The following is a 60,948-nucleotide window of genomic DNA, read 5'->3' as shown; positions in this document are numbered from 1 at the left end:
TGTTGATTGGCATGTGCGGTGTGCGCGCAGCGCAGCACGCTCCACGGCGGCGGTTGCGCTCGAGCCGAGCGAGCTGCTTGGCTTTGTGTTGTGTGGTGCCGCGATCACGAGCAGGGGTTGCTTGCTCATGGGGGAAGCCGCTTCTGGCCTGTTGCCGATCTGCTCTCTGAAGAGGGCTCGATGCCACGTCACGTGGAGACACGGGGAGTCGTTTCGCTTGCTATTATTGTTACGAGTGGGCTGGGGGTTTTCCGTTGATTCTTCTTCTGCCTGACAGCGGGGAATCTGAATGTCTCGTGCTCTGGGAGAATGGCACGCGCAGGGACTTGTCTGCGCGTACTTTTTGCCCAGCATAAGTTACACAGCTGCACATGTAGAATTACAGAAACATGCCCGGATTTTTCAGGTGGCGGAAGATCATGCTGAACAAAACATGTGGCGATTTTTGCAGTAAGATGATGGGTTCCTTTTCATTCATTTGAGTGTTAGATTTCTTTTCAGAGTTGGATTAGTCGACAGTTTAGAAAAAGGATGAAAGAAAGCAGATTGGGCCTGTAATAGCAGCGGCAAGCAGGGTTTACAAAACCGACCGATCCGGTCAAACCGCCGCCCTCCGGTAGCGGTTTACCGGACCGGTTTGACCGGAAACCGGTGGAAATCGGTTGAATTCAAATCTAAATTCAAAAGCACATGTGTAACCGGTTCCGACCGGTATACCGGCCGGTTTACCAGTCCGGTCTGACCGGTTACTGGTGTTTTAATCAAAAAATCCGACGGTTTAAAAGTGGTTTCCCGATTTGACCGGTTTACCGGTCGCCATATGCGGTGGGTCTTAATGGGCCGACCCATTTTTTCTTTTTCTTTTTTGATTTAACTTCATATGCCCGCAAACTATACTAAATAGATCATTTTTTTACAAAATTTGACACCATTAAATTCGTCGCACCTTGAAATATTCTTAGAAATTTTTTTATTTTTTTAAATTTAAATTTAAATTTTGAATTTGGACCGGTTTAATACTCGTCCAAACCAAAACCGGGCCGAACCGATTTGACCGGTCAAACCGGACCGGTTCCCACCGGTTTGGTTAACCCTGGCGGCAAGTCGCCCAATCTAGTCGGAGAACACATTTGGAGTGAAACGGATTCAAAAGCAGATTGGGCCTCAACATGATATAGGTGACAGTCCAACGTCAAGTGGGCTTCGTCTACAAAACTGGACCGTTTCGATGAGACTCGACAACCGCCGCAGAACAGAAGAACATCAAGTCATCAAATGACTTGCAGTTATTTCTTCCCTCAAAAACATTTTCTTCTTTTTTTTCTTAAGGAAAGTTTTTCTATTTGTTCGGTTGAAGTCAATGAACGGAGTACTCCCTCCGTCCCTATTAGTAAATATTAGTAAAGAAAGTCGTTTAGGACAGCGACACGGTCTCCAAAACACAACTTTAACCTCTTTTTTTTTAAAAATATTTATAGAAAAGTGATATACGTAAACTTTTATAAAAGTATTTTTCAAGACAGATCTATTCATATAATTTTCATATTTGTAAACTCAGCAACTTAAAAATTATTGATGATTAATATTCTCAATGTTTGACCCAAACCTTGTCCAAAACAATTTTTTTACCAATACGGAGGGAGTACGTGTCAACTGCTAAGGCAGCCAGCTGCCAGCCTGTTGCCCCAGTATGAACACACGCTTCTTGACTACCAATGTTTATATCCTATCCTAAACCAGCGAGCTAGCCGTCAACACCGAGTATTATCCCATGGCGCCCAGTCCGCTATCCCCGACTATCTTGCTTTTCTAAAGTAGATTTACTCAGCGTCAGCCAATTGAAATTTTGTTATTCGTCAATCGACGACGCGGCTCGTACGATATGAAGCGGACGTTGATCCTGGATCCTGTGTTATTTTGTTTCCGGGCCCGCACCAAAGGCTACCTCGTGTCTGTTACTTTGTTAGCGGGTTCAAATTTGTGCTAGGTGAGACCCGTGAAGGATTCCATATTAATTATCCGGGCTGCAACGTTCTCATCATTTCCCCCACCCACCCTACCCTTTCGACTTCTCAGTCAGAGGCTCAGACCCCCACCCACTCTTGCGTCTGATAGAAGGAAGCCAAGGGGAGGCCATGGTTCCTGGGCGGGCGCCTGCGTGATTCTGTGCCCAGATCGCCGGAGCCCCCATCGGCGACAGCAACTAGTGCGAGGAGGAGGCAGCGGCGTCCTCGACTGTAAGTTTCTCATCCGCGAGCGTGCCCTCTGCGATTTTGTTAGGGTTTCCACCTAGATCCCCCCATGATTTGTGCGTGTGTTTGATTTATACTCCATTTCATGGATGGAGGGGGAGGGATTTGGAGGGGCACAAGGAACACACTGTGAGTGAGAGGGCTGGGGTGAGGGGATCAGCACATGCTTGTCTAGATTTCTTCACACGACCACCTCTTTGAGATGGATTTTCATGTTTCTGTTTCGGGATTGGGGGAAGGGATTGTGGCTGCACGCACTGAGGGCAAGCGCCGACCCGGAGCCTGGTGTGTCGGGCGGTGAGAGCTCAGGCGAGCACGCTGCCGCGGGTCCCCCGCGGATGGGGGTGTCTGGAGCTGGCGTTAGCTAGGCAAGATGCAGGAACTGTTAGCCACGGATTGAGACACCAGCATGCTTGGTAGGGGATGTTGTTTTGTGAACGTGTGTAAGGGAGGGGGTTGGGATTGTTTACTTTTTGGTGGTGAGACCAGGTGTGGTCGATCCCTTTGTTTTGGCACACAATTACAGTTTTTAAGTGGGCTGTTGTGTGCGGATCTACTATATAGGTGTTAGGGTTTTTGGTTCATTTTTGCTTGCTCCATTTTTTGCAGAAATCAGATACATTTCTAGCACCGAAAAACTACCTTTTCCCATCTTTTGGTTGTTCGTATGGAATACAGGCTACAGATCATGAACTCAGAGTATTTGAAGTCATAGATAAATAGTAATCTAGGTGCTTATAGGTACTAAAAGAATAAAATATTATGGCTCATTTTATTGTTGATGTCAGGTTCTATCTGTGTTGGCTCACCATTTTCCTCCAACCCACTCACTTTGATACGTTTTGCTTGGTGCTTCTGACTTTCATAATCACACATGATTTTTATTGTCTATTATATGTTTCTGTCTGTGTACACATGTTTATTGGTACTAATAAACGCGATTGTTTTTAGGTAGGTTGTGATTGATATCCAGTAGGGGGTTACTAAAGTTGGGTTATTTTGATTTCAGCCCATTGGTTTGGTGGGTTACCATCGTCTAGTGTTTTAGTAGACCTTGTTTTTTGCCTTATCATATTAAACCATTTGTCAATTTTTTTAGTGGGTTACCGTTCTTGTCTGTTCTTTTTTTCCTGTTATACATGCTAACTGTATGACTCTTTTTGTTTGGATCAGGGGGGAAGTTCTTCTTTTGCTTCTTTTTCAGCTTTGAAAGCTCCATATCTGAGACAGTAATATTTTGATTTGCTTTACAATGGTAATGTAATACTTTTTGTAGAACTGTTTATATTCCTTTTCTTGTATAGGTAAGCCATGATTGAATAAGTTTTTTATTTTGTGCACTATGACCTAGTGTTGCTGGTGTATGAGCATATTATGAACTAGCGTGATCATCCTAGAGTTAATATGTTTGTTCTAAGGGGTGTTGAACTGTTGATTCTTGAAAATAATATCTTTATATTTGATTTGATTTGCCAAGACGCTTTTGTATATGATTAAAAAATTAAAACTTGTAGCAGTTTTTGACTGGTTAGGGAGTAGTGCTATTTTTTTGCTAGATTACTGAACTCTCCCTCCCTCCCTAGTTTTGTGTATGTGTCTTTGTGGATCAGCTAGAGCTTAATCATAATTTCACACAGTTAGGTGCATAGAATTAGTCAGTTAGAAGAACTAAATTTATACTATTCCAGGATGTGTCATATTTATGTTTGTCATTCAAGCAAATTATTTTTCAATATCATGTCTGTTGTAGCAAATTATTTTTTTATGACTATGCATGCATTCTGCATCATAATGGTTTGAATCACAGTATGTTGATGTTTGTGTCCCCAAACTAATATAGATTGGTGTATGTTTGTACTACCTTTTCTTGCTGCTTCTTTTGCTAGATGAGTCAACCTGCACGTGGTAATTTCTATGATGATGTCCAAGATGATCATGAGTATTTAGACTCATCTGAGAGAGATACTGATGATGAAAATTATGAGGGAGCTCCAAATGACAATGCACACAGTCATAGTTCTGGTTTTGTCCATTTGAGTTCACTTGATGATGATGCACTTTTTAATATGCTAAAGAAATCAGTAAGTTATCTTTTTTTTAGATTCAAAAATGCCCTCTCTTTCATGATATCAGTTTTGGTTCCTTGTTCTATATTGTAATTTCTCTCTCTCTCTCTCTGTCCTGCATTAGGTGTGCACTTCATTCAGGCACTTTATTTCTGAAGTATCTGGTTGTGTTGGTAGCAGCTCCAAAGTTTCTCATGCTGCTCGAAATACAAGCAATGGTAATAGTCGTGGTGTTGCTTTGAAGGCTGTCACAAAGCAAAATATCTCCTATTTTTCAGAGGTTCTTGGCTCTCTGAACAAACACAAGCGCGATGTCATTGAGTCTTATGGTTTTGGATCTTTGCTGCTATTTGATAAGTGTGCAGTACCCCTCGCATTTGCTCGTTGGGTGGCTGATCATGTCCGTGAAAGCAGCTGGGACATTGTATTGAAGAATAAGTCCATCCCCATAACCCCACAAACTGTCCATGATGTGCTTGGCATCCCACTTAGGGGGAAGACAATCTCAAAAGCACATGCAGAACATGGAAAGCTTGCTTTCTTAAGGTCAATGAACATGTCCAGTCTGCCATCCTTGAAGGTTTGCGGTCAAAATATTCTGAAAGATGGTATTTCCGATGACGACCTTGTCCGCAATTTTCTCGTAGTTGCACTAGTTGCCTTCCTATGCCCGAACTCAAATGTTCGCCCTAGCACCGAGTACCTCAAACCACTGGTTGATGTTAAGAAAGCCAAAGAGTGGGACTGGAGCAAGTTTGTTCATTATTGGTTGTTCAAGCAAATCGAGAAGTATCATGGGCTCAAGAAAGATGAACAAGCTACCACTACTATGGGAGGATGTTTGTTTATCCTTTGTGTAAGTTCAATGTGTCATGCCATCTTCATTGTTCTTGTATAAATTCTTTATCATTGTGTAAATTTTTTTGTTTTTATATGTGCAGGTTGTGTATCTTGATTTTCTCAATACTGGCCAGGAACAAGTACCACCAACGCTCCCTCGTATTTCTGTTTGGAAGGGGGACATGATCAAAGATATGTCCAAGTTTGATTGCGTACAAGGACACACATATGGAAAATGCAATGTATGATGAAAGCTATGTTATTTTTTGTTTTAATTACGGTGTTATTTTCTCTTCAGTTTATATACTAGCATAGATTTGGTGTTATTTTCTCTTCAGTTTATAGATTCGTACAGAGTTGGTGTTATTTTCTGTTCAGTTATAGATTTTTCTGTTCAGTTAATAGATTCATACGGAGATGGTGTCTTAGTTTAGTATTATTTATGTGCTAGTATTACCTTTTAAAGTCAACTTGTTATTACAAACAAAATTTTATGTTCAGTTTATAAATTAGTACAGAGATGGTGTTTTAGTTTAATATTATTTATGTGCAGGTATTACCTTTCAAGTCAACTTGTTATTACAAACAAACTGGGGGTAGAACGCCATCTCCAACTTGTGTTATTGATGGTGCCACTTTCAAGAAGACACTTGTTGAAACTATTCATGGGAATATGTCTCCTGAGGTATTTTTTACATTTTTTTTAGTTTTTCAACAGTTCTTATATTTTTTTAGCTCACACACGAAGCCTTTTTTTTTTCTTGCAGACGCTGAATGATGTCACTGAACTATACACGAAGTATGCAGCAGGGAACATTGATTCAGCTCCACAAACTGCTCAAAATATCATTATTGATGTCATCAATTATTTTCACCAGCGAGCTCAACGTGATAAGATAGCGAGCACGAGCAACGATGACATTCCAAACGATCAGAAGGATACTAGATGCAATATGGATGGCAATCTACCTGCAGGAGAAGACCTGGCCGCTGATGGTGGCGCTCATGTTGATGTTGAAGGTAATGGGGAGGCTTCAGCCGCACACGATGATTGTAGCGGCAATACTGTCATTATCACTCCAAGCAGTGGTGACTGTAGCTCTGTGTGGCAGTACCACCCTAATTAACCCGGCTCAAGTGCGCTAACCATCATCTTAAGGATAATCCCGGCTAACACGCACTTCAACCGGAGTAATTCGGCAGCGCTGTCGGGTAAAGTCCCGAAGAATCCACCTTAGCATCGATCGAACCCAAAGCTTACATGAAACCCACACGAAGGTGAGCCCAGAGAGTACAATATTTCACAGTTATATTACATTACAGAGTCTTAACTTAATTATTACAAACCAAGTTCGAAATCTCCGAAAGGTACTTGAAGTTCAAATTGCAAGTAGTTCAGAGTTCATTGCAGCGGAAAATAAAACGAGTTCTAAACGACGATACATGATGTCATGATGAAGCCCGTACATGACATCACTCGGCATTGCCATCGCTGGCCGGCGTTGTATCCCACTCCACCGACCAACCCGGAGGCAGAGTACACGGCCAAGTCAAACTAGCAATCATGTCCTCAAAAGTATTACCTGAAACAAAATTTAGCCACAAGCAAGGCTGAGTATACTAATACTCCGCAAGGCTTACCCGACTAGGATATAACTAACCCTCTAACTAGACATGCAAGGCTTTTGGCTTGAGGGGTTTGTCTTTGCCGAAAAACAGTGAGTCCTTATTTTCCGATTTTAGCTTTCAAGTTCTATTATGATTAACCATTCTACGTTAACATCTATCCTAAAGCATACATGGTGGAAAGCAATTATTTTTCATCAATCAACCAAATTTCTCATCATCATTGTTCCACTTCTTACTCTATGTGGCAAAAGGGGTTAAGCAGTCTCAATATCCGTGAGAGACGGACGATTCGAATCGAATTTGTTAACTTGGCCAAGCAGACCTAAACACACGCATGGGGAATGCAGTCACCCACGCTACTTTTCCCCTTTTTCCCCGGGCATGAAACAGGCCCACCGTCCTAGGGTGCCCTGCACCCGTGCGTGACCATAGACCAGACAGTGGGGAGTATGTTCCACGGCCGGTTCCATCAGGTACTTAAGCTTACCGATTACCATATTCTCGGCATGTGGTTAGTACGTTCAAACGCTTAACCACCACTACCACACACCGCAGCCTTATCCATTTTTACTAAACAGACGGGGTATCACAAGTACACAACCCCGCCCGTAAACCTTATATTGCAGTGTGTAGTAATCATTCAACTCCTATAAGCTCGCGAGTGACAGGAAATCACTCGACTTCTACTGAACCATTAGCATAGCCAACTAGCGACCTACACATACTAGTGTTCAAGCATAGGTACCTAGGATCATGCAACTAAGGTTCCAAACAATTCCTGCAACTTAAATGTTCAATAAACAGGAATACAAATAGTTGCATAATTTAAAATAGATAGGTCATGCTCCGGGGCTTGCCTTCCTGAGCGTAACTAGCTGTGGGCTCTTCCGAAACTCGGTTCGGGTCTTCAGTGACTTCAGTTAGGTTCACTTGAGCTTCACGCGGCTCACTCTCGGACTCCGGCACCAACTCGTACGTACCGTCAGGGAGAGTAGTCGAATCTATATGAAATGCATAAGCGTGAGTTATTTTAGTGATACGATTTAATCAAACCTTCATTAAAGAGTTGTAACCCAACACCAACTTAAGATGGTTTGCAAAAGATTATGTTACATCATTTTGGACAATCATTTATAGAGTAATACTCATTATACTGACTTCACAAAGTAACTAGGATGGGTTTTCTCTTTTATCCCTATGCAGCAAAAGAAAGATTTTTTTTTCTTATTTATTGCTAGGTCAAGCATGTCCTTATCATAAATAAAGTTACACAGAGATTCTAGGTTTGAAATTTTTATGGATGATACATATCTAAATAACTGGCCTACTGTGAAATTTTCAGCCCATTTCATGTAGCCTATTAACCATGAAAAATAAATCAAACAGCTACTCCTAGAAACAAAAATGAATTTTACAGGTCAAACTATGAAAGTACTGGTACTGAAATTTTAACTGAGGGTTGTATACCTAAATATGAGCCTGCCATAAATTTTTCACAATTAAACAAGCATTGTGCAGGGTATGAAAAATAGTACAAAGTATTGCTGCATGGATCAAAACTAATTTCTACAGAATGTTCTAGCAAGTTACAGAGCCTCATATTTTACTAGAACGGTTACTCACTCAAGGTTAACCCCTATAAAAATTATTAGAATTTTTCATGCACAGAAACTATTTTTAATGATTTAGTGTAGCTATCCTCACCAAAAATCATTTGGTCCAGATTGATTTAACTAAAAATTCTCAAACTTTTTCTGTAGGCTCTTGGAACTAAAATACAAGTACTGTAAAAGTTTGAACCCATGAAACATATCATAACACCCTGGGTAAATAAAACTATCCCTCCTAGGCATATAACAAGAGTTAAATAAAATGATAGCTAGGCATGTAAACTGTCCACGAAATTTTTACACAAGCTTAGACGTCTAACATGTAACCTACTGACCAAATATGGCTAACAACTCATGCTTGTAACTTGAGATCTAATATAAAGAACATTTCCTTTGCATTTTAAATGAAGTAAAAACTATTGAGCAAATGAAAAAGTGCATGTAGAAAAAGTTGTAGATATCTTTGCAAAGATTCCAGAACAATTGAGTTTGCATTTTTCTGATTTTTCTACGATTTTTAAACGAATTTACTAATTTGCTATTTTTCAAAACAAAAAGAAAAAGGAAATGTAAACTAGCATCTAGGCCCCTGGAAGAAGTGTTTTCCTCGCGGACATGCCCTTGGCCGGACTTGGAGCAGGGGAGGCGGCGGGCGGTCCGGTTCCCGGCGAGGGAGCTCGCCGGCGGCGAGGGGAAGTGGGGGAACAGCATGCGGAGAGCGAGAGCAACCTTGGGACGCCCTTGGTTGAGCTCGGGGTGGCTTGTGGAGGGCCGGCCACGGAGCAGTGGCGGCGGCGGCCGGCGGCGGACGGCGGTAGCGCCGCTCCGGCGGTCCGGGGCGGAGGTGAGTGGTCTGGGAGCTTCACGGAGGTGAGCAGAAGCTAGCTAGGAGGTCCATTGGAGGCGAGGAAGGGCGGGTAAGGGGGCTCCGCGGTGAGGGGGGTGCTCGGCGGCGGCAATGGCGTGGGCGGCGGCGTTCCAGGGCGCGGGGAGCGGAGGGCGAGCTCGGCTTGGGGTGGAGCGGAGAGGGGAGGAGCGGGAACGCGAGGTGGCGAGGCAGAATGGGGAGAAGAGGGGCTGCAGAGGGGAGTTCGGCGGTGGAGCTTAGGCGGCGGCCATGGCGGGCGGCTGTGGCTTTGGGCGCGCGTGTGCGAGGCTCAGCTTGGCCTTTAAGGCGGCCAGGGAGAGGGAAGGGAGTGCGGGGTGTCGGTGGCGCGCAGCATTGAAGGCCGGCCGTGGGCAGCGGCGCGGGCAGGTGCGCGGCCGGGCTTGCTTGTCGCAACGACGGCGTCGCGGAGCGCCATTGGTGGCAAGCAGGGGCGCAGCGAGGGGGGGCGTGCTGCAGCGGTGATGGAATGGGAGGGAGGGTCAGCGGGCGAGCGTGCAGGCGAGCACTCAAGCGCGGCGCGGGGTCAACGACGGGGGACGGGAGCGGGGTGGTGTGGCCGGGCGACGGGCAGTAATGGTGCGGCGGCTCTGGCGGCGAGGCTGCCGTGCGGGCGGGTGGCAGCGAGCGGCGCCCAGGCGCGTGCGCACTCGAGCGCGGCGGCAGTCAGTGGCGCGGCGAGGCAGTGCGGAGCGGCAGCAGGGCAGCGAGCGTGGCAGCGGGTGGCAGCGGCGCGTGCTCTGCCGCGCGCGCGCAGGGAGGGGAGAGTCAGCGAGGAAGAGAGAGAGGAGAGAAAGAGAGTGGAGAGAGAAAAACCAAGGTCAACTGTTTGACTTAGCCCAAACTCACGATTTTCAACAGAAACTCGAAAAATTTTGAACACGAAAGTTGTTCAAAATTAAATTTCCTACAACTTTCCTTTCAGTCAAAAATTCATTTGAGCGATGGTTTGAAAGTTTAAAATTTGAATTCGAGTTTAATGATTCCGCTTGTTTTTCGGGGTTAACTCAAATTTTCATGTTAGAACTTGAAAAACTTTGAACACGAAAGTTGTTTATTTTGTCAAACTCTACAACTTTCATTTTGGGCAAAATTTCATTGGAGCAAAAGGGTGAGAGTTGACTTTTTGGCGTGTTTAAACGGAATTTCGGGCTTATAAGTAATTCAGAATTGGGGGGGGGTTTAACGTGTCATTACATGTTAATTTCTTGTTTTATACAGTACTAAACACTAGAGGTGTTACAGCCTACCCCCCTTAAGAGAATCTCGTCCCGAGATTCAGATAAGCAAGCTAAGTGCAGGAAAAAGGTGTACCTCCAGGGGTATTCAGAAAGCCGAGGAAACTCTGATTTAGGTAGCTTTCAGTTTCCTAGGTAGCTTCCTCTTCGGTATGGTGACTCCATTGAATCTTGTACATCTTAACTGCTTTTCTTCGAGTGACCCTTTCCTTTTGATCAAGAACCTTGATAGGGTATTCGACGTAAGAGAGATCTGGTTCTACCAATATTTTTGTTTGTTCAATGATTTCGGTGGGAACCCGAACACACTTCTTGAGTTGAGAAACATGGAAAACATCATGTACTGCTGCCAGTCGAGGAGGAAGGCGTAGTCTATAGGCCACGGGTCCACAAATCTCAGTGATTTCATAAGGGCCAACATATCGGGGAGCTAATTTGCCCTTCACACCGAATCTCTGCACACCCTTGGTTGGCGAGACTCGAAGATAGACATAATTACCCACTTCAAATTGCAAAGGGTCTCTCCTTTTATCAAAATAACTCTTTTGCCTAGACTGGGCGGCCTTTAAATTCCCTTGTATTACCCTTACTTTCTCTTCTGCCTCTGTTACGAGATCGGGTCCGAATACCACTCGTTCTCCGACTTGCGACCAACTCAAAGGGGTACGACACCGTCGACCATATAAGGCCTCAAATGATGCCATTTTCAAATTCTCTTGATAACTATTGTTATATGAGAACTCCGCTAGAGCTAGACATTTGTCCCAACTCTTGTCATAATGAATGACGCAAGCTCTCAACATGTCTTCCAGGATTTGGTTCACCCTGTCAGTTTGCCCATCAGTTTGGGGGTGATAAGCTGAGCTTCGAATTAATTTTGTCCCAAGAGATGCTTGCAACTGTTCCCAAAAGCGTGCAACGAACTGTGTCCCACGATCAGAAATGATTGTCTTGGGTACCCCATGCAAGCAAACAATACGATCGAGATAGATCTCGGCATACTTCTTGGCAGTGTAAGTAGTATGTACTGGAATAAAATGTGCCGTCTTGGTGAGTCTATCCACGATAACCCAAATGGAATCATGTCTCTGGGATGTGTTGGGTAATCCAACAATGAAGTCCATACTTATGTCTTCCCATTTCCATGACGGGATAGGTAGAGGTTGAAGCAAACCGGCTACTCTCAAGTGGCTGGCTTTTACTCTCTGGCAGGTGTCACATTCCGAGACATATTTAGCAATTTCCCTTTTCATCCTAGTCCACCAGAAATTCTGCCTAAGATCTTGATACATCTTGGTACTGCCCAGGTGAATAGAAAATTTGGAAAGATGTGCCTCGTCGAGAATTTGCTTTCGAAGATCATGATTTTTCGGAACAACTAAACGACTTTCAAACCATAGGACTCCCTTATGGTCCTGACGAAAACACTTATACTTCCTTTCTCCTTGAGAGAGTTTCTGTTTAATGATCCCCACACCTTTATCATGTAACTGGGCCATAATGATTTGATCATGAAGAGTTGGTTCAATTGCGAGGTGATTTAATGTGCCTTGGGGAATCATTTCCAACTGGAGTTTCCTCATCTCATGACAGAGGGTTTCAGAATAGGATTCCATGGATAGGCAATGGCAATGAGCTTTGCGACTTAATGCATCTGCTACAACATTAGCCTTGCCTGGGTGATAGTGCACCTCAAGATCATAATCCTTGATTAATTCTAGCCACCGTCTTTGTCTCATATTTAGGTCAGCTTGAGTGAAGATATATTTGAGACTTTTGTGATCGGTGTAGATATTGCAATGCGTACCCATAAGATAATGCCTCCATATCTTTAGAGCATGAATGACAGCTGCTAATTCGAGGTCGTGAGTAGGATAATTCTGCTCATGGGGTCGCAGAGCTCGTGACGCATAAGCAATAACTCTATTGTCTTGCATGAGCACACAACCAAGACCAGTACCTGACGCGTCACAATACACGTCAAAGGACTTGGTGTTATCAAGTTGAGCTAAGACAGGTGCTGTAGTCAACTGCTCCCTTAGGGTGTGGAAAGCCTTTTCACATTTTTCATCCCACACAAACTTTACTCCTTTCTTCAATAGTTCAGTCATTGGCTTAGCAATTCTGGAGAAATCCGGAATGAATCGGCGATAATATCCGTCTAAACCAAGAAAACTGCGAATCTGATGAACGGAGGTAGGAGGTTTCCAGTCCATCACTTCTTGCACTTTGCTAGGATCCACAGCTATGCCTTCGCTGGAAATAGTGTGGCCCAAGAATTTCACACTATCTAGCCAGAATTCACATTTGGAGAATTTAGCATAGAGCTGATGGTCCCGAAGACGTTGAAGAACAATGCGCAGGTGCTTAGCATGGTCTTCCTCATTCTTGGAATAAATAAGGATGTCATCAATGAAAACCACGACGAACTTGTCGAGCTCAGGCATGAATACCGAGTTCATGAGATACATGAAGTAGGCAGGTGCATTTGTGAGACCAAAAGACATGACCAAATACTCGTAGAGTCCATACCGTGTGGAGAATGCGGTTTTAGGAATATCACATGGACGAATTTTAATCTGATGATAGCCAGAGCGAAGATCAATCTTTGAGAAAATTCTAGCTCCAGCCAGTTGATCGAAAAGAACATCAATGCGGGGAAGGGGATATTTGTTTTTGATTGTCACCGCATTGAGAGGTCGGTAGTCCACACACAACCTCAAACTATCATCCTTTTTCTTTACAAAGAGGGCTGGACAACCCCAAGGTGATGCACTGGGGCGAATGAAGCCCTTGTCCAGAAGCTCTTGAAGTTGGATTTTTAACTCGGCCAACTCTTTAGGTGGCATTCTATATGGCCTCTTTGAGATAGGGGCAGTGCCTGGTTGTAGTTCAATAATAAACTCAATCTCTCTATCTGGTGGCATTCCTGGCAAGTCCTCCGGAAATACATCGGCGTACTCGCATACCACCGGAATTTCTTCTGGGTTGGATGTGCTCATGGCAAAGGCACAAGAATTGACACACTCTTGGAAGGGTAAATAGAGAGTAGTGGCTCCGTATATTGGGGAATTTAGTTCAACAGCTCTGGCAGGAATATCTATTATAACCCCATGCTGAGTCATCCAATTCATCCCCAGGATGATATCTATACCCTCAAGTGGTAGGAGTATAAGGTCGGTGTTGATGGTCAGGCTACCCAACTTGATTGGCACAAGCCGTGTTATTTGATTCGAAGCGATTTTACCCCCTGGGGTTGATATCATGTACGACCCTTTTGTGTGAGTAAAATCCAAACCCATTTTTGCACCAAATTTTGCACCAATGAAACTATGCGATGCACCAGAATCAAATAATATAACTGCATGCTTGTTGTGGATAGAAAATGTACCCGTCATCACTGGTGCGCCCTCAGAAAGTTCTGCAAGAGTGGTGAAATTGATACGCCCTTGCTTGACCTAAACAGTTTGCCTTCTGCCCTTGTTCTTGTTGTTTTGATTAAAGCCTTGGCCCTGGTTTTGTCGCCTGGGTTGCGGGCACTCACGGGCGAAATGAGTTGAGCTCCCACAATTGAAACAACGATTTCCCTCACTTGGACGGGCTGGCGGTGGAGCAGTTGGCCTTGGGCCAGTTAACTGAGGAATAGGGAAACGTGCAACACTTTGCTGCAGTGGAGGCCTGATAACCCAACGCCCTGGCTGAGGGGCTTTCTGAGGAATCTGGGGTGCAACATTCTGTACTATGCGATATCTCTGTGGCTGCGCACTAGAGGGTCAAGCTGGCGCTTTCCTCTTTTTCTCAGCACGGTGAGTCACGATACAGTCTTCTTGAGTGAGTGCGAGATTTACCAGCTCATTGTATGTGTCGACCCTAATGGGGTTTAGTCGTTCCTTGAGCTTGGTGTTTAAGCCTCTACGAAAACGATCACGCTTCTTAATATCTGTGTCAGCATGATAGCCCGCGTACTGACAGAGATTGTTGAAAGCTTGGGCATATTGGAGAACTGTACGTGTCCCTTGAGTAAGAGCCAGGAACTCATTCAGCTTCCTATCCATGAGTCCTTCTGGAATATGGTGACCCTTGAATGCAGCCTTGAATTCCTCCCAAGTGGCAACGTGATCAGCTGGGAGCATGCCAAGGTAGTTATCCCACCAAAGACGTGCCGAACCGCGAAGCTGTTGCGCGGCAAAGCGAGCCTTGTTTTGCTCTGAGCATGGTGCCAGAAGTAGGGAAAACTTGGACTCAATTGTGCGAATCCAAGCATCCGCATCCAGTGGCTCTTCTGTTTTGTTGAACAGAGGGGGCTGAGTTGCCAAGAATTCCGGGTAACCAGCAGCTTGAGGTTGATGAACATTGGGTCCACCCCGTTGCTGTTGCTGTTGTTGCTGTCCCTGGACGAGTTGACGGAGTAACTCGGTTTGGGCGGCCATATATTCCGCGAAGTTGGGTGGCGGTGGTGGCGGTCGCTGCGAACTGCTACCATTCGCGTCCCCAAAACCCTCAGGGTTGCCACGTGTCGCTCCTACCATCTGGAATGGCAAATTCACTCATTAGTAGGATGACATATGACATTCCCCAAGAACAGAAGGGTAGTGCTGAAAAGTAAAACTGAAAGGAGCACGATAACAATAGGGACAGCAATGCTGTTTGTTACAAGAAAATTCATAACTCGCACTATTTTCATCGAAATGTGCCCAAATTTTTACAACAGATAGATAATTTATCATACGACAACTTTAGTATTCAACTCCAAAGCTGAATCAACAGTTAAGGTGGGCGAAAAATTCAATTTCTACTGCTCTGTCCAGTCTGTTTTTCAGCAGGCCGAGGTGTAATGTTCGGGCCATAACTTTTGACACACAGGTCTAAAAATGCTGAAATTTGGTGAGCACTTAGATCATGAAATTCCCAACCACTTTGGTATTCGACACACAGCCCAGAAATGCAAGGAAACATGGATAAAAATTCAAACAAGTTTCTGCAGCGATAGACTCCACTGCAATTAAACCATTACAACCATTCATCAAGTTCTTAGCTAAAGCCTAAACGATTAAGATACTTTTACATAGGAGTGGTACTCTTTGACAAAAGCGAGGTACTCAACTCTTAGTTAGCCTATTACATCACCATCCAAAGTTAGCCTACCCTACAGGGGAGTATGCGCGAACGACTACTTAAGACATCATCTAAAAGTCGTCCAGGTTGTTGACGGAAGACTCGCTCCTAACTGGAGAGTGAGCTCCCGGAAGTGGTGGCAGGGGCACTCCAGACGTAGTGTCAAGTCCTGAGATACCCTGAACCTCCTGGGGCTCCTCCTCCATGGCCTCAGGCTGGGCCTGCTGAGCCTCCAACATCTCAATGTGATCAAAGGCAGCATTCAACTGAACTTGCTGGGCGGTAAACTGCTGCTCAAGAAGTGCAAAGTCAGCATCCCTGTTGTCCAAGAGAACATCACGCTCCTCAATTAGACCCTCCAGTTGGCCAACATGGGCATCCAAATCCCTGATCTGCTCATTCTTAGCAATCACTATCTCGTGGCTAGTCCGTGCAGAAGCAATGATCTGGGTCATGGCCTTGGCCTGTAAAGTTTGCAAGCGGTACAATGCATTCATGCACTTCACTGACATGGAGATAGTCTCTGCAGCTCTGTTTTGCTGAAGGTACCCAGTGTGTCCGACCCGACTAAGCCAGTTAGGGTCATTGGGCTGCTCTGCTGGGAAGAGGCCAATAGGAGCTAGTGTGACAGCTGCATAATTCTTCTCACAAAACTTGTTGAGTGCTGTCATGGCTGCAACTTCCCAAGTGTCAACCAGAAGGTATCCAACTACCTCCAGCTCCAAGGAAGCCCAGTGATCTGGAAAAGGGTGGGGAGCATGAGTCATGCGCACGCGACAGCGCGCGACTCCCATCTCAAGGAACTCCTCGCCCACATAGCGTGGGGGACTGGGATATCCGGCATCGCGCATCACCTCCCAAAGAATGGAGGGAAAACCCTGCCAGTGTGTGCACTCGGAGTGTGCACGCCCATCCTCATCAAACACCAGGAGTGCAGGGGCAGCCATCTGTACAATTAGATATGCACAAGTAAGTGATGGCTAAAACAGATTTTAGGTAGTGCACAAAAACGAGTATAACTGAAAGTACAGAGCTCTAAAAATTCTCAAAATTTACAGGAACATTCCTAAGGTTGTTAGAAACAATTTTGCTAGTCAACTCAAGAGCTAGATCAGAGCCTAAGAAGGTCTTATCCTTATAGTTTGCTTTGCTGTCAGCCCAGAATTTTCAGTGACCAGAGAGTTAGTAAACTGAGTGCTGAGGTCAAACCACTCAGCCTAAAATCACCAAATTTTTACAGAAGCTTGGTGAGTAAATTTGGCACAAGTTTTGTGTTGAACGCATCTGCAGAAAACATTTCTAGGATGGCCTAAAAATTCGTGCAACACAGGTGCTCAAAGCTGACAGAAAAACAGGGTGTCAAAGTTTCTAGTGTGCCCTACGGTATAGAAGTCGAAAAATTCTCAAATTTAAACAAAAGCTAGTAGACAAGTTTTGGAGCAAAATTATCCATTGGCGCTTCTACAGATAAAGTCATCTACCAAGTTCAATAAATTCATCTTCCAGGATATAGCTGAAAATGACAGATTTCTAGATAGACCTTAAGTGAGAGGAGAGGAACCGTGCTCAGGTGAAACCTTAACATTCCCGACTAACCCACATCTATTTTTATTGGCTTTCAATTTTATGATCATGATGCATGCATGACCCATTCGTCCTCACAAGGAAAGCAATTGCCAAATAGTTTTGGACTTACGGGGTTAGTACCGGTGGCATGGCACAACTTACGTCTCTCCATATATATATTTCTAGCCGAGTTCTAACCGTGCTTAACTTACGTAATCGCGGTTAGTGTACCAGCAGAAAATTGACAGATATAAATTTCATTGAACCTTTCATGCCAGCACACATGAAAGCGTCCCCATACATTACCGCTCACTATAGAAGCGGCATCCATGCGTCCAACACTGCATGATCAGCGCTCATACACTACTGAGGTGACGTATTCACGTTTTCTTTTACTCCCAATATAATCGACCGATGGTCGGTATATTGGCAGCAGCTCAAGTAGGCCACTGCTTGAGCACAGCGTTCGGTTCGCATCACCGACGGGAAGGTCAATCTCCCTCAGTTGACTGAGTATACTTTACTCCCAATATAGTCAACTTATAGTTGGTATATTGGCAGCACCTCAAGTAAGCCACTGCTTGAGGGCAGCGTTCGGCTCGCATCACCGACGGGAAGGTCAGACTCCCTCAGCTGACTGAGGATCCTTACCGTCTTACCTTAGCGTAGGTGCGTCGTTACATAATGTAAATGCTGAATTTAAAATACAGAAAGAAATGTGCTGGAAGTCAGTTATAAATAAACCATAAGTTAGCTAGCCACCTAGTAACTCCCATAATTTTCCCTAGGGCTTTACGTACTATACACAATCCTTAACGAACCAACGTATTTACCAAACGCGATTATGTGGCTAAGTTTTAAGTAAAACTTTTAAAATCTAGTCACACTCTCGGGTGTGCGCTTTGTTTGGCTCTGATACCAGCTGTGGCAGTACCACCCTAATTAACCCGGCTCAAGTGCGCTAACCATCATCTTAAGGATAATCCCGGCTACCACGCACTTCAACCGGAGTAATTCGGCAGCGCTGTCGGGTAAAGTCCCGAAGAATCCACCTTAGCATCGATCGAACCCAAAGCTTACATGAAACCCACACGAAGGTGAGCCCAGAGAGTACAACATTTCACAGTTATATTACATTACAGAGTCTTAACTTAATTATTACAAACCAAGTTCGAAATCTCCGAAAGGTACTTGAAGTTCAAATTGCAAGTAGTTCAGAGTTCATTGCAGCGGAAAATAAAACGAGTTCTAAACGACGATACATGATGTCATGATGAAGCCCGTACATGACATCACTCGGCATTGCCATCGCTGGCCGGCGTCGTATCCCACTCCACCGACCAACCCGGAGGCAGAGTACACGGCCAAGTCAAACTAGCAATCATGTCCTCAAAAGTATTACCTGAAACAAAATTTAGCCACAAGCAAGGCTGAGTATACTAATACTCCGCAAGGCTTACCCGACTAGGATATAACTAACCCTCTAACTAGACATGCAAGGCTTTTGGCTTGAGGGGTTTGTCTTTGCCGAAAAACAGTGAGTCCTTATTTTCCGATTTTAGCTTTCAAGTTCTATTATGATTAACCATTCTACGTTAGCATCTATCCTAAAGCATACATGGTGGAAAGCAATTATTTTTCATCAAACAACCAAATTTCGCATCATCATTGTTCCACTTCTTACTCTATATGGCAAAAGGGGTTAAGCAGTCTCAATATCCGTGAGAGACGGACGATTCGAATCGAATTTGTTAACCTGGCCCGGCAGACCTAAACACACGCATGGGGAATGCATTCACCCACGCGACTTTTCCCCTTTTTCCCTGGGCATGAAACAGGCCCACCGTCCTAGGGTGCCCTGCACCCGTGCGTGACCATAGACCAGACAGTGGGGAGTATGTTCCACGGCCGGTTCCATCAGGTACTTAAGCTTACCGATTACCATATTCTCGGCATGTGGTTAGTACGTTCAAACGCTTAACCACCACTACCACACACCGCGGCCTTATCCATTTTTATTAAACAGACGGGGTATCACAAGTACACAACCCCGCCCGTAAACCTTATATTGCAGTGTGTAGTAATCATTCAACTCCTATAAGCTCGCGAGTGACAGGAAATCACTCGACTTCTACTGAACCATTAGCATAGCCAACTAGCGACCTACACATACTAGTGTTCAAGCATAGGTACCTAGGATCATGCAACTAAGGTTCCAAACAATTCCTGCAACTTAAATGCACAATAAACAGGAATACAAATAGTTGCATAATTTAAAATAGGTAGGTCATGCTCCGGGGCTTGCCTTCCTGAGCGTAACTAGCTGTGGGCTCTTCCGAAACTCGGTTCGGGTCTTCAGTGACTTCAGTTAGGTTCACTTGAGCTTCACGCGGCTCACTCTCGGACTCCGGCACCAACTCGTACGTACCATCAGGGAGAGTAGTCGAATCTATATGAAATGCATAAGCGTGAGTTATTTTAGTGATACGATTTAATCAAACCTTCATTAAAGAGTTGTAACCCAACACCAACTTAAGATGGTTTGCAAAAGATTATGTTACATCATTTTGGACAATAATTTATAGAGTAATACTCATTATACTGACTTCACAAAGTAACTAGGATGGGTTTTCTCTTTTATCCCTATGCAGCAAAAGAAAGATTTTTTTTTTCTTATTTATTGCTAGGTCAAGCATGTCCTTATCATAAATAAAGTTACACAGAGATTCTAGGTTTGAAATTTTTATGGATGATACATATCTAAATAACGGGCTACTGTGAAATTTTCAGCCCATTTCATGCAGCGTATTAACCATGAAAAATAAATCAAACAGCTACTGCTAGAAACAAAAATGAATTTTACAGGTCAAACTATGAAAGTACTGGTACTGAAATTTTAACTGAGGGTTGTCTACCTAAAGATGAGCCTGCCATAAATTTTTCACAATTAAACAAGCATTGTGCAGGGTATGAAAAATAGTACAAAGTATTGCTGCATGGATCAAAACTAATTTCTACAGACTGTTCTAGCAAGTTACAGAGCTTCATATTTTACTAGAACGGTTACTTACTCAAGGTTAACCCTAGAAAAATTATTAGAATTTTTCATGCACAGAAACTATTTTTAATGATTTAGTGTAGCTATCCCCACCAAAAATCATTTGGTCCAGATTGACTTAACTAAAAATTCTCAAACTTTTCCTGTAGGCTCTTGGAACTAAAATACAAGTACTGTAAAAGTTTGAACAATGCGCAGGTGGCTTGTGGAGGGCCGGCCACGGAGCAGTGTCGGCGGCGGCCGGCGGCGGACGGCGGTGGCGCCGCTCCGGCGGTCCGGGGCGGAGGTGAGTGGTCTGGGAGCTTCACGGAGGTGAGCAGAAGCTAGCTAGGAGGTCCATTGGAGGCGAGGAAGGGCGGGGAAGGGGGCTCCGCGGTGAGGGGGGTGCTCGGCGGCGGCAATGGCGTGGGCGGCGGCGTTCCAGGGCGCGGGGAGCGGAGGGCGAGCTCGGCTTGGGGTGGAGCGGAGAGGGGAGGAGCGGGAACGCGAGGTGGCGAGGCAGAATGGGGAGAAGAGGGGCTGCAGAGGGGAGTTCGGCGGTGGAGCTTAGGCGGCGGCCATGGCGGGCGGCTGTGGCTTTGGGCGCGCGTGTGCGAGGCTCAGCTTGGCCTTTAAGGCGGCCAGGGAGAGGGAAGGGAGTGCGGGGTGTCGGTGGCGCGCAGCATTGAAGGCCGGCCGTGGGCAGCGGCGCGGGCAGGTGCGCGGCCGGGCTTGCTTGTCGCAACGGCGGCGTCGCGGAGCGCCATTGGTGGCAAGCAGGGGCGCAGCGAGGGGGGGGGGGGCGTGCTGCAGCGGTGATGGAATGGGAGGGAGGGTCAGCGGGCGAGCGTGCAGGCGAGCACTCAAGCGCGGCGCGGGGTCAACGACGGGGGACGGGAGCGGGGTGGTGTGGCCGGGCGACGGGCAGTAATGGCGCGGCGGCTCTGGCGGCGAGGCTGCCGTGCGGGCGGGTGGCAGCGAGCGGCGCCCAAGCGCGTGCGCACTCGAGCGCGGCGGCAGTCAGTGGCGCGGCGAGGCAGTGCGGAGCGGCAGCAGGGCAGCGAGCGCTGCAGCGGGTGGCAGCGGCGCGTGCTCTGCCGCGCGCGCGCAGGGAGGGGAGAGTCAGCGAGGAAGAGAGAGAGGAGAGAGAAAGAGAGTGGAGAGAGAAAAACCAAGGTCAACTATTTGACTTAGCCCAAACTCACGATTTTCAACAGAAACTCGAAAAATTTTGAACACGAAAGTTGTTCAAAATTAAATTTCCTACAACTTTCCTTTCAGTCAAAAATTCATTTGAGCGATGGTTTGAAAGTTTAAAATTTGAATTCTAGTTTAATGATTCCACTTGTTTTTCGGGGTTAACTCAAATTTTCATGTTAGAACTTGAAAAACTTTGAACACGAAAGTTGTTTATTTTGTCAAACTCTACAACTTTCATTTTGGGCAAAATTTCATTGGAGCAAAAGGGTGAGAGTTGACTTTTTGGCGTGTTTAAACGGAATTTCGGGCTTATAAGTAATTCAGAATTTGGGGGGGGGGGGTTTAACGTGTCATTACATGTTAATTGCTTGTTTTATACAGTACTAAACACTAGAGGTGTTACACTCTGCCCCAGAGAGCATCACAGAAACTGTGAAAGTTTCAGGGAGTTTCTATTGCACACCAGATCAGTTGGACTCGTCCCGAGGTACACGATGTTTCTATTGTTGTTTTTTTTGTAGTCCCTTAATTTGTTTAGGGTAACAGTAGCAACAGAAATATTATTCTACCATTATAGACTTATAGTTTACAATAACTTTTTAAGCTTTTTTTTGCCTATCAAGATGAATTTTTTTGGTATAGAATCCTGAAACTTCTAAAAATTGTTATTATAACTTTTTCATATACTAGTGTTAATTAAAAATTACAGTTCAACTATATCGGGGTTTGTGATTATGTGGATAGGTGTTGGTTCTCAATCAAAGAGGAGGAGATTATCCATATCTCCTGCAAGTGCGAACAATGAATGTGGCGGTTCTAGTATTGCTGAACGGACACGGTCTCGTCGTACATCATTTTTGCCACATGCAGCAACTCCAGATCAACCTACATTTGTCGATAATCCAGAGGTACTATTCCTTTTTTTCTTTTTCTTTTTTGATCTGAAAAATGATCAGCCTTTAGTTTTGGTTTTTCATCAGCCTTTTTTTTTGCTGCAGTCTATCTTGAGGAAAAAAGCGTTTGGCTTCACGTTCGCGCACACAACCAGACAAAATTTTGGAGGGTAATTCTCTTCCTGATGCTGATGATGTTATTTTCTGTGGGTACTTTCCTTCGCAACAACCATCTTCAAAGCTGTTGTCTTCATTACCGCCTGATGGGCCTTCTGATCATAACGAACAGAGACTTGAGGCTTTAAAGGTATATTTATTCTCAACTTTTAAAGTTTTACACACAGAATATACACACCTCACAAGTAATTCTGCGTTGATTTTTTTCCTAACCTTCTGTGTCTTTTTCTATTTTTTTGACCAGCGGATTGTAAACAAGGGTTTGAAGGATCGATTGGCCAAACATGGGAAGCAGCCCCTACCCGACACCAATATTGAAGCACAGTCTGTTCGTGATGATGAATTGCATCACATGTTCAATTTATACCAACAAATGGTGTGAATTTCAAGTTATATCTGTTTGTTTCATATGTTGTATCGAAACTTATGACATCACCGTAATGTTCATAGCATATTCTACTTGTTCCATAAGCCCAAAATATATTTCTCACTTTTGAGTCTTCTCCCATGTCAAATGTGAAAAAGAACATAGGATCTTCCGCTTGTTTCTGCTTCAAAAACTTTACTACCTGTGAGATGTCATTTTCACCACATTCCCTCATCACTCTTGTTCTATAGTTGCTAATATCAATCTTCACCAAATTTGTGTTTTTCATTCCTACTCTTAGAAATGATAGGAATGCTAGTATTTTCCTGTTGGGCATGTTAACATCTATGAAAGATCTGATCATAGCTTTCTCTTGCTCTGTGAAGAATCTATGAGATCTCAGCAACTTAGCTAGTGCTGGAGCAAGTAGGTTGTGGTTGTGTTCAAGATTCAGTCTAGTAACTGTCCAAACACCATTCTTCTTTGTTATTGTCATGCCTGCTTGGCAGTTTGTCTTGTCAATTACTTTGCACCGCCTCTTTCTTGCTGCTGGTACAGGCTCAGCTTCATCATTGTTCATGTGAAGTACCTTTCTTTTCTTTATATCACTGCTTATCTGGACACCTGATTCATGTTGGTTTTTCTTTCCAACATCCTCATGACTGAGATTCCCTCTGCGGTTGCACTTGTAAATTCTTCTTGTCACTTCTCCTGTTGCCCCCTTTTCCCTTGAGCTGTATGTACCTGACTTTATTGTTGAAAATCCCACTATCAAGGCATAGTTGTTGTAGAAGGCATGTGCTTCCTCATCAGTTTCAACCTGCATATCAATCCTCGGCACATGGAGACCTTCACCTCCTTCCTGGCTGAGTGATATAGTTGCTGCTTCTACAGTCTCATTGTGTTTAAAAATCTCTATGTCTTCTTCTGTAATGTCATCTTCCATTGCTATTGTGGTTGTTTTAGTATTATGCTCAACATCTGCAATAACAGCATCATTGATTGATATGTATGGTTGCTCATCACCACTAATTTGTTGTGCATTTTCTGTTTCTTCATTTGCTTGCAGATCGTCAAGTTGTTGGCCATTAGCACCGCAAGATTCAACTGATGCTTTATCAGCTACACCACCAGCAGCTTTCACTTGATTGATCCCAAGTTGTTCATTCAACATACTGAGATACTCCAAACCATCATTGCTTGAGTTTATTTCATTGTTAGATGTACCAATCCTCACACCAACATCACAACCTTCTGTACTTGCAGATAAATTGTTTTCCTGATATGCCCCATCATTGCTTGTTGTTGCTGTAGCACCATCACACCTGCTTGTTGTTATATACAAGCCACTCTGCATGAACACAAAAGGTCAGTGATTTTTTCCCTTTTAACTTTCTTTGGCTTTGTTTATTTTTCATACTATTTTTTTTACCTCAAATGAGTAATCAAATCGAGGATCAAAATCATCTTGTGCTGTTAGAAGATGCGTAAGGGAACCAACATGAGCCTTCATGATCAACAAGAGAAATATGTAAGTATGCTAGTTTTATATCACAATTTCAGCAAAATAAAAAATATGTGTTTTCCTAACCTCATACAATCCATGTACATCTGCACCACACATAGCATCAGCGTTCTGAGCAAAAGGCACACCCTGTTCTGAACATCCACCATTATGCATAAGCTAAAATAAAACCACAAAAAATTATGTGTTAATAGCTTTATAGTTTTTCATCAATACACTTTTTCTTGTATTTCTTTTACACATGGCAAACCTGTGTGCATTGGATTGAATTCCATCTATCCATACCCATCAAACTCTTATCATAAGCTTCAGCAGTCAATGACTGTGCCCCTTCCCCTAGTGCTACCTATGAACATTTACAAGTTTTCTTTCATTTCTATTTTCCAATCTTTTTTCACACACCACTAAATGTTGACTTTTATAAAATTAGGACTAATGTGTTTTGTAAGGTATTTTTGATTTTCATACCTGAGGTGAATAGACGTGTTTATAGCTAGGATCATGAAGTTGTACTGTTGCTGCAGGTATAGAAGTCAACCTCTTATCCACACAGGCCATGCTCTTCAGCAATACCTGCAAGTGCATTTTTTCAATCATTTACTGAGGTATACAAACTTCATGCAAAACACTTTCAATTAGACTTGTTTGTTTTTGTTTTTTCATTGTATTTTTATTATAATCAAATGCATACCTCAGGCCCAAATAGATGACATGGTGATTCTTGTGAACTTCTAATCTGTTCCATCATAAGTTCTGTATACCCACCCATCATAACCTTGTTTGAGTTGTCCATAGAGTTGCTTGACATCTCTGTCGCCTTTATCTACTCAATTTGTTTGAATGCCCCATCACCGGCCTGCATGCAAACAAATTATTTCTTATTCAGTTAGGAACAAAACTTTAACAATACTTACATAACAATTTTGGAATTTTTTGCATACTCCTATTTGTCAAGAGTTGTAACAAGCCAGTTTGTCAAGAGTTTTTTCAACTACACTGTGCTTTTGAAACCAGAAGTTTGTTTGTTTCAAGAGTTACCATGTCTACAAGTTTTTTTTAGAATCTAGAAATTTGCTTCTCCATGTTTTCTCTTATTTCAGTTAGCATCTAAACTTATGAGGACGTACATAGCAATTCAGTTATTTTGTTGATATGCCTATTTCTGCAAAATATATCTACTCGTTCTTTGTGTGTCTAGTTAGTCAATTCAGATTTTTTTTTTGAAATTACACTGTTTTAATAAGATGTTTCTTGTTTTCAAGAGCTATCCTGTCTACAACTTTTTTCGTAGATCTAAAAAATTCATTTCTCCATGATTCTGATTGGATCTCCTTTTTCTTGTTCCATGTGCAATCTAGGAATGGATCTGGAAGCCAGAAGCAACAAAAAACAAGTGGATCTTAAGGGAGAACATTTTTTACCTCCATCCCTGCAGCGTGAGGGTTCATGTTGTTGTCTTGTGCCCAGATACGCTCCATCCTTTGCCTTCTTTTGCTTTTAGGGAAGGGATCCTCGTCCTCCATGTCCCACACGTGAGTTTTGGAAGAAAGAGTTTGGGGATGGGAGGAGGGGCGGTGACGAACAGATCTGTTCTCTCTTTCTTGTTTTTTCTTTTTTTTCCTCCTATTTTCTGTTTGTTTTATGTAGGATAACGATCTGACTTGAGACTTATATGGACAGTCATGGGGGGAACAGGCACAGAAGCCCTTTTTTTTTGGGCGGGCTTTCATGAAAATATTTCCCGCCACCCGTCTTCTTTTTCTTGTGTTTTTTCAGGTGTCAATTATGCGCTTTATTTAGCTGGGCCCACAGCCAACAGGCAAAAAACACAAGGCCCACAGCCAACAGGCACAAAACGCAAGGCCCACAGCCAATAGGTACAAAAAATTGGTCCCACAGCAAACAGGCACAAAAGGCATATACTGATAACGGGTACAACGAAACACTTGCGGGCCCGTTTTGCTATCCACAGCCAACAGGCACAAAACACAAGGCCCACAGCCAACACGGTAGGAAAACAAGTGATTGATAGATATTTAAATATCAATCAACTGACAAGGAGACAGATCCTAAACTTTCTAAAGAGTGGGCAGCCGCATCTGCCAGTAGGCCGCACATACATTATCCCCAGCAAAATATCATTCATACTCCTGGTCCAGAAGAAAATTCTCCCCTTCCCCCCACGAGGCCACGACTGAACCGCAGCGGCGAGGTGTGAGAATATATTCGCCGGAGGAAATGGAATTATAGAAAGGAATGAAATGAAAATATGAAATAAAGCGGACGCGCTCTTGTCCAGCTCACGCACGCAGCTCTAGCCGGCCGGGCCACCGGCCTGTACTGGTTCGTCCCCTGGCCTGATGGGCCACCATGCCCAGCACCGGCCGGCAACCACCCGAGCGCACCGAGTGATGAACAGAGAACGGCAGCGAGGTCGGTGGTGTGGTACGTGCCTACGGTTCTCCACGTTCTTGACTGCACCGGGGTTTCCTCTTTACGGGCGGGGCTTTCCACGCGATCGAGTGGCCTCCGTTCCCGGAATCCCGCCCGATCGTCCTTCGGTCACCAAAGAGTACTCGCGGCGGCTAGCTAGTAGCTCTCCACGATGTACTAGTTGCTGTAAAAGGGAGAGACCACAGTCCACGCACGCTCACTCGCGGCTACTGCAGCGCTGTACGTACGTACGTACGCACGGACCAGACACGCGTCGGCAGCTGGCTGGTCGATCTCCAAGACGCAGCATCAGAAAAATAAACCAAGTACTGTAGTTGCATTCATTCAGTAACGCCAAATTAAAGTGCTCCGACCAGATGCGTATGGCCCGTGCACATACACATGCCCGGGTGATGCATATGCGTGTGCTGTCAGAATTTAACACATCCCCGCTTCAACAGTGCTTGGCTGCTTCCTTTCCTTTGACGTAGATGATCGAGCGTTATCGTCTTCAGCTCGGACTCGGCTCTTCTTCCCTGCAGGCAGTGACGGACACGGGGACAGCCGGACAAAACCCAGACAGCGGCACCCGCTCGTACGTACGAGACGAGCATGGCAATATCATGTCGCGGCATCTACGCACGACGTTCAGATCAGATAATAACCACTTTTCTAAGAGGAAAAAAACTCAGGTAACACAGAAAACAGTGATGCAATGCCACCATTGGACGAAGACATGGACGCATCGATCTCTATCTCCATTGGAGGATGGCACGAGTCCCCACCTGTAAAGCTCGGGCTCATGGGAAATCCAGATCACACCTGCGGGGACGACGCACCGGCGCTAGAAAGAAAAAAAAAATCCCCACCGGCATGTGACACGGCGGGGCCCGCCCGGGCGTCGTAGTATAGGCAGCCTCGTAGGGTTTGACACGCTGCGGGCCGTCTCCATCTGCATACCGGGCGGTATTTTAAGCGGCCGGGCTCTAACTAATCCCGTGGAAAATGGGAGAAAGATTCCGCCTGTTGCGTCCCTTTCCGATCTTTACATGGACAGGCAGGCGCCTCTGAGCTGTCTCACTCGTAAACCCTCCTCTATATAAAAACCCTAGTTCTGAGACCCTCACAGGTGTAAGCTTGTTGTAGTATATCTCTTTGTCGTTCGCTAGCGCGACTGGCGTCCCAACACCTAGATCGAGCCGAGAGTAGAAAGGAGGTTTAGCTTTGCAAGCACGCGAGAGCGAGGGGCGTTCAGATCCATGGAGCTGGAGGCCGCTGCCGCGCCGGCGTTGATGAGGAGGGACGGCCGGAAGCTGGCGAGGTGCCCGCGGCTGCAGCTGGACACCAAGACGGTCACGGCCATCGAGCAGTCCACGGGGGAGAGCGTCGTCGCCGACACCGACCCCGCGGCCGCCCAGCAGCAGGGCGCGGGGGCCGGGATGCGCGTCAAGATCGTGCTCAGCAAGCAGCAGCTCAAGCAGGTGGCCGCGGCCGTCGCGGGCGGCGGCGCCGGCGGAGGGTTCGCGCTGCCGCCGGCGCTGGAGCAGCTCGTCAGCGTGCTCAAGCGGCAGCACGCCAAGAAGCAGGCGGCGGCCGATGTGGTGGCCGCCGCGAGGCGCCAGGGCCGGTGGTCGCCGGCGCTGCAGAGCATCCCGGAGGAGTGCCTTTATTAGCTAGGCGTGCCTTCGTGCAGTGTTCCGCTCTTTGCGTGTACAGCTCTCTACTGATCTTCGCCTTCTTCCTCCTGCTGGATTGCAACCAGCCGATTTGATTGGGCCGAAATGAGCGCCCAATGGTTGCATCCCAAATTTGAAATGTCACATATTTTTAATCTGGCATTTGGATCCATCGATCCAAAAACAATTTTCCCTGCGTTTCCGAGAGATCGGACGGTGTACATATCTGGATTCAAATCAATCAGTAAAGGACAGTCCTTATAAAAAAGGGTGAAGGACAGTGAACAGGAAAAGAGGAACCAAACAGCGTGTCAAGTCCCTTTCTTCGCCGTCGAGTTGGTGTCGTGCTCCATGTGTGTGTCAGACTGTCAGTGATCTAGCAGTTCCATGGGATCCAGCTCGGCCACAAAGATTATATTCCTGCTAAGTAGTACGACGAGATCTAAACGAGAGGTTTACAGTTGTGATTTGTGCATGACATGACCCATGGGGAGCAACACGACACCACCATGTCACTTGCCACCATGGGCCGTGTTTGGTTCAGGCTGTAAAAAATTTCGCGAAATTTTTTTAGCCTTTGACTATTAATTTAGAGTATTAAATGAAGTCTAATTACAAAATCATCTCCACAACTCCGTGTAAATCGCGAGACGAATCTAATGAGGCCTTTGACGCGCGATTAGAGGATAGTCACTGTAGCATCACTGTAGCAAATCATCAACTAATTACCGTCATTAGATTCATCTCATCAAGTTACATCCGTCCCTGAAAAGATTTTGTAAATAGACTCCATTTAGTACTCCATGCGGACGTTCGTCTTTTTGTGTAAATTTGATTAGACAGTTTACCATACACCGCCATGGCCTACTGGGTGGCCTGTGAGATATGTTTCACTTCGCCAACGTCTAATCAGCATCAGATCAAGTCGATCGAATCACATCTACTGCTCGTCTTGGTTCTTTGCAAAGAGCCAAGGCAATGCATCATCTTGACGGTGCCGCTGATCGATCACCTGGGCGATGCGAGTTTTTTCTTTTTGGAAAACCTTATGCAAATGAGGTTTTCTCCCTCCACAATGGAGCGAAGGGAAAGACAGGGACACAGGGCTAACTGTGGAAGCCCTGCAGATACGTGGAGGAAGCGAAACGAACGACCGACAGGCAGATCGTCAGTGGCTTTTCAAGCTGTGCAAGCTTTTTGAAGCACACACAGCCTGGTCCTGCCGGGCGTCCGAGTCATCAGCGCAATGTAGGAAAACTTTTCCCATTCAATACTTGCTACCAACAGTAGCACCCGGATGAACTGTTCTGGCAGTACCATGCCGTGCTGCTCGACTAGCTAGCTCTTCATCCAGTTCCTTGGCGCCATGAGCTGCGCCCGTGGTGCCACATCACATGGCCTTACCGTACGCCGTTACACTGAAAATGGCAAGGCCTTGCGTACGTATCGGCTTATCGCAACGGCATTACTGGCCAGTGGCCACCGCGTACCTGTGGAGTAGCCGAGTAGGTGATGATGCAAAAAAGACGTGCCACACACACACACCCATATGATTCCTCCGCCAACTGTACTTCGCACAGAATAACGCCCTCCAACTTTCAAATAGAGCCCTTGTTTAGTTCCCTTCAAAATTCTAAAATTTTATAAGATACCTCGTCACATCGAATCTTTAAACACACGCATGAAGTATTAAATGTAGCTAAACAAAATAATTAATTTACACAGTTTGTCTGTAATTTGCGAGACGAATCTTTTGAGCCTAGTTAACCCATGGTGGGATAATAATTACCAAATACAAACGAAAGTGCTACAGTGCTTTACAGATGCACTTTTATGCATCTAAACAAGGCCAGAATCGCGGTCCTATTTCGGCACTGTTTAGATCCCAAAACGCAAAACGTAAATTTTTTGTAAATCGCTTGCATGGTGTACTAAATGTAATCGAAAAATAAATCGCATTACACAAATGGATTGTAAATCGCGAGACGAATCTAATGAGCCTAATTAGGGCGTGATTAGACACTAAAGTGTTAAATTAATGCTACAGTAAACATGTTCTAATGATGGATTAATTAGACTCATTAGATTCGTCTCGTAGTTTACAGACTGTAATTAGTCTACATTTAATACTTCAAATGTTAAAGATTCCTTTCCAAAAATGCAAAACATAAAGTGAACTAAACAAAGCCTTCTTATATATGCATAGTATATCTAACCGACCGTACCGGAAATACTCTACAAATTAGCAAGCAATCACACCACCTGACCTGACCGCCGCCATTCCACGAGCCAGGCGGGCGCGCAACTGTCCCGATCAGAGCACCGCCGGGCCGCGGCGTTCGATCACCAAGGTTCAGGTACGACGCGAGGCACCCGCTCCGCTCGCACGACCCGGCGACCGGTGCCCTCTGGACAAACCGACGCGGAAGCGGCGAAAATCCAGCCCGGCTCCACGGCGCCCGGCGCATCAACGCGCACATGGGGACACGGCCGTGGCGAGGCCATCCCTCGCTGCGTTGCGTACGCGACCGGCCCGGTCGCCTGGGCTGCCGCCACCGATCGAGCTAGCCCGCCGTGACAGCAGCTGCCGCCGCGCAAGCGCAACCGGACGAGAGGACAGCCGTGCCGGTGACGCGCGCGCGCCTAGCTAGCAGTCGCGGCCCGCCGCTGGGCGTGAGCCTCTCTGCTCGGCTAGGCTAGCGCGGGGGGACAGCTAGGGCGCGCATGTGACCTACCTGAAAACGACCATGCCCGGCCGTGCCCCCGATCGTGAGGGCGATCCGAGCCCGAGCTCTCGCCATCAGGAGGAGCGAGGCGCGGGCACGCAACGACCTCGGCCAGGGGCACGGACGGAGCAGGCCAGCTAGCGCCCACGCCTTCTAGTCGCGGGCCGGGGGCGCACGCGTCCGGGCCGTGCGTCGCCGCACGGGCGGCCGCGATGCCGCGAGAGCGGGGCCCCTGGCGCAGGCCCGATCCGCGCCGCCGAGGCGGGATCCGGCGGCCGGGGCGGAACGGTTCGCTCGCCCGTGCGCAGCCTGGGGCCCCCCGATCAGGAGGCCAGGTCGCTGCCATTTCTGGTAGCGCGCACAAGTTGTGGTGTCCCGGACGGATGGGCGCTGGCTGCTGCGCGTCTTGCTTATCCGAAATAATTTCCTTTGCCGAACGCCGATCGGGACGTCGAGTCGGAGCGGGGGCCCTGGGCTACGAGCACGGAGCATCGGCGTGCACACGTCACGCCAGCATCAGCATTGCGTCACGGCGTTTCCTCGTTTTATTGTTCGGGTTCCCTCCGTCATCGTTGTCTATTCGGCGTGTGGGCCCCGTCGGGTCGGAGTGCATGTGACCTGTCAAAAGCAATTACGAGAGCTGTGCCGGCGAGCTAGCTAGCCATGCACGCCTCTGCTGCGCAAGCCAAGGTTGATGATCGGCCGCGGATTCACTCGCACGACACTTGCTGAGCAAGGGTACTACGGACTCGTCAACCTAGAGCTCCGCTGCTGATTTTTACCGTCATCGCGTTCTTCGTCGCAAAGTAACCTTGCAGCTCCTCCCAAGTCACAAGCCTCGGTTACACTAACTAGACTAGACTACTAGAGTGGATCTCCAGCAATGAGCCAATGCAAGAAACACTGTACTAGTACGTGTCAAACCCGGGCGGCCGGGCGCAGCCGAAGATCGATCCTGGCCAGTCGAGGCAGGATCGGCAGGTCGTCGATCACCAGCTCTGATCGCAAGATTCGCAGGCTCGCTGCCCGCCTGCCCGGGCGGATCGTCCGTGGGATGAGACGATTATTCCGAGTATCAAGCAAAGCAAGCAGTTGTTAACGCGAATCTGGGATCGCAGAGGCTGCTGGCTCCTCCCCTGCTCCTGCAACATAGAACGCTCCCGTATAATGTTGACCTGAAAAGGGGCGCTCTCTCCCCGCCTTCACATGCGCCTTGTCCGTAGTGAGTACTCCATCTGTCCCTAAATAACTGTCGTTTTTGCTTCCCGAGAAATAATTTTAATTAATTTTATATAAAAATATTAATATTTATGATATATAATTAATATCATTAGATAGATCTTTTAATTTAGTTTTTTAATAAATTTATTTAGAGATATAAATATTGTACATTTTTTCTATAAATCAAGTCAAACTTGTGACACGTACACCTACGATAGCACCTCACTACTTGCCTGCATGGATTCCGGCCGCAAGCAAACAAGAGCAGCTCGATCGGCCCGTAGTACCAGCCGGATTTAACTACGGTTCCCGGGGCTGCACAGTACTAGCATTGAGCTTGCTGTACAAACTGTGCTGCAGGGGACCTTCCTTGAAGCAACGTCCTCCTCAACATGCCCGCAGGCCGCAGCTAGCAGCGAGTTCATAAAAAAAAGGCTGAGATCCAACCGATCTGGCTAGCAGGCCTGTGTATAGGCTCGGATTTGTTTTTTTAGAAAAATCCAAGCCTCCTAATTTAAGCATTTACATTCTTTTATTTGTTTCGCTAGGTCGCCGGCCGGAGAATGATCGAGGCTGGCATGTGGGCCACCGCTGCGATGGCGACGCTCTGCGCGGCACGCAACGTACAGCGCAGGCGCCTAGCTTTGTCCATGTGAAGAAAGCCAGGGCACCGGTGCAAAGAATGTGTATGATGCATCATCCTCGGGCATTGTTTAATGGGGATATCCCTGTGCTATGGTTTGCAGTGCACCCAAAGAAAAACGGTTGCTAGCTAGGCAGCTATAGGAGCTGATGCATGTTACTCCTCCCCGCAAACATGGCCGGCCGCGCCATGCATTGCACGCTGCCACAGAACCCAGATCGGTCGTCGTCTATCGATGCCCCCCCCGGAGAAGCCAAAGACTCGCGTACGCCCGGCCCGTTGACAAGTTCGTTAGTTAATCATGAGCCGACGAAACCTATCTGGACACGTCGTCGCCGTCTAATTAAGCTAGGCTGTGCGCAGGAGAGTTCCGTTTAATTTCGCACACCTGCTGCAAGCAAGCAGGGATCATCGACGACGACGATAGTCGATAGCTTGTCTCAAGTCTGAACCATGCAGGATTCCGGCCGCGGCTCGATATCTCGTGACTCGCCTACGCACTGATCAACACCCGTATCTGCGCTGCTGGCGTTGCATTGCCGCGCGCGTTATAAACTGCGCTGCGTGCAATCATGGAGGGTTGGTTCACCGTCCGCGTTGATCTTTCGGGTGTAGTTGGGGGTTTAATCATCAGCGCTGCCCTGATCTTGGAGCAGTTTCCTAATCTTGCTGGTGGTTAACTGACGGTTACGAGGGGCCGGCCGGCTCCGAGCCATCCTTTTCTAATGGAGTTTGAAATCTGGGCGGAAATCATCAGATCAGTACGTGCCGCCTCACGACCGTCCGTTCGACTGTTGTATCAGCGCAACTAGCTCCGTGACCGTCATCAATCATCGTCCCGCGTACACGCAAGGATCCGATCGATCCGGTGCCCCTGAAAGCGACGCGTACATGTACGTGTACTTGACGGATCGTCAGTATCTGTAGCTCTAGCCCGCAACAGTGTGGAAGCAGCGCAGGTGCCGAGAGAGCAAGAGGAACATACATACGCATGCATGCTGGATCGTGGGTGGGGTGCTGCAGCGGCTAGCGAACGAGGTCGATCGATGCCCACGTCAACTACGCGCACCTTAAACGGGATGTACGTAGACCAAGGATTACCTTACCGACAATACAGCATTTATCAGTGACCTCCGGTAACGATAATCGATTGATAATCAGTGAATAATCGCCAAAATCGACTGGTAAGAGGAATCAAATTCAAAAAACGAAAATCGGTTGATAATCGATGCAAACCGAACGATTTATCGCTTAGCCAACTGAAAATATGTTTTGGCAGTAAAAAAAATAGAAACGTTTGATAGCATTTAATTTTTTAGGTTATGTATAATATTCTATTAGATAAATTACACATAAATGCACAATTTTACATATGGAATTGACTAAGAAATAAACACGTTTACATATTTTGCCCATGAAATTGCATGAAGCACATGAATTTGCACATATATACAAAACACGAAGTGCATAGTCCATATAAACAAACGAATGCATAGTCCATACAAACCTCATAATTCACACAAAGAAAAGAATGCATAGTTCATACAAACCTCATAGTGCATAGAAACAAAAGAGTACATAGTCTGTACAAGCCACATACAAACTAGCAAGCTCATAGTCTATATATGAAGGCATTCGGCATATCAATTTAATCATTCTTCATTCTCTTCTTACTGGTACGTGTGATATCCATAATAATATTCCTAAATATTTAAATGAACTCAAATAAGAGGGGAACACATATCGACGCCACGATCACAGCTCCCTCGCTCCCAGCTACAGCAGCATCGATAATCGCCGCATATCTATTGATTATCGGCCTTAATCGCACGACAACCAGTGGATGGTAACGGATCGTTAGATAAAATTATTTTTTCCCTCACCAAATAATTATTGCTTTCATCATGTGACAGCATTCTGGAATCAAGAGAAGCTCTAGTTTTTTATAAAAATAAGTTCTCTATTTTTATGAATTTTTTTAAATTTTTGAATTTTACATTGAAATCCATCGAAATTTCAGTCGGTTTTTATTTTCAGCTAGTATCGATAACGATAAATTTTACCGATAATCGCGATTATCAACCGATTTTGAATTCCCTGACGTAGACTCCACGAGTCATCGTCCGGGGGTTAGGCTTTGTGCTTGCAAGGGGCCTCTCCCCATCCAATGATTCCTCCATCCCGGCTCCGCGAGGACAGGCCGACAGGGACGGCCATGTGAGGCGCCCATATCTTTATTCAGCTCACCATCTCAATTAGCCCCCCTCCCTGTCTCATGATTGTTTTAAAAGTCTTAAAAAAGCTACCCCCAGCCCCTCATTACTTTACTAATTATTAATTACTTCCAGCGAAATTTCTATCTGGTGAGGAGCCAAAGTTTTGCACAGGTCAGGTGATGGGTAGAGGAGGTCAGGGAAGACGTAAAGGTAGTCCTGCCCCGGGCCCACGTGTCATGCCCGCGAGTATATAAGGATGTTGGTATGGGGCGGGTGTCACATTGCTCGGCGGCCCGCACATTCACTTTGCCTTCGCTTTTAGCCTCCGTGCTGTAACTTGCAAGGGACGTCGAGGAGGAGGTGGGGGTGTACAAGAACAGAGCTTGCTCGCCCGCCGCGCCACCCGGAGGACGAGGCCGGCCACCCGCGGGGGGGGGGGGGGGGGGGGGGGGGATGGCGTCCAGGTGCTTCTTCCCCAGGGACGCGGCCGCGGACGCGCGGCACCAGTCCAAGGCGGCGGCGGCGGCGCTCGAGCAGCTGCACCACGGCGGCCGCCTCCTGTCCCGGGAGGACGTCGGCGGCGCGGTGCGCGTCAAGATCGTCGTCAGCAAGCGCGAGCTCAAGCAGATGGTCGCGGCGCTCGGCGACGGGGCCGGCGCGGTGACCGCGGCCGCGGCGGCGGCGGCGGCGGCGGCGGCCACCGGCGAGCGGCACCGGCAGCGCGCGGGCGCCGGGCCGGGCGCCGAGCAGAGGCTGCAGTCGCTCCGCCGGCGCAGCATGCGGCGGGCGGCCGAGGCGGCGCGCCGGATGCAGGCGAGCGGGGAGTGGGAGCCCGGCCTGCAGAGCATCCCCGAGGAGGTCTACTGATCGCCGCCGCTCCGCTAGTAGACGAACGGCGCCAGCTGATGGCTAGTAATCCCTTGACTAATTATGGGTTGGGTGCGTTTTGATCACCGCCAAGTGCTAGATGTATGTGTACAGCGCTGTTTTGCTCCGGACCCTGCTTATCATGGGCTCCAATGGCTGCTTAATCATCCTCCGCGAGTTTGTGCATTTTGCCCTGTGATTTTTTTTTTCTTTTTGGTATGAACCAGAAAGGGAGGAAAGATCGAGATGTGTTTTGGACCTTGGATCACAATGCAAGTGCTGATGGCTGATGAACTGATCTCAATTCTGGCATCCAACCTGTTTTGAGCTTGTGATTTGAGGACGACTGATGGTGTGAGCAGGTTGCTCAGGGGAGTAGCTAGCTGCCAGGATTGCTTCTGTTTTTTCCTCTTGTCCGGCAGTGAGATTTTACGGTGTCGCCATGCTAGCTATGCCACTGTCACTGTGAACCCGTGAGTGAAATGGTGATCCGTGAATCCGGCACATGTACATGTACCTTTTCTTTTTTACTGTGGACAAATAGTTTACCTTGTTCTGTTGTTTCGCCTTTCGGTTGGGCATGAAACATAACCAAAAGTATCAGTGGTTTGGAGCGGAGCAAAGGCGAACCGGTGCCGAGATTCCGTCGCACATGGCCAGATGGCTGTCCTATTAAAGAAACCGTGGTCTCTTGTTCTTCGTGTTATCCACTGGTTGGCTGCAAGCTTGCTGCCATGTTGTGGTTGCGGTTGCCGCTGTACGGGCAAGCGGCTCGCTTTTTCTCCCTGCATTATTTTGGATTTTCGGTGGTTTCTATCACAATGCTTTCGGTTGTGTGCTGATGTGCAGTTTCAGCTTTACCATGCTCCAGCAGCCTCCAGCCAGCCAACAGTATTTTTCTTTCACATCACTCCAGCAGCAACCACCAATCAACCAACAGTGTTTTTCTCTCACATCACTCCAGCAGCAGTCTTCAACACCAGCACAGCGAACAGAGCCATTTCAAGTAACTAGCATACAAATGGTTAAGTTAAAACTGGCCTTTGTTTCTGTAGTATATCATGGTCTCTATTCCGACCTTTTAGGTAGTTCGGAGTTAGTTTAAACCATCAAGAAAATGGGATTCACCAGAAAATGCCTTTCCGTGTGAAAATAATGCACACTCCACTTGCCATCTGTTCCTGTATGCTTCACAGTTCGCACTGCCATAATACGGCACTCCATACAAGCGGTACAAATTTGGGCAGGCCTATGAATTGAAAGATTGGCAATCCCATCCTGAGTCCTGACGCCAACAAATCATTGGCAACTTTTTGACGATCTGCAATCATGGTCTCGGCGGAGCCTCAAGAACAAACCTCTCTGATCTCAAAAGGAATCGGGTGCCTGTAGCTTAAGAGGGGAAGGAGATGAATTAGACAAACTAAAAATCTTAATCTCAAACTCTAACTATTTGCACATAAATTAAACTAAAATCAAACTATCTAGATTTGCAACTAGTGTTCTACTAGTATAAAAACCATCATCCCAAAAGAGTTATGCAACCTATAGCCAATCCTATTAAGATTTTATTCTAGAAAGTAAAGGCACACAAATATTGCAATATATAAATGCGGAAGCTTAAAGATGGGATGAGAGAAAGCAAACTCTTTGACGCGGGTGTTTATCCTGTGGTTCGGTTAGCCACAAAGGCACACATACATTCACGTTGTTGAAGCACTCACAAAGAGTATTGCTTCTCGGCCACCAAGTCTCTTCTGTGAACACAATCACGGTCACCTTGGCCCCGGGTTCCACTAAGGAACTTCTCCACAAAGGAAGGGGGTCTCCACGTCTCCCGCACAAATCTTGTCGTCGCCACTCCACACCAAGCCGGAGGGCCGAAGACGTGCCGGCGAGTCACCAAAACTCCAAGGATGGCCGGTTCACCGAGTACAAGTGTTGGTTCACTCTAGAACCACAACACAAGGTACACAACCTTGCCCACTCACTCACTTAGGAGCTATCCTAGCACTATCACTCACTAAGGATGTGCTAAACCTAAAGATGTAATCAATTTGTTCTTGGAAAGGCTTGGAGTTGTTCTTCAATGTATATGAGGTGTCTCTTGTCTCCAGCAAACTTCAAATGACCAGGGGAACCCATATATATAGTCCTCCAAGCGAACTAGCCGTTGTAGAGCCGTTGAACTTTTTCCTGCGCATAGCATCCGATAATTCGACCCGATAGCGTCGGATAATCCGACCCCACTGTGGTTCCCTAGTGACTGTTGCCCTTTGCTGACGTCATTTATCTGACGTGTTCATCCGACCAGTTCTTCACTGAGGCGTCGGATCATCCGATACAACTATCAATTTGAATTCCAAGCCAACGGTAACGATCATTGTCCGAGCCAATTAGTCCGACGCTCCTTGAACTGCCATGTCGGATCATCCGGTCCAACAGAGAGAAAACCCAGCTGACAAACATGCTCTCTGGTACACTATCCGACCATTCATCCGACGTGCTCTTTTGACCAGGTCGGATAATCCGAACCTACTTGATTTTCTTCAACTGAGCCTTGGACCCTGTCAGAGTTGATCCGATGGCTCTTAACTCTAAGCGTCGGATAATTCGGCTGGTTCGGTGTGTTTATCCGACGCGTGTGATTCGGATAATCCGAACCTACTGAAATCTGCAGAACTCGTTCAATTCAGCGTTTCTTTGAGTTCTTACTTCGTGTTTTGTTTTGTTAGGGCTTTTTGTTTCATTCTAGGGACCTGATGAGATACACTTGACAAACACGTTAGTCCCATTGATTACGTTGTCATTCGATCACCAAAATTATTCGAAATGGCTAATTGGAATCATGTTCGTCACAAACCTGTCTGCTTTCGATCCGTGAGTGTGACAGTACCGTCAGGCCAGACCTCCATCTCTATCAGTCGCCCCACGAACCACCGTTCCGCTGCCGGCCCAGCTCGCGGCAAGGGTTCGGCAGCATTCATGCCCCGCTTTCGCCTTCTGTACCGCGCCATTGACGTCGAAACGCACCACCACGCAGCGACCGGCTAGCTCCTGCTCGGTTGCTTCCGTCTCACGCTCGCGGTTTTTCATTGCACACCGATCGATCGAGCTGACAGCCGACAACGCGGCGCCGATCGAACTCGCGTGTTCTGACTCCTTGCAGGGCCGGGCCTGACTTTTTGGTGGCCCAGTGCAAAAAAAATAATGAAGCCCCCATTAACTATAAAAATATAAAAAATCAAATTGGTAATCGGCATGACAAGTAGTTAGCAAATCGGCGATCTGTAGACAGCGGCAGCGTCTCGCGAGGATGTCAAGGAGGCACTGAAGCGTGTAGTTAGGCAGATGTTGGAGAAGTTGTCGATTGATTTTCCTCTATCAGATCAGGGCGCGGCTTTATTCCTCCAACTGGACAGAGATGTTACGCCCAACAATATAATATAGGTTACAAAATTTATGAGGGGGTCATGGGTCTGTTTTGATACATAGAGATAATAGTTATCCCTCACATTTTAGTTCCAAATTATCCCACCCGTTTGGATGTACGAGGGATAATTTTGAGTTAAAGTGGATTATCTCTCCTAAAATTCTTAGCCCCTCCAAGAGGTGATAATGTGGCTAATTTAGTATGAACCCCACAAAAAATGTGAGTATACACACACACCTAGATATGAGAATGAGAGAGAGGGTCGGCATTAGTCCATGGATCCAAACAACCTACCTTGGGCTAATGCTTAGCCTACCAATTTAAGACTAAACATTAGCTCTCAAAATTAGCTCTGGGCTAATGTTCCAAAGCCCATGTCAAATACTTAGATGACCCGAGTCTCTTTCAACATTTAAATGAGCTGGCTTATAAGCAAAAATGTTATTTATAACTAACTTGACATGCCTCATAACATATAGAAATTTTTGGAGACCCCCGATTTTTAGAGGCCCGGTGCGGTCGGTCCGCACCCCCTCAGGGCCGGCCCTGACTCCTTGAAGCGGAGAGAGACTTTTCCATCCAGCACGAGCGAGCGGCGGCGGATCGCCCTCCTCCTCCTCCTCCTCCTCCTCCTCCTCGAAGCGGAGCAGGACGCGCCGCGTCGGTTTCTGCAGACACGCGCGTGGGGGATCGAAACATTTGCCGCCGCGAGATGACAGCGTCGGGCCTCGAGAGCGACGAAGGCGATGACCGGAGGCCTGTGCTCCTGAATCTAGGAGCATCTTGGAGTCTGCGTACTCGCGAGCGGAGAGCGTACGGATTGCTCGCGTTGACATTGAGACTGCCGCGTCTCTTCCCCAAGTTCTCGTTGCTATTTTACTATGCTCACCTATGGCTGCTGCAACGAACCTACGTCTTGAGTCTTGTAGACCTGGAAGTTCACACACGGTAGGTCAGCAATGCTGCTATTATACTAAGCGGATCACCGCGCATAATCTAGTACCATGCTCGACTTTTCACTTGATAGCGTGGATCAACGGCAGCGTGATCACATGGTTTGCTCCAAAAGTGCAATTCAATACTAAAAAAAATCTAAGTACAGTCCGCTTGGGCACAACTTCTGCTCGAGTTGAAGACAGAATTCGGTGGAGAAGGTAGAGCACCCATGAATGCATGCACCGGCACCGCGGCACGTCCCCAAAAAAAAATCGAGGGGAATTTTAGAAATTACCAGGAAATAACTGTGAATATGGGCCAAAAGTTGTTTTTCTCGGATATGTCAGCCCAAAGAAGAAGACCGCGCCCGAACCCTCTCAGGCCGACAGACTAGCCCAGGGCCTGGTATCTTCCTAGCCCAGTGTTCACACTAAAAAATGGCAGATCGAAGTAGACCGGCCAGACCTCTTACCTAACCGGTCAGACCGGTCTGGTCAATATTCTCAAAATACAAAATGGATTTCACCATTGCGTAGATCTCGTCGAGACGATCAAAATGCATATATGGAACGTCCGATTTGGACTCCGAATGAGAGAGATATGGCTTCAGAAAGTTCTGCACCCCGGCAGACCGGTCAGACCGGTCTATTGGAGCGGTCAGACCGGTACAGGCCGAGTTAGGAGTTGTATTTTAGTATGGAATTAATTAGAGTTTCGACTCTTAATGGGATAAGACCATCCCATTGAGGACATACAACCCAATCGAACCAATCAAATACATTTATCTTTTATCATCTTTACCTTTTCTCTTTACTCTAGTTTTTTCAATTTCGATATGCTGTTCTTCCCTCGTCTCATGGCGTTTGAAGACGTCTTAGCTGGTCTGCCGAGCCTAAGATAACTCTATACGCGCTTATCCTGACGGAATCCCTCTCGAATGAACGTTCGTCAAATCGTCGTCTCTGCATGGCGACTGGTATGATCAGACCCTCTGACCATCTGACCGCTCCAGAGGAGCTGCAAGAAGCCCCCCTCGCGCCGTGCCACGCGTTCGTATGTTGGCGTCGACACCCAGCTCACTCCTCCCTCGCTGCGGACGCTCTCGCGGTCGCGGGCTGCTGGCTAGTGGAGCTCGCTCTTAGCCAGGGCCCGGAGACCCGGGTTCGAGCCCTGCCTTCTTCTAAGTGCAATGCGGGGAGGACAGTCTGCCTCTTCCGCGTGCCGTTTAGATCTGTATGTAGAATTACTGAAAACAGTTTTCCTCTGAGGCAGGCCATTAAGCACTGAAATTAAGACAAGTAACACAATGCCCTTGCGATGCCATGGTGAAAGCTCGGTTAATTTGCTTTTGAAACTCAAATAGTTTTGAACATGCTTTGGCATGAGATCCTTAGTATTTTTTTTTCGTTCATGAAGAACATAAGCTCTTGAAGCACTTGTTTCCGTTGTTCATGAGAAAATTGAAGATGAGAGACTATGTTGAGACTATGCATTGTTTTTTTTTGCATTATTTACCCTTAGCGAGTGATGTGCGGTGATGCATAACTTTTGCGGTATTGATGTGTAATTTACATGTCTGTAGTTGTTGAATTTCGACTAGAGATGTTTAAAACTTTTCTTAGTATGCATGATATACTTGTGTGCCATACAGATGTCAAACATGATGTTAACTTCAAGCACTCAAAGGTTATATGACCGTATGCATCTTGTTTTCATTGACTTTCCAGTTTGCTGGGAGGCTTCACATGACATGATCATTACTTGGCTTAAGTTGTTCTTGAATGGCGCGTTTCATGGATTTACGGGCTTTCATCTTGCGTGCACAGGCACTGCGAATTATTCGTCGAGCCCCTGAACATGCCCAAGGTTAGGCTCCTTGCTCATTTTACTCTACTGTATGTGCTGCTATATTTTAAGGTGCAACTAATTATTCATGAACATGGTTTGTCTAGATGAGTTGAGGCAGACCACAAGGGCCGAGTTTGAGAAATATCGCCATTGTGATGATACTCAAAAGGTTAGGTTTTTTATTAGTGAAGGGAAGCAGAGATTAAAGGGTCTTGATGAACTGCTTGACATGACAGGTCACAGCTAATCTGGGTTGCATCCTGGACTTTGCTACTTATTCAGATCATTCCAAAATTCATGCAGTCTAAATTAATTGCTTACTGATCACTTTAAATAAGGAACAGCACTATATGCGATGAATTTTTGGGCAATTTTCTGTAAGAAAATTGTTAGGGGATGCAAAACATAGTTGTATTGAGTGGATAGTTAACTGATGATCCACACTTCACAAATCTTTGTAGTCTTCTGTTGTGTGAGTGTTTCCATACTGAGAAATACTGTGATCTCTTTACTTCGAAACATGCTCAGCAAAGTGTATGGTGCCCAGCATTCGAGGAAAAAAAGTGTATGGTGCCCAGAAACACATGTATATACTTTAAAGGGCGTACCCAGTGCCGTAGGCTTCTCGCACTGCGGGGTCTAGGAAGGGTTGTTATAAGCACCAAGACTTTCCCGCACAAATGCGGGCTCGAATCCGGAAGGCTGGGACCTTCCGGTTATAGATGGTAGGCTCTACCGCTGCAATAGACCCGCCTTTCAAACATATATATCTTTTACAACATTATATTTTTGTTCCTTTTTTATGATTTTTTGTACTCTAGTGACTTTCTTTACTTGATTATGTGACCCCATAAGGCAATAATAGATTCTTTACACAGCCAGCACCCAGCAGGCCGGCATTCTGTGACTGGGTGTCTGGTAGGATTAGCGAGATTATTTGATAAGAACTGGGTCTTATGTTGGCAAACGTATACTCCCTCCGTCCTGAAATATAAGGCATTCCAACATTTTTGGAGAGTCAAAGTTTTTCAAGTTTGATCAAATTTATATAATAAAGTAATAACATTTATGATATCAAATATGTACCATTAGATTTTTCATTAAATATATTTTTATAATATATTTGTTTGCTGTCATAAATTTTTATGATTCTCTCTAAAAATTTGGTCAAATTTAAAAAATTTTGACTCTCAAAGAATGTTGGAATGCCTTATATTTCAGGATGGAGGGAGTATCTGAAAGGACAGCATTCACCATGCAAAAGTAAGCAGATCATCATACATTTAAGCAGTACTTGATCATCAAAAGTTCTACAATAATAATGCAGACGAGTGTGCTAGACTTGATTTGGAGCAGCGGTAGTTGGTAGTTCGTTGAGCTGTACTGCCCTAGTAGCTTTGTATACCCTACTAGCTGCAAGGTGCGAGCAAACAGATTGACTGGTCGCATAAAAAACAGATTGACTAGACTGAAATTTGTATAGCTTGACAGCGTTGAGCAATGGAACACTCAAGAGTCAAATAAAACATGTAGCCAAATAAAGGGTCTGCATATCAACTATGAAAATATTAGCTTGGTGCAGAATAGGAATGACGTTCTAAACTCGGAAAGTCACTGCTCAGGGACTTAATAACCATAAAAGTTATCAGATGTTTAAAACTGTCATTCCCAGTATCTCAATCGGGGACTTAATAACCATGAAAGTCATCATAAGTTCAAACCTGACATTCTGAGTATCTCAACCCAGCTGTACTACACAGTACAGAACTATACGAGGCAGAATCTCTGAGAGCCACTTCTGCAGAAGTTTCACCTGAAAAAGGAGCAGACTCTACAGTGCTGGCAGTCCATTTGCCGATCACAGATCAAAGGCAGAACAAACGAAAATACTACTTTTGACATCGTGAGGATCAGGTCAGATCTACTGATTCTGTCAATAGAGTACAAACAAAAACTTTGTCTTGCGCGGTACCATAGGAACCAAGCTTTCAAGTTTCAGCTTTAGAAACACCTTTCTTGATTCGAGGCTCATCCCCCATTTCCATTAGCGAAAATGGAAATACCCAGTAGTTCCAGCATTACAGAGCAAACAGAGAGAGCAGAGAAGGGGAAAGTTTACGGCCCAAACAGATCACCTACCTCAGCATCCCCGTGGGATCCCGTGGCCGCGCTGCTGGCGGTGCTGCTGGCGGCGGCTTTGTTGTCCCTACGGAGGGATTTGCTTCCGGGCTGTCGGCATGGTCGGCAACTGCGGATCTCTCTTCCGGGTCGTTGATGTCCTCATTGACGGCCGCGGATTGCATCTCTGGGGAGATGCGTTGCTTCCCTGTGAGCTTTTACTTCCGGGTTGGCGGCTCCGTCGCTAGCTGCGGAGCTTCTTTCCGGTCACCGGTTTCGGTGATGGCGGATTTGTTTGGTGTCTTTCTTTTTCTTCGGTGGCAGAAAGAAGAAGACAGAAGACACAAGAAAGGAGTTTCTCCACTTCGCATGTAGGAGTGTTGGCCACCATTCTCTGGGCTTCTGTTCTCGAGTTTGTTGCTGGGTGTTTGCCTGTGCACGCCGAGTGTTTGCCTGTGCGGCCTTCTTTACGAAGCGTCATATAGGTCCGGAGTTGAGAATTTAGACTATACAAGATTTTTAGATGATCAGGTTGTATTCCAGCGTGCTTGTAACTTGATGATGTACTCAACTATGGTCTAATATATTCCTTGTTTCATCTCAAAAAAAAACAGATCACCTACCTGATTCAAGATAGTCTAGGCTAGCCCTCCTGCATAGAATTTTTTTCCGGGGGCATACCCCAGGAACGACCAAAAGAACTAGTCTGAATCTTTAGGAACACCTAGTCAGGAAATAAAACTAAGTTAAGCGCCATAGAAGTACAAAACAGACTGTCAAAGATTCATAGCCAATCCCACACATACCACATCACGATGTAGAATCTTTGAAAGCGACCTCTGATTTTGTGACCACAAAAAGGTGCAGTAATGCACAATTACAGGCATTCCTTCTGCCAGTGACACAGCAAAGACAGATTATGCAATCCAAGTATCCAACATTGGCATAAATCAATTCAGCTCGTTCATCGGGAAGACTAACTCTGTCGAAATGTCTGTCGAATTGATAAGAACTAAAACTGCAAAACCTACTGATCTGGAACAGGAATTCGAGGATTGAGTCGATGTACATGCAATCCCGTCCAAGAATCCTTCACTAAATCAAAGTAGCCGAGAAGAATTCGTCAAGAATCGCTCTCCAGAAGTACGAAACCGGCGAGAGTTCATCAAGAAGGCTTCTTGATCGACGATCAGAACCCAACGAAGAACTCGTCAAGAACCAAGAACTGACCCGCCAGGCGCCAGAGAAGACGCGCCGCCCGCACCTTAAGAATCCCAGCTGGTCTTTGGCGCCCGCGGCGAGGACGCGGGCGACCGCGGCGGCGCGGCCCATACGTTGCATACAGGGCAGCGCGGCGAGATGGCGAGCCATCGGTCGACGCAGTCCTGGTGGAAGGCGCGGTTGCAGCCGGGGAGCACGCGCACGGCGCGGCCGGGCTCCATGGCGTCGAGGCAGATCGGGCAGAGCGCCTCCCCCTCCTCCTCCTCCCCGCTATCCGCGGACCCCAGCACGGCGACCCCGCCGAGCCGCATCAGCTCCGCCTCCGAGAGCCCGTTCTTGCCGTCCTCCTCGGAAGCCACCTGGGGTGTGGGCGGCGGGGTCCGGGGCGCGCGGCCCCGCGCCACGGCGTCGAAGAGGTAGCAGAGCCAGACGCCGAGCACCCCGAGCATGCCGATGGCGAGCGACGCCACGGCCAGGGACACCGCCCACACCTGCGCCATCTTCCTCGCTCGCTCCTCTCCCCTCTCCCCTTGATCGCTTCGCTTGTTCTTCCCGTCCGTCGGCCGGTTGGTGCCTTTGTAGCGCGCGCTAGACCGTTGTGGAATCGCACGGGTGCGGAGCAGGTGGCCTTTAAACGCTACCGCACCGGCACCAAGTGGATCAATGGGCCTGAGCCCAGTTAAACCCAAAGAAAACCAGGTGGGAAGAAGAGGAAGCGGCCCGGCCCAATAATGAGTCCAAGAAGAAAAGAGTTCGCGTAGGCGTAGCTGACGGACTCGGCTTCTTGCCAAAGAAAAACACGAGGATCGTGATAAAAAAAACACGAGGATCCCATAAAAAAACACACGAGGATCTCAAGTTCCCAGCATAAACCGAAGGGGGAGGAGAACCTCGAGCATCGCAGCCATGGCGAAGCAGGGGGCGAAGAAGATGAAGGACGAGAACAGGAAGCGCTTGGATTTGCTCCTGCGCATCATCCTCATATCCAGCGTGAGCACCCACCTTCAACCACCCCTCCCTTCCCCTCCCCTCAATCGCGTGGGACAGATCCGTTGATCACCTAGTCCACCGTAGATCGTTGCCGTCTAATTTGTTGTTCGGACAGCTCGTGCTTTGGTATATTTTTTGTGAGACCTATAAAATTTGGACTACCTGACAGTATTTGAGGTATTGTTGTGCTCATTCTGCTAGATTTTTTTCTCTTGCCGGAAGACCGGCCGGAAGGGAAAGGGAGTAACACTCTGCCTAGAACTGAATCTGGGATGCCAGAGTGCTGTGGCGAGGATAAAATTGCCCGCGGGATGATGAAATTCTGTGGAGATTTAGCTTAATTTTGTTTAGTTCTGTGGAATAACTCATCTGTGCCTTGTAGTCGCCTTTAGGTGTTGGAAGGTCAATACAGAGCTATGACATGTTCCTTTCTTCCTGATATACCCAACAACTAAAAATCTAGTGAATAGTGATACATTTGTAATACTGTATTATAATCCACAAATGACAGAAGATAGTGAATTGATGAGCTTACACGCTGAGAGTTCATGTCAGTTGTTAGGGGGAAAACCCCTCCATGCCCAGTACCCTGTTTTTGTTTTGTTTTGGAACCACACACTGTTCCTATATCCTCTGTTATTAATTCGGTTGACTTCTCATTTCTTTTGTGGTATTGTTGTTTTTTACAAGATTTGGTATTGATTCCTTATGTGATTCAAGATTGTTATTCACAAAAATGCTTGCAATGCTTTGTGGATGTTTCCCTCTGTTGCTTTTGTCTTGACCTCGAAGTATGTCACCACCTAACTATATGTTCTAGCTATTTTGGGTTTGAGGACTAGTATCTTATATGCTTTGTTGTTATACAGGCTATTTACATAGTGGCGAGGATGGCTATAATGCATTCATCCTTCACCTGGAAGCATTGGATTGGATTTATGTTAACATCTGCTGCATATTTTCTTCCATACAAGCAACTTGCCAGTATGGCCAAGCCAGTTTACTCTGATAATGGAGAACTACTGGATGGTGGCTTCGACTTGAGCACTGGTGGGATTTGCGAGTAAGTGACTACATGAGACAGTGTAACTGTTAGCTCAGGCACTTGTTTGATAACAGGTGTGTTTGTTGCATATGGGAATGCATATGAGTCTCTCTCTCAGTGACGCATAACGCATACATACAGAGGATTATAAAGTACCTGCCTCCCGGCTCTCAGCATTTCAAAGCTGAACAATTCACATATTAGTCTTTAGAGCTTAGCTACATTAGTAACAAATTTTTTTAAAAAACATGGGCCACAGAAATGAAATAATGAGAAAATGAGTTGAGAAGTCCGACAATTTATTTTGTAGTGCTATGCTTTCATAGAGAGGTACTGGTACATTTTGGTTATCTTCAAACCAATAACAATTCTTTTACATTTTGTTCTGCAGGTATCTGTATGATGTGATCTATATCACTGTCTTCGTGCAGCTGATGTCCATCATTTCTGAGAAATTTTGGTGGACATATTTAGTGGTAAGACAACATACACCATATGTTTTCTTAAATATTGTGCTTCCGTCCAATCGCTTCAGGGCGCTGGCTTGTACCCTTTTGGGCCTCAATTTCACAGAGCATCTTTATTCTGTGAAGAGTTTGGTTGTTGTTTTAGCTGAACAAAGCTGTCTGATTAGGAACATTGGTCATATGTCTGATATGCCTAGCTTGTATTTCGGTCATTGTTTGTCTTAAAATTACAAAGCAAAGTAGTACGAAAAGTTCAGTGAATAACCAATGCAGATGACCATCACTAATTGCTACTTATTTCAAGTAGTTAGATGAATATTGCATTTCTGTATTTTTGTGTCATAATAATTTTTCTTTCCTATAGGCTTCAATCGTCTTGCAAACATTACTAAGTTCAAGTTGCGGGTGCATGTTTTGAATTTTAGATACACTCATGACTCTAGAGTTGCAGATGCTTCCATTGTTCCGATTCTCAAGGGAGCTCGCCAATGATGGCGAACTTCTTATTGTTTTGCTTAATATTTGTATACCCATCCATTTGCAGATTCCAGCTTTTGCTGGATACAAGATTTCCGGTCTGTTGAGAGGAGCATTTTCCAGTGGTGGTCCAGAGGTATAAATAGATTGATCATCAATTTCAACACATTATTTTAATTATGAGATATATGACAGGCAGGTATTAATACCCCCTGTTTTCAGGGTGAAGTTGAAGATGAGAAAACCCGAAAGAAAAGGGAGAAAATGGAGAAGAAGGCATCTAGGGGAAAGATGATCAAAACTAGGACTCGTTGATATGCCTGCCTAGGGTGCCCATTGCTGGAAGGTTAGATGTTTTATCATAGCTGTCCAACCGAAATCCAAGCTGTTTGGTGGGTATTATCATGATGAGGATGTTCAACCAACAGTTGCTCCAAACAGCTAGCGTTATGTAGCACAAATGTTAGCTAATCAACGACTTGTTCAATCAATAAGATTTTTCTGTCTAACTTCTGACCCTTTTTGACCCATGTTTCATACATCAACATTGGGGCATGGCATTAAAAAAAATCTCGCACAAAGCACGATAAGATGCTGCATCGAGGTAACCATTGTTGTCGTGTGATGATGTGAATCTGCCGTTATGGTTGCCTGAAAGAAGTGGGAACTGCCATTTTAGGCCAAACTGATTGTTGGTTCATATGTAGTTCAAAATGTAGGCACTAACAGTCACGACCAAATGTTGATTCACAAAATCTTTTTATTTTTGCTGAAAAAATGTTTTCGTTTGTAATTTGTAGCATGCACCAGGGAGAACAAAAAAAAAAAGTTCACTAGTAACATATTTTGGCAGATGTAGAGACGGTCTTTATTATTCAGGCGTCTGCATGAATTGTGCACTTAACCATCCGTAATCCGTTATTACAAATCTCAGCTATAGGCTGTTTACCAAAGATTGTCAACAAATATAAAAAATGCTAACATAGACGGACTTATAAATTTGCATGTGTAGATATGGAACAAGGTGTGCCTGTGGGGTTTTGCTTATAAATTTGTATGTCTTATAAATTGTACTGGGGTTTTGATTGCATCTCTCTCTGGTCCGCAGAGTAGACAGTAGACGGCGCAGGCGACCAAGAAGCTGCGAACCAGGGACTGTTGTACGACGTGACAAATGCAGAAATCCGGGCACGATGGGCGCCACTCCGGCCGCCATTGCCACCATCGCGGCGACGTTGAAACCACCCTGGAAGTAGTAAGGGCTGCCCCTGTCCTCCGAGTAGAGCGCGTCGACGTCCAGAGCTGTGCGCCGGACAATGTAGTGGTCGGCGAGGACCCCTCCGATGGGGCCCGCGAGCGCTGAGTTGCTGAGCAGCCAGATGTTGACGAAAGCTCTCGCTGGAGCTGACCACCAGCCGCCATGGCTGGAAGGCGAAGCTGATCAACGCGGTGACAAGCGCCCCCTTGGCGAACGTGAACCTCCGCCGGCGCGACGACGTCGTTGGCGGGAATGTTGGTCGTGAGGATCGCCAGGCCTTGCAGCGCACCGCAGCAGCCGACGCTTCCTCCGAAAGAAAACATTTTGGGCTCAAACACACAACAGCAAGAAAAGAACTTGGTCCAAAGGAAACATAGAAATTTAACCTATATGTTAAATTCAACTAAAAACAATGGTTTGGACCTAAATCATATCTCCTTATTATATGCTGAAAGAAGATTGTTTCCTAGATAAGCACAACAATGGCAAGATATAAATATTATCACAAATCCAGCCACCTGACTTACAATACCTGCAATGCGTGCTAATTACTGGCTGCCATATAGCAACCCAGAAGAAGAAAAAATGGGGGCACACGTCTGCCTAGTTGGAACAAAACCAATCTAAATTTACTAAAACCAATAAAGTAGAAAATGTATCGATTTTAATTGGACAAAAAGTACAGATAGGAGAATTATATGTGTGCATCACATGATAATATAGCATACCCTTGAGTAACACTCGACGGCAGCTGCAAAATCCTTGGATTTAAAGGCATTGTCTGCATGCCTCTTGACAACGAAGCTCTCAGATAATTCACAGGTTCATGACTGGAGAGAGAGCTGCAAGTTCTAGCATTCCAAATACATATGTAAGATGTATATCAAGTGTTCTCTCCCGAAGTCACCATTCAAAGCATGAAAGCAACACTTGAGGAGCAATTTCAGAAAATGACACTCTTGGGATATCTCAGAAGTGGACATTACATGCAGAATGTGTACATGGATGCCATTTCTTTTTCATGCATCCGAGAACAGTAAGGTTTTAATAGCACGATGATTGATGAAAACCTGACTCTATATGCATTTTCTCACATCAGAGCGGTATAAAATGAGAGTAAGAAAACAAAATCTATCTATCTATTTATTTATTCTGTTTATCACGGAGAGGACAGTAACAAAAACCGCCGGGGGGGGGTGCCATGTCGTCCTCATTATAGCCATCATCCTGCAATATCTCATGAACCTCGTTCAGGTATGCTCTGGCAAAAGTTTTCCCCATAGCAGATAACAGGACTTGATCTGAGCTTCTTTTATCATGTTGGATGCCCAGCAAAGTGTGCGAAGGAGTCTGCATCGAAATTCTGTTATAACTATTAGCAAGGAAACATGCTAGATGATATCAAAAGGAAAACCAAGTTAAAATGTAGGAAAAAAATTTCCGTGCAGGCCCATCTAGCACGTGGGCGGGCGCTCGCCGGCGCTCAGGCGCGGGGTAGGCGGCCCCGGCCGGCGCAGCTGGCGGTGGCGGCGCGCGGCAGGCCGGCCCCGCAGAGCGGTGCAGCCAGCCCACCAGCGGGTCCAAGCTGCTAGCGCAGCTCGCGGTGGCCAGCCAGCCAGGCCTGCAGCAGGCAGCCCAGGCGGGAGCGCACAGGCCCAGCCAGCTTGGCAGGTGTCCAGTAGCAGGCCGACGGGACACAGCAGCACAGTGAGCAAGTTTCTTTCTTCTCTCATTTATTTTCTGCGTGCACATGTCTTTGCTCATTGGTCGCATGATTAGGTAATTTAATTAGTATCTTTGTGTCACTAATCTTGATGACCTTTGCTGCTTTAGATTTTTTTAATTAGTTTGTGTTCTTGCCAATCTTAGTATTTGTTTTTGCATGCTTAATTAAGAGTACTCTTTTGTGGTGTTTAGTTCTAATCTTTTTGTGTCACGTGCTTCATACTGCAAGCAGCGGGATGCTAAATCGCATCAAGTCAGTTCCATCAGAGTTGGATAGATGACCTTCCAAGCAAGAATACATGAGCACCAGGAAGTTTTTTCCTATGGTAAGGTCAAGGGCCTACAGAAAAGAAATATTTCTTCGATAAATGGCAAAAGCTAGTTCAACTTAATGTCCATGCACACAAATTAACATAAAGGCAAGCGGAGGCCAGTGTTTAAATCTGAACATTGAGGAATATAGTTTCGCAATTAAAGAGTAGTTCTAGTTAACAGCAGAATAAACGTGGATAAAATGCAAACACAGTTTACAGTGCATCAGTTGATAGTTAAGCTGGTCTCCGCCCGAGAGGCTCGGTGACATTGAGCGTGCGGCGCCGCAGCTTGTGCTGGAAACGTACGCGCCTTGCCGGCCACACCGCTGGTCCTCCTCCTGCACACCAGCGCCGCGCCCACCTCCTGGCCTATGCCGCACCTGCACGGCCATGCCGCACGACCTTTGCTCCTGCGCCCATGGGGCTTCTCTGCCCATATGCCCATGTGGGACCCGCAATGCTCCTCCTCCTCCTTGCGTGCACGGTGCAGCCGGTGGTGGCTGCGCCCCTGTCTCCCGCGCGGAGCCACTGCCGGCAGCGCTGCGGGAAGGCCTTGCCGGATCCACGCCGGCCCGTGCCGCGCGGAGGGGTAAGGGGCGGGAAGGGGCGCTACCGGGAAGAAGGCGCTGGGAGAGAAAAGAGAGGAGGCGCCACCGGAGGAGAGAGAGAGAGGTGGTGGGTTTGGGGAGAGGGGCGTCGTGGATCCTGCGGGAGCGGGCAGCTGCAGAGAGCAGGAGGTGCAACGGAGGGGAGGGGCGATGGAGGTACGCGGAGAGGAAGAATGGGAGGGGAGGTGGCGGTGGAGAGGCAAAGAACACAGGGAGAGAGAGAAGGCGGGGGTGGGGAGTAGGAAAGGTAGGGAGGCGGCGACGGGGAGCCGGGAAGGAGAGGGGAGGTGGTGGCGGGGAGCAGGAGAGGGAGGGAGAGGGCGGCAGGAAGCCTAGGAGGAGAGGGGGTTATTGAAAAAATATTTTACGAAGAGATTTTTGTAAAGACTCGAACATTATCAAATTTTTTCTTCAATATACTAAAATAAATATTAGTTTAAGGTCCTATGTGAAAAATATATGAACATGGGTACTATACAGTTGGGACGAGCTGAGTTTAATTGTGATTTTTAAAAAAATTAGAGGATTTTTTTTTTGCAAAATAGTCAAAGACCGCACTAGCTGACACACGTCCCCTTTGCCACCTGAAGCGCGGGGAGAAGGGGAAGGTGGAGGGACTTTTAATCGGAATCCTTTTAATCAAGCTGACAGCATGTAAGTGGATGTGTTGTGATCATAGTTATGGCGCCTGGAGAGGCGCTACGGGCTATAGCGGGGATTTAGTGCATTATAGTGGGCTAAAGCGCGTTGTAGCTTGGATTTAGTGCAATTTTGAATTGCTATGGCTAAATTCTATAAATTGCTATTTAGAATCTTGGTTGTGATAGGGCTGTCTCCTATATCAATCCAACAGCAGCAAAATCAATCAATTCAGATTACGCAACACAGTGGACACGAAACCACTCGATTCGGATTACAACGCATACAAATTGGACACGTGAATTCAGTTTTATCTTGTAATTGTTCGATGTCCCCCTTGTTGCTGCTATTGCTCCGGCCGCTGACTTGGTCCAACCAATCTGGATATATAGCTGCAGCAGCCAGCAGCTGGCTGACTGGAGTTGGGACTTGGACTGTACTATTATTTGACGGGTAATGGTATGATCAGTTAGCACGGTACAAAACACGGCATGATATGAAAAATTCTGAACTGTGCCAGCATGGCACGAACGCGAGGGCCATGCCATGCCAATAATCTCGGCACGATATGGTGCGGGGCATGATCACTTATCCTAGTGCAGGTGTCCCCGGGTTACCAAGGCCTGCCAAGGATTTTTGGTGGCATGACCCTGGCTACATCCAATCGGCACAACATATGGTGCGGGGCATGACTACATTTCGAGCCTTACCTAGGCCGGCACGGTATGTAAATAGCCCATCGACCTGTGTATAACCAGTTGTTGTAATATCAATCAATTTGTGCTACTTTTTAATTAACAGCCGTCATTCAAGGATAGAGTCATTAAAAAAAGATGACTTTTCATCTTCTATGCATAGAAATCTTTTCATGTAGCAATGGGTACTCAAACATATTTACGAGTGTCAACAGAACGACAACTGCAAAATATACTGAGGGCCGTGCTTGGGCTGGCACGGCTCGAAGATGTGTCGACATGCTGTGGGCCGTGTTTGGACCTAGTAAAAGATTGTCTTGCCATTGTGGTGCGGCACAACGTGCCTTACGTGTCTAGAAGTCTAGACTCTGACATGGCATGAGACATGAGAGGGCTGGCCGGACCTGCCCAAACCGCCCCCAAGTCGCACACATCTATGACTTTATTTTGATTAATTTTTATACTAAAAAAATACACTTGAAGAGATTTCTATCCTTAATCCTTCAGATGTTGACCGCAGCCCACAATTAAAAGGATTACTAGTCTCATACATGGCCAATCTAAAGAAACCTGAATCTGCAAAGAAATCATTTGGTCTGGCTTCTATTCAGAAAAGATTGTCTGATCATGCAATGCTCCAATGCAAGATGAAAAAATTGGCTGGCGCACGTTAAAATCTGTCTTTTGCTCCATACATAAAAAAAATCTTTATTACAAGACACTATAAATCAATAGTAAATTTACCGTAGAACACTATACTTTTTATTATATTCAATTTAGTGGATAGCTACTTGAATGGACTATATTGCCCTCACCAGACGTTTGAGCTTTCCACCAGCGGCAAGGGATCTTCGATTTGGTCGGCATAAATCTTAAGCAAGGGTCGAAAAGTCGATTTGTGCAGCTTAGAGCTCAAGTGCAGCGATGGGAAGCTCAATTCCCTGCTATGCTAAGCTGGTTTGGTTGTAAACTCCTCATGGAACAACCCTTCTCAAGAGTGGCATGTTGGTGGTAAATTAGTATTTGAACTATTTACTTTTTTTTAAGGAAGATTTGAACTATTTACTGATACAATTACATCATTTTTTATATTAAAGTTGCCCATGGTTTACAGTTCCAGCCCACCGGCTTACATGGGCTTGGCCCAACACATCCAAACGCGACACGCGCCAATACAGCTCAAGTCGTCATAACACGTGGCTACGTCTGTCAAGGCCATCCAGGACGGCGCCCTTCTCTGACTTCAACCAAATGATAAGCCAATCAAGCACTTGATTTGTATCTTTTCAAGCAATGAGGAAAATGTCACACCATGTGGATGGTGATAATGAGCTGGTGCCCTATAAGGTCATTTTGAGGTGGAGCTAACTTGGATCTGCTGCTGCTGCGGCCGCCACGGAATGGAACCTGCTCGGTGTTTCTGCTCTTGGAGTTGACACTGAGTAGGAGACCCGGAGGAACTAGAAGAGCTGCAAATCACATGGTTGCGGTAGTTTACGCAACCAATAATCAGCCGCATCCAGTTGGCCCAGCTTTTGAAGGTCAACGCTCCTAGCTCATTACTTCCTCCGTCCTGAAATATAACACTCCAATGCAGGACGGGAAAATTGGCTACCGCACCGTTACATCCAAAAAATATATCTTTATTACAAGACACTAAATCAACAGTAATTTTTTAAAGAAAATTATACTTTTTATTATATTCAATTTAGTGGATAGCTACTTGGATGGACTATATTGCCCTAACCAGACGTTTGAGCTTTCCACCGGTGGTAAGGGATCTTCGATTTGGTCGTCGAAATATCTTAAGCAAGGGGTTGAAAAGCCAATTTGTGCGGCTTAGAGCTGAAGTGCAGTGATGGGAAGTTCAATTCCCTGATATGCTAAGCTCGTTTGGTTGTAAACTCTCGTGGAACAACCCTTCTCAAGAGTGGCATGTTGGCGGTAAATTAGTATATGAACTGTTTACTGATACATCATTTTTTATTGAAGTTGCCCATGGTGTACACAGCTCCAGCCCACTGACTTACAAGGGTTCAGCCCAACACAACCAAATGCGACACATGCGCCAACACATCTCAAGTCGTAACACGTGGCTGCGCCGGTCAAGGCTTTCTCTTCCTCTGACTTCAACCAACGATTACTCAATCAAGCACTTGATTTATATCTCTTCAAGCAACGAGGAAAGTGCCGGACCATGCGGACGTACGGTGATAATGAGCTGGCACCCTATAAGATCAATTCAGGTGGAGCTAACTTGGAGCTGCTGCTGCGGCCGGTGGCCGCCACGGCACCTGCTTGGTGTTGCAATGCTTGGAGCCGACGCCGAGCAGGAGACCCGTAGGAACTTGAATAGCTGCAAATCACGAGGTAGCCATAGTTTAAGCAGCCAATAATCATCCATATATATGCACTTGGCCTCTCCAAGGGCAACGCACCTAGTCTATTATTAATTAACCACCATTTGCTCCGCGCACGCCACGCACCGTATGATACACCAAGATCCTCGGCAAAATAACTAGCCAGCCGCCCATGCAGTGAGACCTGCATGTGAGACCTGCTGGCACCTGTAAGGTCAACTCGAGGTGGAGCTAACTTGGATCCGATGCTGCGGCCGCCATGGAACCTGCTTGGTGTTGCTGCTCTTGGAGTTGATGCCGAGCAAGAGACCCGGAGGAATTGGAAGAGCTGCAAATCACATTCTAGATTGGCTTTATCATATATATTGGATGGAGAGACGCAAATCAAGGTATACAAATCGATCACATCTGGATGGACTAAATGTGGTTCTACATTGCCGTAGTTTATGCAACCAATAATCAATCACATCCACTTGGCTCCTGGAAGGTCAACGCTCCTAGTCCATTCTTAACCACCATTTGCTTGACCTCGAAAGTCCTCCCGCACCACCCTCGTGTGCCACGCAGCACGGCCCCATACTCCAAGATCCCAGGCTAAAATAATTAACCAGCCAGCCGCCCATTCAGCGATCTTGGCCATTTGCATGCGTACCTGGCTCGCCGGAGCTGCTGCATAGAAAAAATAGTCGATACACCATTATCTGGGAAAATATATACTAGTTACACGAGGTGGCCAACCAATCCAGAGCTAAACACTAGCTACACGAGGTGGCTAAAATATTCGATCGTTCCAGAGCTCACATGAACCCTAATGATCGGGCTCGACTATAAGTACCCGCGCTAACAGCGTGATCAAGCATATCACAAGCAGCTGGCTAATCACTAGCTCGCTGATCAAGAGCTCTAACCACCTTAGCTAGTTATAGCTTGTTGGCTTAGCAGCTAGCAATGGCGTCCAAGGCGTTGGTGCTGTTCCTGGCCGTGAACCTGGTGCTGCTGGGCGTGGCCACGCCTGGGGCATTCGGCACCACATGCCCCATCGACACGCTCAAGCTGGGCGTGTGCGTCGACTTGCTGACCCTCCTTAAGGCCAATCTAGGCGTGCCGCCCACGCAGCAGTGCTGCCCCCTCATCAGCGGGCTCGCCGACCTCGAGGCCGCCGCCTGCCTCTGCACCAACCTGATCCTCCCCGCCGACATCAGCCTCATCCTCAACTACTGCGGCAAGAGCCTGCCCTCCGGCTTCGTGTGCTGATCGATCATCGCCTCTAGACGTGTATGAATATACACGAGAGGCGGCCTTGCTTCCCGTTTGTTGCATGGTTTGCTTGCTCTTGTTTATTCCACGTGCCGGTGATGGGATCGGTTTGCCTGCAGTGCATGGTAGTAGCGCGCTAGTGCTGTTATCTTATTTGGATTTTCTCTACCTCATCTCTATTCTTTTGTTGTAATAATAAAGGGCCGGTACTCACTTGTGTGCCGGTGTTTCAATGAAGTTTCGTTTGCAGCTAAAATTCAGTGCTTTTATTTGGTCTGATTCTTGCTGTATATATATGTATATATATATGTGTATATATATATATGTGTGTGTATATATATATATATGTGTGTGTGTGTATATATATATATATATATATATATATATATATATATATATGACTACGTACGTAATGCCATACTATTTTTTAACCAAATCATCACTGTAAATGTGGAAGCCGACCTTTGATCATTGGATGAGACAATAATGTGAAAATGTCGATCGATGTGATTCAAGTTTTTTTTTTAATGTAGACACACGTGGGCGTGCATTATTTACAATGGAAAATCGACTGTAGCTATCATGGACTACTACGTGAGATGCCTGATAACATTCTGGTCCAAATTGCAAGGTCTCAAGAATATGACAGCATCATCCACATAAAAAGAAACACAATGTCGAGCTTGCTGAGAATGGCCAGCGGTCGTAGTAAACCTTCCGTGGTGGCAAACTAGACCAAAGAATTCGAGACGTCCATTACTAGTATAAATAACATTGTCTGAGACCTCGATGATGAAAAATAGTGTCTCCTGGCACACCATTGACCAAGACTTGAGTTGAAGCGGTGGATAGGATCAGACAAATGAGGTCTATCCACCGCCGGCCAAATCCAACCCTCCCTAAGATTTCCACTATAAATGACCAAGAGACAGAATCAAACGCCTTGGAAATATCTAGTCTGTGTCTGTATCAATCGCGGGCAAGGCCAGCAGCGGCTCGCGGGCGGCCGGCGCCGGCGAATCGTGGGTGTTGCGTGGGTTGACGTGGGTGACGGCGATCCGAGGGGAAACGATCATACGTGAGGTGGAGGGGTTTTCCAGAAAATTGTGATTAGGAAAGCTAATGGTGGGGGCGATTTAAGTACTAAATGAACCCACCACTAAAGGGAGCCATCAGATGAGAATCCTGTGGCCTTGATCCATAATTTGCAAGTTTGCACTAGATATGTTCCCCATAGATAGATACTCCCTGATATGCTAAATTGCTAAGCTTGTTTGGTTGTAAACTCCTCGTGGAAGAACCGTTCTCAAGAGTGTTATGTTGGCTGTAAATTAGTGCCGATGTGACGACCGATGCCGCAACGCCGTCCCCGCCGTGAATTCCCCACGCGCGCAAGTGACTGACTCAAAGAAACGTAGAAAAAATATTATTAGCAATTTTTCCATCCACATGGCAATGCGATTTGAGAGCATAACTTCACTCGTATAGTCCTATTATATTTGTGACCCATTAGTTCCTTCATGTTAAGAAAACAAATTCCTACATAGACTTTTTCTGTTTTTTCCAAAACAAATTCCTTCATGTTAATTCCTCACTACATTGCTATTTGCTGGTCAAGATCTGTGGTGGAAAAAAGTGTTTCGTTATGTTACATACTTACATTAAAGCAGGGTTCACGTACTGTCTAGGAAGAATTTTTTAAAATATATAAGTTGAATAAAAAATTGTAGAAATAGGCACTACAAGTAGTTGCATGAATAACAGCCCGTCGTCAATTCAACATCCGACAGCGTACGTGGAACTGATGTGGAAAAATGACGAGACGAGGTTAGTTGGACTTGGACCTGTCGGCTTTGGAATTGCCCATTAGGCCTATCGGCCCTTCAAATACCGACTGGTTCTTAGTTCTTCAAGCTAAGCTAGCAAACCCACAATCCCACATGAGGTGATACTTGAGCATCCAAGATAAATAGAGAAATATAAAAAATAAATATATATCTAATTGATATGAAATCAACTTGATTATATTTATAATGTTATCCTTTACTGGATATAAGTATATGGTCTCATAAGTAGTTAATTCATGTTAAATCCAAAAATCATGAAACTCATTTTGATGGATCTAGGCTACCGTGATCTCTCTTCCACATTCAATATTTGGCATGGAATATTGTTTATTAGTAGAGTTTCTAACTATTTACCTAAAGATAGTAAATTTTATAAAATGCATAATTAAATCTTATATGGATTATGAAATTATGAAACAATTGTGTTACCTTCATGGGCCATGTGCCACTGTTTAAACGGCTAGGATTATTTTATGGTTCATCATTTTTGGTGCTCATATGAATTATTATGTTTAAGCAAATAAATCATAAATTGCACTATTGAATAGTGGTCACATGATAAACATTGATTACAGAAGATAGACCATGACAACCTAGGCCTACTAAAGCTTGTTTTATAATTTTTGGATTTAACATGAATTTAATATGAATTAAACTATGTGCACTAGATTAATTAATTCTAACAATTTAGAAAAATATTTCATGACCTCCATATATTTTTTACCATTTAGAGGATAAGTTTATGAATATAATTAAGTTTATTTTGTATCAATTGAATACATATTTATTTATTATAATTCTTACAAGATCCTAAATACACAAATACCAACACAGGAAGCATGACGTAGGGTCCAATCGGCAAACCTGATGGCCGATAGGTCTATGCACTCTCAAATGGTTTTTCACTATGATTTGAACACCTTGACAGCGATTTGGACTCCATCCATATATAGGACCTAGAAATTCTATGAACTTGAGCTCACAAACTCGTTAGTACCATTGATTATGTTGTCATACAATCACCAAAATCACGAACTATAATTCAGTGTAACAAGTGGTTTCCCAAATCATGTATCAAATATTTTCTCTATGCAGCTCCGGTGAGCCAGATGCGCAAACGGCCAAGATCGCTGCATGGCCTGGCTAACACTAGCGCTATGTTTTCATATGATAATGGGTTGCTGGCTGGTTATTCTAGCCCGGGACCTTGGCGTATCGGATGGTGCGTGGCGCACGGGGGTGGTGCGGGAGGACATTAGAGGTCAAGCAAATGGTGGTTAAGAATGGACTAGGAGAGTTGACCTTCGAGTAGCCAAGTGAATGTGAATGATTATTAGTTGCATAAACTACGACAATAGAACCACACCCAGTCCATCTAGATGTGATCGATTTGTATACCTTAATTTGTGTTTCTCCGTCCAATGAGGAAGCCAATCTAGGACGTGTTTTGCAGCTCTTCCAGTTCCTCCAGGTGTCCTGCTCGTCATCAACTCCAAGAGTAGCAACACCAAGCAGATTCTGTGGCGG

General features: G+C 46.0%; 6 protein-coding genes and 1 long non-coding RNA gene across 7 annotated transcripts; 6 read left to right on the top strand and 1 right to left on the bottom strand.

The window, feature by feature from the left end:
• Positions 1-2,061: 2,061 nt before the first annotated feature.
• LOC120656748 lies at positions 2,062-6,402 on the top strand. Its single transcript, XM_039934929.1, has 6 exons — positions 2,062-2,237; positions 3,426-4,333; positions 4,443-5,174; positions 5,260-5,400; positions 5,712-5,843; positions 5,926-6,402. The coding sequence occupies exons 2-6, from the start codon at positions 4,139-4,141 to the stop codon at positions 6,283-6,285; spliced, it is 1,560 nt and encodes a 519-aa protein (XP_039790863.1). The 5' UTR covers positions 2,062-2,237; positions 3,426-4,138; the 3' UTR covers positions 6,286-6,402.
• A 17,774-nt stretch (positions 6,403-24,176) lies between these two features.
• LOC120654197 lies at positions 24,177-26,150 on the top strand. Its single transcript, XR_005667015.1, has 3 exons — positions 24,177-24,407; positions 24,926-25,006; positions 25,760-26,150. It is a non-coding gene; the product is annotated as an uncharacterized LOC120654197 (long non-coding RNA).
• A 1,705-nt stretch (positions 26,151-27,855) lies between these two features.
• On the top strand, positions 27,856-28,778 carry LOC120654196. Its single transcript, XM_039931736.1, has one exon. It carries the CDS (start codon positions 28,094-28,096, stop codon positions 28,505-28,507), a length of 414 nt encoding a protein of 137 aa, XP_039787670.1. The 5' UTR covers positions 27,856-28,093; the 3' UTR covers positions 28,508-28,778.
• Positions 28,779-35,581: 6,803 nt separating this feature from the next.
• LOC120656747 lies at positions 35,582-36,739 on the top strand. Its single transcript, XM_039934928.1, has 2 exons — positions 35,582-35,721; positions 35,763-36,739. Exon 2 carries the CDS (start codon positions 35,770-35,772, stop codon positions 36,181-36,183), a length of 414 nt encoding a protein of 137 aa, XP_039790862.1. The 5' UTR covers positions 35,582-35,721; positions 35,763-35,769; the 3' UTR covers positions 36,184-36,739.
• Positions 36,740-45,506: 8,767 nt separating this feature from the next.
• Positions 45,507-46,272, bottom strand: LOC120654195 (E3 ubiquitin-protein ligase ATL23-like). The gene has a single exon (XM_039931735.1). It carries the CDS (start codon positions 46,237-46,239, stop codon positions 45,784-45,786), a length of 456 nt encoding a protein of 151 aa, XP_039787669.1. The 5' UTR covers positions 46,240-46,272; the 3' UTR covers positions 45,507-45,783.
• Positions 46,273-46,511: 239 nt separating this feature from the next.
• On the top strand, positions 46,512-49,236 carry LOC120656746 (transmembrane protein 208 homolog). The gene is made up of 5 exons (XM_039934927.1): positions 46,512-46,729; positions 47,599-47,792; positions 48,166-48,250; positions 48,786-48,854; positions 48,941-49,236. The coding sequence occupies exons 1-5, from the start codon at positions 46,646-46,648 to the stop codon at positions 49,031-49,033; spliced, it is 525 nt and encodes a 174-aa protein (XP_039790861.1). The 5' UTR covers positions 46,512-46,645; the 3' UTR covers positions 49,034-49,236.
• A 7,941-nt stretch (positions 49,237-57,177) lies between these two features.
• On the top strand, positions 57,178-57,826 carry LOC120654193 (pEARLI1-like lipid transfer protein 1). The gene has a single exon (XM_039931734.1). The coding sequence runs from the start codon at positions 57,266-57,268 to the stop codon at positions 57,569-57,571; it is 306 nt and encodes a 101-aa protein (XP_039787668.1). The 5' UTR covers positions 57,178-57,265; the 3' UTR covers positions 57,572-57,826.
• The last annotated feature ends 3,122 nt before the right edge of the window (positions 57,827-60,948 follow it).

This window comes from Panicum virgatum, chromosome 1N (genome assembly GCF_016808335.1).
Source record: "Panicum virgatum strain AP13 chromosome 1N, P.virgatum_v5, whole genome shotgun sequence".
NCBI classification, from domain to species: Eukaryota; Viridiplantae; Streptophyta; class Magnoliopsida; order Poales; family Poaceae; genus Panicum; species Panicum virgatum.
This window is presented reverse-complemented; position numbering and strand designations above follow the sequence as displayed.

What these genes read in the sequence shown, in the direction of transcription:
- LOC120656748 (XM_039934929.1), top strand. Translation starts at nt 4,139, where the DNA reads ATGAGTCAACCTGCACGTGGTAATTTCTATGATGATGTCCAAGATGAT. An exon ending in GATGTTTGTTTATCCTTTGT is followed by an intron (nt 5,175 to 5,259) that starts GTAAGTTCAATG and finishes TTATATGTGCAG; the next exon opens with GTTGTGTATCTTGATTTTCT. An exon ending in ATGGGAATATGTCTCCTGAG is followed by an intron (nt 5,844 to 5,925) that starts GTATTTTTTACA and finishes TTTTTCTTGCAG; the next exon opens with ACGCTGAATGATGTCACTGA.
- LOC120654196 (XM_039931736.1), top strand. Translation starts at nt 28,094, where the DNA reads ATGGAGCTGGAGGCCGCTGCCGCGCCGGCGTTGATGAGGAGGGACGGC.
- LOC120656747 (XM_039934928.1), top strand. Translation starts at nt 35,770, where the DNA reads ATGGCGTCCAGGTGCTTCTTCCCCAGGGACGCGGCCGCGGACGCGCGG.
- LOC120654195 (XM_039931735.1), bottom strand. Translation starts at nt 46,239, where the DNA reads ATGGCGCAGGTGTGGGCGGTGTCCCTGGCCGTGGCGTCGCTCGCCATC.
- LOC120656746 (XM_039934927.1), top strand. Translation starts at nt 46,646, where the DNA reads ATGGCGAAGCAGGGGGCGAAGAAGATGAAGGACGAGAACAGGAAGCGC. An exon ending in AGCACTGGTGGGATTTGCGA is followed by an intron (nt 47,793 to 48,165) that starts GTAAGTGACTAC and finishes TTTGTTCTGCAG; the next exon opens with GTATCTGTATGATGTGATCT. An exon ending in TTTGGTGGACATATTTAGTG is followed by an intron (nt 48,251 to 48,785) that starts GTAAGACAACAT and finishes ATCCATTTGCAG; the next exon opens with ATTCCAGCTTTTGCTGGATA.
- LOC120654193 (XM_039931734.1), top strand. Translation starts at nt 57,266, where the DNA reads ATGGCGTCCAAGGCGTTGGTGCTGTTCCTGGCCGTGAACCTGGTGCTG.